The following is a 72089-nucleotide window of genomic DNA, read 5'->3' as shown; positions in this document are numbered from 1 at the left end:
TGCAATCGTTTTGATATTCAATGTACAAACTAGAGTTGTTTTTTTTATCGCACCTTCTTTTTGCAAATTTTTAGGAAAGACGTATCATTGAAATACGTCTGGGACGTGGATCCACCCTTGTATAAAAGTTGTAAGGAAATACTATAATGGCATCTATATATGGTCGATGATGATAAACTATGCTTGAAGTACTTTTGGGACATACATTAGAGATGCTCCGTGAAATGAATCTAGCTTTGTCTCAATGGTAGAGAGTCCACCATGAATAGTATGAATTATGAAAATTATAGTTTTCTTGTAATTCAATATTACTTTGTAATATCAATTGCAGAGAAGGTTGCATGTTTTCGAAAATGTGTTTCTTATATTACAACTTCATCAATATTAATCTTTTTTTTGTGTTTTAATTTGGATGATCTCAACCTAACGCGTGATGGTGATTTTTGATTGTGGATAAAATGTTTAAAACGAATAAGGTTTATTGTGTATAAAATTAAGCGGTGATTGAATTTTAGATTTGATGAAGATATCAATTCGTACATCCTGCATAAATTTATTTGTAAAAGTATTGTATACTTTCATGCAAATGAGAATGAGGCAGGACAACTGAGACACATAATTTTAATTACTCGCTTCTGCTAGTGAAGACCATCAATATTAATTCTGACTTTTGACCAATATGTAAAAATAAGACAATATTACCATTTTGTAAAATATTTTTTTAAGCATGTAATAATTCTAGGAATGTTCGTCATTTCTGCCAAGTAAAAAATGAATGAGGTTTCTATTGACTATATAAGGATGAAAAATATATTTCTAGCTTTGGACATATTAAAGTTATATTTTTAAAAATAGCATCACAAAGAATTTTTTTCTTGCAAGCTGCATTTTTACGAAAGGAAATGTTAATTTCATATAAATGGTAACTCTCTTATATATATATACGAATGCTTACTCAAGAACATATTTTTCGAATTTTCCTAAGTTAATTTTACTATAGAATTAGTTATTTGTTTATGTTCTTGTAAAATAAATTATAATATTGCTTCTTCTTAACTTGACTAATCTTTTTCAATTTTGCATTCATTTTTGGGGAGATTTTAGTCTATTTTTATAATTTGCTTTTTCCAAATGTATGACTTTTTGTATTATTAATTCATGATAGACGCGAATTCTTCAAATTTAGTTTTGCATTACATTGAAACGTTTACTTTTTTTTTATATCATGGTGGGATTTTTAAATTTGTTTAAAAATGGTTAAGATGTGTTTTGTTTCTTCTTCTTAAATATTTTTTTACTTGTAAATCGTATATCTACAAGACGATCAGCTTTAATAACTAACTCTTAGCCCACAGTCTTAACAAATGGGCTATCATGTGGAAGTTAATCAATAAGAAAAAAATAAGCTAAAAATATGAGGTTTTGAAATAAAGAGTTCAAAGATTAACACTTTGTACATAAAAAGATTTTGACAAAAGCGGAACGCTAACATAATGGAGAGTGGTAGCATGTGAAGAAAGCAATTCATAGAGGTTTTGAAACAATAGGAGATTACTGTTCTTGAAACAATTTACCTACGGAATATAGAATTCCACCAAACTATGTTACTTCAACCTGGGGGTATTTCAAAAAAATTTCTTGTTGTTTTTATAATAGGTTGTTGTGTCGAGGGTCTTACAAAAAACAAACTCTCTATCGCCCAAAAGAAGGACAAAGGTTTGCATAAATCCTATCATCCACATATCCCGCTTTGCGGGTTATATTGTGTATGTTGTTATTGTTGTTTTATTTCTTCTTAAAAGATATTGTTTAAAAATAAAATCTTTTCCAATTATCCTTTTTATGCTATTTATTTAAATCAGTTTTCATTTCAATGTAATGCTTCTATTAATCTGGGATACGAGACTTTTTATATTGATTGGCACACACGTTAAGTATACCCATAACTCCTGTTAAAGCATAGGATTTATGGGTATAATAGTTGATAATTATGAAGAGTCTCATCTCTACAACCTGGCTGCATGGAAATAAACATCACTTTAAAACAAGTAACATCCACAACTTGAATAAGATCAATCGAAATATTTGTAGAAGAAACAAAAAAATGATAACAACAGACACAGTATAATCCCACAAGCGGGATATGGGTATGTAGAATGTACGCAGACCTTAATCCTAACTTTCAAGGGTAGAGATGATTTTGCTGTTGTGAAAGACAAGGCACTAACAAAGAATGCCTGGCAAGATAACAGCGGAAGAATACCCAAGTCTATACTTTCCCTTCTCGATTTATACCAAGCGAAGACAAACAACCACAAGCAATATAATAGTAAGACAGCAAGTAATTCAACCAAACAAATATAACAAGACAATAATAAACCAATCACACAAGACACCAAGATTTACGTGGAAAACCCTTCGATGTGAAGAGTAAAAAACCACGGAACGATAAGCTCCACTATAATCACCAAGAGTTACAATATTCCAAATTGTCCATAAAAACAAGTGCCAAACAACGAGCAACAACAAAATAAGATTGCACCAAATCTAGAGAATTAGAGGAGCAAAATCACCAATTTCGCAGCTACTATTCACAACAGCAAAACTGACGCTGCAGGCCACCAAATCAAACTCTAACAGTTCTAATCAAATATTGAGATGAAGATAATATGCTTTCCGAAAATCAGCTCAATCGGACAAGAAATGAAGCGGAAATCGCAATTTGAAGTTGGTTGTTAGGGCTAAATTTTGAGTGCGAAAAACTACTTTTTTTCTCTCTTTTTGGCTGCTGAAAAAACTCTCTATGTATATGAAAATAAAACCTAAATAGGCTTATATTTGCCTAATAAGAATGGGCCTATGGGCAAAAATAGATTGGTCCAAATTGGGCTTTTATTTATTCACATTGGAAGGGAAAAAAAGACCTATAACCCAACAGTTACAATCAATACACTCAATGCAACAACATATTATATAAGCTTTCTAGAAATAAAAATAAATCACAAGATATAATTTGTGTACTTTGGGGTAATAAAGGATTACATAAATAAATTGCTTCAACAACTCTCATCTCCCATTGTTTATAAACCAACAACTCGCCCTTTTTGTATCAAACACAAACATATTATATAATCATGGAAAGGAAATGTTAGCAACTAGTACACTAATGCTACTATTATATATTGTATATTAGCATACTTCAGGATCAATTTCCTCTAGTTTTGGATTTTGCAGTTTTAAAAGGGTAAAATGAGTTTGAAACTTGCCCAAAAAACTATCAAATGCTACCTATGTTCTATATTTTGGTTGTTGGATTTTGATGGATGGTGGTGTCCACCATAAAGCTAGAAATCAATACAGATTGTCATAGTCTTTGATCAGTTGGATTTTCCTTTATTTTGCAGATCTTTAAAAAGTTAATTGGATCTTGATACTTTTGTCATGGACGGATGGTGTTACCAAAGAAGAGTGGGTTTTCTTTGGACATTTATTTTGTTATTTCCTGTTATCAATATTAATGAACTATTAAAGAATGAAGAAGACAATACATATCCATAAATTTATGATATCCAGTACACTAGCAAAGAAATCGTAACACTAATTTCAAATTACCTTAGGAGTATATTTCATAGTTTGTATATATCCATTTGTTCACCCCACCCCACCTGGGTAGCTGTTGTTCACATAAAAAATTATATTATTTGCAACGAGTTTGATATGCTCATTGAAGCAAAAAGTTCACACTGCTTCTTTCAATTAAAAATCAACTTCTTTGATTTTTTTGCATTTTTATTGAAAATGTCACGACCCAAATCCGGGCCGCGACTGGAACCCACACTTACCCTCCTATGTGAGAGAACCAACCAATCTAAACCTTAACATTTCAATGTAATATCAACATAAAGTAATGCGGAAGACTTAAACTCATTAATAAAATCAATAACTATTATTATCCCCAAAATCTGGAAGTCATCACCACAAGAACATCTACGATCAAATGACTAAACTAAGACTATTCTTAAAGCTAAAAATACATAAGAAGCTAGTCCATGCCTGAAGTTCAAGGCATCAAGACTTGAAGAAGAAGATCCAGTCCAAGCTAGAAGCATTAGTTCACCCTAAATTTTCGATGTAGTAAGACTGGCTGGAATTACTGTTGAGTCGAACACGACAGCACGTTTGCTGCACTCCACAAATAAACAAGAAGAAAACATAATAGTAGGGGTCAGTACAAAACACGGGTACTGAGTAGATATCATCGGCCAACTCAAAATAGAAAATAGTATATATTAAGCAATATCATAAAATCAACTAATATCCTTAGCATGCAGTATTTACAGTTACCATAACCCTTCGTTACAACACCAAGCACATCAATGAGGACTCACACCTCCTCATCATTCTCATTTGGAAATTTGGTTCATTGGATTGAATATATTAACATCTTTCAAGATTCATTATCTTTATTCCCCTCGTGTCGGTACGTGACACTCCGCTACTCAATATACTATCTTGGTGTCGGAACGTGACACTCTGATCCTCATATACTATCCTGGTACCGGAACGTGGCACTCGATCTATATTCTATCCTGTTGTCAGAACGTGACACCCGATCCATATTCTATCCTGGTACCGGAACGTGGCTCCTGATCCATATTCTATCCCGGTGTCGGAACGTGACACCCGATCCATATTCTATCCTGGTACCGGAACGTGGCACCCGATCCATATACTATCCTGGTATCGGAACGTGACACTCCGATCCTCATATACTATCCTGGTACCAGAACGTGGCACCCGATCCATATTCTATCCTGGTGTCAGAACGTGACACCCGATCCATATATTCTATCTTGGTACTGGAACGTGGCACCCGATCCCCTAATCTCACTACTTTCATTCATCAAGCCTTCTTTTATACCAAGGCATCATCGTTAACAAAGTAGATTAGGGTTTCTGTTCAAGATTTGAGATTCAATAGCTTCATCATGCTTATTTATTCATAATTACATAATCACATCATTCATGCAAGCATACAATTAAGCATATAGAAGGGTTTACAATACTACTAACACATATCATTCGCTATTAAGAGTTTACCACGAATAGCATGAAAACCATAACCTACCTCCACCGATAAATTGTGATCAACAAGCTATCTTCTCAGAATCCTTGCTATCCTCTTCGTTTCTCTCTCTCTCTACTCGTTCTCTTTCTTTTTCTGTCTCTCTTTGTTCTTTCTTATTTTTCTTATTCAAACCGTCTTTATTTTATCCTAATTAACATATAATTAAGTGTAAAAGATGGCAATAATAACCCACTAGTTAACTTAAGGTTACCTCTTTTAACCCCCAAGTAATTAGACTTATTAACATTAACCCACCACTTTATAATTAAAGCAGGAAATAGTCCAAAACGCCCCTTAAATAAATTAACAGAAATCTGACCCAGCCTGGGATTGCGTAGCCCATGACGGGCCGTCGTGCCTACGACGGTTCGTCCTGCTGTCCGTCACATGCTACAGAAACTTGATTTTAAGTGAATGGCCTGCGACGGGCCATCGATCCTGCGACGGTCCGTCCTGCCACTCTGTCACGACGTTCAGAGAATTGTTCCCTGTACCAAATTCTCAAGATTTTAAGTGTTTTGAAACGGTGGATCACAACGGTTCGTTGTGCCTGTGAAAGTCCATCCTGCAGGTCCGTCACAGAGTTCAAAGAGTCGATATCAGCAACCAAATTTTAGAAAATTCCAAGTGTTTTGGGACGAGACACCCTCGACGGTCCGTCGCGCCCATGACGTTCCATCGTGGGTTCCGTCGTCTCAGCCTGTTTTTCCAGAAATTAAATCTGCTGCTCAAAACGACTAAACAGGTCGTTACATTAGATACAAATTTACCCATCGTTCGTCCCCGAACGATCACAAGAAGGAGGATAAGGGCGAAAAGGAGTACCTGAATTTGTGAACAGGTGTGGATATCTTTCTCGCACATCAACCTCCTTCTCCCAAGTGGCTTCTTCAACGGGTCGATTCTTCCATTGAACTTTGATGGATGCAATCTCCCTTGATCTCAACTTGCGAATTTCTCTATCTAGAATAGCAACAGGCTCCTCCTCATAGGACAAATTCCCATCAAGCAAAACTGAATCCCAACGGATAATATAGTTTCCATCCCCATGGTATCTTTTCAACATCGACACATGAAATACCGGATGCACTCCGGACAGCCCTGGAGGCAAGGCTAACTCATAAGCCACCCCCCTACTCGCTTAAGTACTTCAAATGGACCAATATACCTTGGGCTGAGTTTACCTCGCTTACCAAACCGCATCACCCCTTTCATTAGCGAAACCTTCAACAAGACTTGTTCACTTTCCATGAACTCTAGGTCTCTAACCTTTCGATCTGCATATTCTTTTTGTCTACTTTGCGCCGCTAGAAGCTTTTCTTGAATAGACTTCACTTTCTCTATCGAATCCCTCAAAAGGTCAGTACCCCAAGGTCTAACCTCGAATGCATCAAACCAACCAATGGGAGACCTACATCTCCTCCCATACAATGCTTCAAATGGGGCCATATCAATACTTGAGTGATAGCTATTATTGTATGAAAACTCCGCTAAGGGTAGGAAGCTATCCCAATGACCACCAAACTATATCACACATGCACGAAGACTATCCTCCAACACTTGAATAGTCCTTTCCGACTGACCATCGGTCTGAGGATGGAACGCAGTATTAAGGTCCAATCTAGTACCCAATTCCGCATGCAATGTTTTCAAAAACATAGAAGTAAACTGCATACCTCTATCTGATATGATGGATAGTGGAACCCCATGCAATCGAACGATTTCTGAGATATAGATCTTGGCTAACTTCTCTGCATTGTAAGTCACCTTTACCTAAATGAAATGAGCAGATTTAGTTAACCTATCAACAATCAGCCAAATGGAGTCATACTTACCCATTGTCCTTGGAAGACCAACTACAAAGTCCATTGCAATTCTTTCCCACTTCCATTCCGGAATGGGCATTCTCTGAAGTGTTCCTCCGGGCCTTTGGTGTTCATACTTTACTTGTTGACAGTTTGGACACTTGGCAATAAAGTCAACAATATCACGCTTCATTCTACTCCACCAAAAGTGTTGCTTTAGGTCACGATAAATCTTGGTTGCACCCGGATGTATAGAATACCTTGAACTGTGAGCCTCTGTCAGAATAGTGTTGATCAAATCATCGACGCGGGGCACACATACCCTTCCCTTGATTCTCAAAATACCTTCCTCATCGATTTGTGCTTCCTTAGCCTCCCCTCGCAATAATTTATCTTGGATTCGCCTTAGTTTCTCATCATCAAACTATTTTCCCTTAATTTTGTCAAGAAAAGAAGATCTTGACTCCACACTAGCCAACAATCCTCCCTTCTCATTTACCTCTAACCTCATGAAGTCGTTAGCCAGAGTATGAACCTCTCTAGCCAACGGACGTCTAGAAACTTGCAAGTGGGCTAGACTTCCCGTGCTTCCCACCTTTTTACTTAAAGCTTCTGCTACAACATTCGCCTTCCCCGGATTATACAAAATAGTGATGTCGTAGTCCTTTAGTAGTTCCATCCATCTCCTCTGTCTCAAGTTCAAATCTTTCTGAGTAAAGACATACTGTATGCTATTATGATCCGTATAGATCTCACACTTAACCCCATATAAATAGTGTCTCCATTGCTTTAATGCAAACACTACCGCGGACAATTCCAAATCATGAGTGGGATAGTTACGTTCATGCACTTTTAATTGTCTTGAAGCTTAAGCAATCACATTCTTCTCTTGCATTAGCACTGCACCCAAACCCGAAAAAGATGCATCACAATAGACAATGAAATTCTTACCATCTACTAGCAAGGTAAGGATAGGTGCGGTAGTCAACAAAGTCTTGAGCTTCTGAAAGCTTTCTTCACATTCGTCCGACCATACAAATTGAACATTCTTCTTAGTCAAGTTCGTCAATTGGGAAGCAATAGAAGAGAATCCCTTGACAAATCGGCGGTAGTAGCTAGCTAACCCAACAAAGCTCCTTATTTATGACACATTAGTAGGTCTTACCCAATTCTTTACTATCTCAATCTTAGAAGGATCCACCATCACTCCATCCTTAGAAACCACGTGCCCCAAGAAGGACACTGCATCTAGCCAAAACTCACACTTAGAGAAACTAGCATAAAGCTTTTTCTCCCTCAACATTTCCAATACCATTCTCAAATGCTCCTCATGTTCTTTCTTTCTCTTTGAGTATATCAGTATATCATCAATAAATACGATCACGAAGAGGTCCAAATATGGCTTAAAAATCCCGTTCATCAAGCTCATGAACGCAACAGGGGCATTCGTAAGACCAAAGACATCACTACAAATTTGTAATGCCCATACCTAGTTCGAAAAGCAGTCTTTGGCACATCCGTTGCCCGTATTTTCAATTGATGATAACCGGATCTCAAGTCAATCTTAGAGAAGACACAAGCACCTTGTAACTGATCGAACAAGTCATCAATGCGAGGAAGAGGATACTTGTTCTTTTTGGTTACCTTGTTTAGTTGTCTGTAGTCTATACACATTCGAAAACTCCCATCCTTCTTCTTCACAAACAAAACCGGAGCACCCCAAGGAGATGCTCTTGGTCTAATAAAGCGTTTGTTTAACAACTCTTGAAGTTGGGCTTTTAACTCTCTTAACTCCGCGGGAGCCATTCTATAACGGGGTATAGAAATGGGGCGAGTACCCGGTTCAAGGTCAATATAGAAATCAATATCCCTATCTTGTGGCATAACAGGAAGATCTGCAGGGAACACATCCAGAAACTCACGGACCACAGAAACCGACTCAATCGAAGGTATTTGGGTAGTGTCATCCTTGAGATGTGCCAAGAAAGCTAAACACCCTTTACTAATCATTCTCTTAGCATGAAGAAAGGAGATGATACGCACCGAATTGGAAGTGTAGTCACCCTCCCACAATAACGGATCTGTCCCAGGCTTGGCTAACGTCACCGTTTTAGCATTATAATCCAAGATCGCAAATTGCGGAGAAAGCCAAGTCATACCCAGAATTACATCAAAATCATCCATCTCTAAGATAACCAAATCTACATAAGTGTTGCTCCCCACAAAGTTCACCAAACAAGACCTATATACCTTTTCAACTACCACAGACTCACCCACCGGAGTAGAAACACGAATAGGCATATCAAGTAATTCACAATGTAAATTTAGACCATTAGCAAATGAGGAAGATACATAAGAAAATGTGGATCCAGGATCAAACAATACGGAATCCATGCAATCACAAACCAGAAGATTACTTGTGATGACAGCATCAGATGCCTCCGCTTTAGACCGCCCAGGGAAAGCGTAGCAATGGGTCCTCTCACCCGTCTGTCCGTTGTCGCTACCATGTTATGATGTAGTGGCTACATGTTTCCCATCACCTCGGCCGCTCTGGTGACCACCATTACCTCGACCACCACGTCCTCCAGAATAACGGCCTCTACCATGACTACCTCTACCTCTAACATTTGGAGGTCTATAACTCTGTTTTGGACATTATCTCTTAATATGTCCAATCTACCCACATCGATAGCAGTCTCGGGGTTCATGCATAGGTCTCTTAGAGAAGCGTTGGTCGGTCTGTGGTGGACCCCCAACTACAGTCTGTAGTGAAGACTGAATGGGTCGAACTGAGTAACCTCCGGAACTCTGTCCTCTAGAGTGGGAACCATTAAACTCACCCCCCTTCGAAACCTTTTTGATGTTGATGTCGAGGTGAAGTCATCGGGCTTCACTCCTTCCACTTCTATCACGAAGTATACCACTTCTTGGAAAGATTTTGCGGTAGCTGCTACCTGTAAGGCCGAAATCCGCAAATCTGATCTCAACCCCTTCACAAACCGGCAAATCCTCTCTTGTGGACTGAAACAAAGTTGCGTGGCATATCTGGATAGTGCACGAAACTTAGCCTCGTAAGCATTAACAGACATCCTACCTTGCTCTAGGCTCAAGAACTCATCCCTTTCCCTATCTCTCAAAGTCCGAGGGATATACTTCTCCATAAACAAGCTAGAGAATGAGGCCCAAGTCATAGGTGGTGCCTCTGTCGGTTGACACTCAACATGTGATCGCCACCACATTTTGGCGTTCCCTTGAAACTGATAACTCATGAATTCAACACCAAACCGTTCTACTATACCCATCCTGTGTAGTAGCTTGTGACTGTCAACCAGAAAATCATAAGCATCCTCCGATTCAGCACCCTTGAAGACTGGAGGTTTCAATTTCAAGAACATACTGAAAAGTTAATGCTGATCATTTGTCATTACAGGCCCTGTAGTAAAACGAGGAAATGTGCTTATTTCCAATGGAACATCCATGCGGGGAGCCATAGTAGACGCATGTTGTACCTCCAGAGCCTGAGGTGCTGGTGCAAAAAACACTGGGGGTGTCTGGCCCTGATCAGATAACCCGCTAAGATAAGCCAGAACCTGATTGATCATCTCTGGGGTAGGTTGGGGTGGCATTTCCTCATTCTACACTTGTTCATTCTCCCCATCCTCACCTTCTCTTACTACTTCTTCAGTCGGTGGAGGAGTCACCGCCCTAGTATCAGATGGGTTAGGTGCTCGTCTTCTTGCTCTAGAGGACGTCCTCCCACGACCTCTACCACGACCTCTTGCCGTTGCTCTTCCTCGAGCCACACCACCAGTGGCTGGCTCAGACGCACCCTGTCCTGCTGGTGCTGGTGTTGGTGTTGGCGTAGTCGTTGCTCTAGTTCTAACCATCTGCGAAAGAGAGTGAAGATGGTCAGATACAAATTTGTATCACCTAGATACCAATTGGATTCAAGTAGTAGCACGAAAGAAAGAAAGAAATAATGGAATTTTCCTAAAGTCCTATAGCCTCTCAAAGAAAAGTAAAGGCGTCCCCCTACCGTTCCTCAATACTCTACTAGACTCGTTCTTGTGTGATGAGACCAACGAACCTAATGCTCTAATACAAAGTTTGTCACGACCTAAATTTGGGCCGCGACTGGCACCCACACTTACCGTTCTATTTAAGCGAACCAATCAATCTAAACCTTAATATTTCAATGTAATATCAACATAAAGTAATGCGGAAGACTTAAACTCATTAATAAAATCAATAACTATTATTATCCCCAAAATCTTGAAGTCATCATCACAAGAACATCTACGATCAAATGACTAAAGTAAGAGTATTCTAAAAGCTAAAAATACATAAGAAGCTAGTCCATGCTGGATGTTCAAGGCATCAAGACTTGAAGAAGAAGATCCAGTCCAAAATAGAAGCATTAGCTCACCCTGAATTTCCGATGTAGTAAGACTGGCTTGAATTACTGTTGAGTCGAAGAGGACAGCACGTTTGCTGCACTATACAAATAAACAAGAAGAAAACATAAAAGTAGGGGTCAGTACAAAACACGGGTACTGAGTAGATATCATCGGCCAACTCAAAATAGAAAATAGTATATATTAAGCAATATCATAAAATCAACTAATATCCTTAGCATGCAGCATTTACAGTTACCATAACCCTTTGTTACAACACCAAGCACATCAATGAGGACTCACACCTCCTCATCATACTCATTTGGAAATTTGGTTCATTAGATTGAATATATTAACATCTTTCAAGATTCATTATCTTTATTCCCCTCGTGTCGTTACGTGACACTCCGCTCCTCAATATACTATCCTGGTGTCGGAACGTAACCCTGCGATCCTCATATACTATCCTGGTAACCGAACGTGGCACCCGATCCATATTCTATCCTAGTGTCGAAACGTGACACCCGATCCATATTCTATCCTGGTACTGGAATGTGGCACCCGATCCATATTCTATCCTAGTGTCGGAATGTGACACCCGATCCATATTCTATCCTGGTACCGGAACGTGGCACCCGATCCATATACTATCCTGGTGTCGGAACGTGACACTCCGATCCTCATATACTATCCTAGTACCGAAACGTGGCACCCGATCCCTATTCTATCCTGGTAATGGAACGTGACACCCCATCCATATATTCTATCCTGGTACCAAAATGTGGCACCTGATCCCCTAATCTCACTACTTTCATTCATCAAGCCTTCTTTTATACCAAGGCATCATCATTAACAAAGTAGATTAGAGTTTCTGTTCAAGATTTGAGATTCAATAGCTTCATCATGCTTATTTATTCATAATTACATAATCACATCATTTATGCAAGCATACAATTAAGCATATAGAAGGGTTTACAATTCTACTAACACATATCATTCGCTATTAAGAGTTTACTACGAATAGCATGAAAACCATAACCTACCTCCACCGAAGAATTGCGATGAACAAGCTATCTTCTCAGAATCCTTGCTATCCTCTTTGTTTCTCTCTCTCTCTCTACTCGTTCTCTTTCTTTTTCTGTCTCTCTTTGTTCTTTCTTATTTTTCTTATTCAATCCCTCTTTCTTTTACCCTAATTAACATATAATTAAGTGTTAAAGATGGCCATAATAACCCACTAGTTAACTTAACGTTACCTCTTTTAACCCCCATGTAATTAGACTTATTAACATTAACCCACCACTTTATAATTAAAGTAGGAAATAGTCCAAAATGCCCCTTAAATAAATTAACAGAAATCTGACCCAGCCTGGGATTGCGTAGCCCGTGACGGGCCGTCGTGCCTACGACGGTCCATCCTGCTGTCCGTCACATGCTACAGAAACTTGATTTTAAGTGAATGGCTTGTGACGGGACGTCGAGCCTGCGACGGTCCATCCTGCCACTCCGTCACGACGTTCAGAGAATCGTTCCCTGTACCAAATTCTCAAGAGTTGAAGTGTTTTGAAACGGTGGATCACGACGGTTCGTCGTGCCTGTGACTGTCCGTCCTGCAGGTCCGTCACAGAGTTCAAAGAGTCGATATCAGCACCCAAATTTCAGAAATTTCTAAGTGTTTTAGGACGAGAAACCCTCGACGGTCCGTCGCGCCCATGACGTTCTGTCGTGGGTTTCGTCGTCTTAGCCTGTTTTTCCAGAAATTAAATCTTCTGCTCAAAACGACTAAACAGGTCGTTACAGAAAATCATAAAATGACCCACACATATAAACAAAATCACACCTCAAGATTAGGATTTTAAGACAGACATAAAGATATATAAGTTTATAGCAAAATGAGTTTGCATTAAAATGGGTATGAAGATTTAAGTCTTGTTACATTCGAAGAACGAAAAAAATCAAAATACCCAAGTGTTAATTCTTAGAGCTGAAATCCTTTTGATCTTCAAGTTCTTCTCCCTATAAACCCTCATTAACTTAGAGATCAATAACTTTGATAAAACAGGAAAAATATAATAATTATATATTAAAACAATAATGGTTAAATATATAATCTAAAGCACACATAAAGTATTTATATTTAGCAATGATTAGAGCACCAATGGGATTCTTGGTGGCGTTAGTCGGTATTGCTGAACAAATTGGTGATTTCTTCTTTGATGACTTCATCTTCGTCTTGGCCCTAGTCCAAGCATATCTGTGTTCTGTATCAATAGGCGACAAGGCACTGCTTCATGGAACTTTTTGTCGATCAGGACACTACTCCTTTATCCCCAATTTGATCCTTTCCTTCAGAGCTAAGTACACTAGAACAAAAGCGATTCTCAAATTTATTGGAGAGTTACACAGTTGACCTGGCGATCCTCTAACCTTCATTTCTTTATTATTTTCATCATTTTTGTAAGTAGGGTTATGCTTTGTATCAAGCTCAAAATACCTAAAAATAAAAGTTATTCATTACTAATTGAGCAAAAATGCGCAATTAAAAACGCTATTTATTTCAAAATATACCACTTGATGATTCCAATCTGTGGACTCATCAACACCCCTACTTCAACTTTTGTTTGCCTTCAAGTAAAACTCAAGTTCATCAGTTAAAAGACAATGCCTCAAAAAGTGCTACACGAGATTTAATGGTGAATGTACACAATAATACTCAATTTACTTATGCAAGGATCACTTGTATTCCTAAAGAATCAAGTAAAGCTTTGACACACCATTAGCAAAGATTCTCAAGCTCGCAATACTTTCTTAAAATGCAAGTTGAAGCTCAACAAAAGCATTTTGAATGACCTCACACAACAGATAATTCCATCCTCACTTACATGTTGTGGATTCATATAAGGTTTGGCAATCACATACAACACTTACTTTCATAGAGAAAAACACAAAGCATGCTTTCACCCATAGGTTTGCCCATATTTTCCTATCGACACTTGTTTTAGCTTTCTAAAGATCAAAAAGGTTTTTTTAAGTCATGTAAAGGGGGCTTAGTGCAAAGATATTTTCATTTAGGATAAGTGACTATGATCCTCATAAAATGTGGTGCTCACAACAGTTATGTTCTATTCCTCCCATAACATTCAGTAGTGCTTACAATTTATCCATTTATCAACTTTCCAATAATATGTTGGGAATCCCCTTTTTCTTTTCTAAGTTTCAAGTTTATTATCAAATTTCTTTTTCATTCGTTTCTCTCTCTCTTTTCACTTTTTTTATATGGAAGGGTTCCATTTTTCTCAAAACAATGGGTAGACGGGATCTTTCTTGACATTTCTTCACTTTCTTTTTCTTTTTACCAAACAACTAATTTAGGCTTATGGCCTAAGTTGGGTGTGCTATTAATCAAAAATCTAAAGGATTATCGGTAAAGGGTTAAGAGAGGTCATGTTGTTGTCATGTTTGTTCCAAAGAAAGGTAAGGCACAAGGGTTGTTAAAGAGATAATCATACACTCATAAGGTAAGTAACAAAAGAGGTATATGTAAACTTTTTTTACACTCTTCAAAATTGCATAAGATCACATAAGGGAAAGCTTTACTTAGATCATGAAGTAAAATAGTAGGTATTGTCATACATGGTTAGATTTAAGCTTATAACACAAGGCATTTTGTCACGACCCAAAACCGAGCTGTGACTGGCACCCACACTTATCCTCTTATATGAGCGAACCAACCAATCTAAACCTTAACATTTCAATGTAATATCAACATAAAGTAATGCGGAAGACTTAAACTCAATAAAAACCAATTCAATAACTATTATTTCCCAAAATCTGGAAGTCATCATCACAATAACATCTACATCAAATTACTAAATCTAAGAGTTTCTAAGAAGCTAAAAATACATAAAATCTAGTCCATGCCGGAACTTGAAGGCATCAAGACATGAAGAGAAAGATCCAGTCCAAGCTAGAAGCATTAGCTCACATTGATATACAGAGTAATGAAGACTTGGCTAGAGTTACTGTAGAGTCGAAGATGACGGAACGTTTTCTGTACTCCACAAATAAACAAAAAGAAAACAAAAAAGTAGGGGTCAGTACAAAACACTAGTACTGAGTAGATATCATCGGCCAACTCAAAATAGAAATCAATATATACCAAGTAATATCGTAAAATCAACTATGATACTCAACATGTAGCAAAAGCAAGTACTATATCATTAACAATTACCATCAAGTTCACACATGAGGACTCAAGCCTCAATACCTACTCATTTGGGAATTATGTTCATTAGATTGAGTATATTAACATCTTTCAAGATTCATCATCTTTATTTCTCTTGTGTCGGTACGTGACACTCCGCTCCCTCATATTCCTTAATCCTCTTGTGTCGGTACGTGACACACCGCTACCCTAAATCTACGTGTCGGTTCGTGACACCCGATCCCCTAAATCTTTGTGTCGGTTCGTGACACCCGATCCCCTAAATATACGTGTCGGTTCATGACACCTGATCCCCTAAATCTACGTGTCGGTTCGTGACACCCGATCCCCTAAATCTACATGTCGGTTCGTGACACCCGATCCCCTAAATCTACGTGTCGGTTCGTGTAACGACCTATTTAGTCGTTTTGAGCAGCAGACTTATTTCTGGAAAAACTGGCAGAAGCGACGGACCCCACGAAGGACCGTCATGGGCACGACGGACCGTCGCAGGATCTCGTTTCAAAACACTTAAAAAATCTGAAATTGGGTACTAAAAATCGACTCTCTGAACTTCGTGACGGAATGGCAGGACGGACCGTCACAGGCGTGACGGACCTTCATAGATTGTTCTGTGGAAATTGACTCTCTGACCCTTGTGACGACCTGCAAGACGGTCCGTCGCAGGCGCGACGGCCCGTCACAGCTTGCGTAATCCCAGTGGGAGTCGGATTTCTGGTTAAGTTTTAATGGACGTTTTTGACTATTCTTGCCTTAATTATAAAGTTCGTGGGTTTATACTAATAACTGAAATTCTTGGGGGTTAAAAGAGGTAACCCTACGTTAATTAGTGGGGTATTATTGCCATCTTTTATTACTTATTATATACTAATTATGGTAAAAGAAAGAGGGTTTGAATAAGAAAATAGAAAGAACAAGAAGGGAGAGAGAGAAACGATCGAGAAGAAGAGGAAAACACCAAGCTTTGAGGATTAACTTGCTTGATTTCAATTCTTCGGTGGAGGTAGGTTATGGTTTCATGCTTCATAAGTAAACTCTTAATAGTGAATGATATGTATTGGTAGTATTGTAAACCCTAGTATATGCTTAATGGTATGTTTGCATGAATATGATTATGTGATTGTGATAAGATAAGCATGATGAAAATATTGAATCCCAAATCTCGAAAAGAAACCTTAATATACATTATTAATGATGATGCCTTGGTATAAAAGAAGGCTTGATGAATTAAAGTAATGGGATTGATGATGCCTTGGAATAGAGAAGGCTTGATGATTTACAGAATGATATTAGTGGATCGGAGTGTCACGTTCCGACACATAGTATTAGTGGATCGGAGTGTCACGTTCCGACACATAGAATTAAGGGATCAGAGTGTCAAGTACCAACACATGTAGGGGATCACAGTGTCACGTTCCGACACATGTAGGGGATCGGAGTGTCACGTTCCGACATATGTAAGCGATAGGAGTGTCACGTTCCGACACATGTAGGGGATCAGAGTGTCACGTTCCGACACATAGAATTAGGGGATCAGAGTGTCACGTTCCGACACATAGAATTAAGGGATCGGAGTGTCACGTACCGACACATAGCAGTAGGGGATCGGAGTGTCACGTACCGACACAAGAGGAAGAAAGATAATGAATCTTGAAAGATGATAATATACTCAACTTAATAAACGTAATTCCCAAATGAGTATGGTCTTGAGGCTTGAGCCCTCATGGATGAAATTGATGGTACTTATTGATGATTATAGTACTTGTTGTTGCTACATGTTGAGTTTTATAGTTGATTTAGGATAATATTTGATATATACTATTTTCTATTTTGAGTTGGCCGATGATTTCTACTAAGTACCCGTGTTTCGTACTGACCCCTACTTTTATGTTTTTCTTCTTGTTATTTGTGGAGTGTAGCAAACGTGCCGTCATCTTCGACTCAACAGTAACTCAAGCCAGTCTTCGTCACACCGGATCTTCAGGGTGAGCTAACGCTTCTAGCTTGGACTTTATCTTCTCCTTCATGTGTTGATGCCTTGAACCTCCGGCATGGACTAGCTTCTTATGTATTTTTAGCTTTTAGAATACTCTTAGTTTATTCATTTGATCGTAGATTTTCTTGTGATGATGACTTCCAGATTTTGGGGAATAATAGATGTTGAATTTTAGAAGTTAATGAATTGATTTTACTAATGAGTTTAAGTCTTCCTCATTACTTTATGTTGATATTACCTTGAAATGTTAAGGTTTAGATTGGTTGGTTCGCTTACATAGAAGGGTAAGTATGGGTGCCAGTCGCGGCCCGGATTTGGGTCGTGACATACTTGGTATCAGAGCCTTAGGTTCGTTGGTCTCATCACACAAGAACAGGTCTAGTAGAGTCTTAAGGAATGGTAGGGGGACGCCTTTACTTTTCCTTGAGAGACTATAAGACTTTAGGAAAATTTCACTCTTTCATTCTTTCTTTCGTGCTACTACTTATGTCCAATTGGTATCTAGGCGATACGAATTGGTATCTGACCATCTTCACTCTCTTTCGCAGATGGTTAGAACTAGAGCAATGACTATGCCAACACCAACACCGGCCAGACAAGAAACAACTGAGCCAGCCACTAGGGCTGTGGCTCGAGGAAGAACAGCGGCAAGGGGCCGTGGTAGAGGTCGTGGGAGGACGTCCTCTAGGGGAAGAGGACGAGCGCCTAGCCCATCTGATACTAGGGCAGTGACTCCTCCACCGACTGAGGAAGTAATAAGAGAAGGGGAGGATGGGGAAACTGAACAAGTGCAGAATGTGGAAATGCCACCCCAACCTACCCCAGAGATGATCAATCAGGTTCTCTCCTATCTCATTGGGTTGTCTAATCAAGGTCAGGCACCTCCAGTGTTTTCTGTGCCAACACCTCCGGTTTCAGAAGTACAACATGCGGCTACTATGGCTCCCCGCATGGATGTTCCATTGGAAATAAGCACATTTCCTCATCTGACTACAGGGCCTGTAATGACAAGTGATCAGCATGAACTTTTCAGTAAGTTCTTGAAATTGAAACCTCCAGTCTTCAAGGGTGCTGAATCGGAGGATGCTTATGATTTTCTGGTTGACTGTCACGAGATACTACACAAGATGGGTATAGTAGAACGGTTTGGTGTGGAGTTCGTGAGTTATCACTTTCAAGGGAACGCCAAAATGTGGTGGCCATCCCATGTTGAGTGTCAACCGATAGAGGCACCACCTATGACTTGGGCCTCATTCTCTAGCTTGTTTATGGAGAAGTATATCCCCCGGACTTTGAGGGATAGGAAAAGGGATGAGTTCTTGAGCCTAGAGCAAGGTAGGATGTCGGTTAATGCATAAGAGGCTAAGTTTCGTGCACTATCCAGATATGCCACTCAACTTTGTTTCAGTCCTCAAGAGCGGATTCGCCGGTTTGTGAAGGGGTTGAGGTCAGAATTCCAGATTTCGGCCTTACAGGTAGCGGCAACGGCAAAATACTTCCAAGAAGTGGTAGACTTTGTGATAGAAGTGGAAGGAGTGAAGCCAGACGACTTCACCACAACATCGACATCAAAAAGGTTTCGAAAGGGAGGTGAGTTTAATGTTTTTTACACTAGAGGACAGGGTTCGGGAAGTTACTCAGTCCGACCAATTCAGTCTTCACTACAGACTGTAGTTGGGGGACCACCTCAGACCGGTCAACACCTCTCCGAGGGGCCTATGCTTGACTCCAGAGAGTGTTATGGATGTGGGGAGATTGGACATATTAGGAAAAATTGTCCCAGACAAAGTTATAGACCCCCAATAGCTAGAGGTAGAGGTGGTCATGGTAAAGGCCGTTATTCTGGAGGACGTGGTGGTCGAGGTAATGGTGGTCATTAAAACGGCAGAGGTAATGGGCAAACTGGGGCCACTACATCACAACATGGTAGGGGCAACGGACCGACGAATGATAGGGCCCATTGTTATGCTTTCCCTGGGCGGTCTGAAGCGGAGGCATCTGATGCTGTCATCAGAGGTAATCTTCTGGTTTGTGATTGCATGGCTTCTGTATTGTTTGATCCTGGATCCACGTTTTTCTTATGTATCTTCCTCATTTGCTAATGGTCTAAATTTACATTGTGAATTACTTGGTATGCCTATTCGTGTCTCTACTCCGGTGGGTGAGTCTGTGGTAGTTGAAAAGGTATATAGGTCTTGTTTGGTAAACTTTGTGTGGAGCAACACTGATGTAGATTTGGTTATCTTAGAAATGGATGATTTTGATGTGATTCTGGGTATGACTTGGCTTTCTCCGCAATTTGCAATCTTGGATTGTAATGCTAAAACGGTGACGTTAGCCAAGCCTGGGACAGACCCGTTAGTGTGGGAGGGTGACTACACTTCCAATCCAGTCCACATCGTCTCCTTTTTTCGTGCTAAGAAAATGATTAGTAAAGGGTGTTTAGCTTTCTTGGCACATTTCAAGGATGACACTACCCAAGTACCTTCGATTGAATCGGTTTCAGTAGTTCGTGAGTTTCTTGATGTGTTCCCTGCAGATCTTCCTGGTATGCCACCGGATAGGGATATTGACTTCTGTATCGATCTTGAACCGGGCACACGCCCCATTTCGATACCCTCTTATAGAATGGCCCCCGCAGAGTTAAGAGAGTTAAAGGCACAACTTCAAGAGTTATTGAACAAGGGCTTCATTAGGCCAAGTGCATCCCTTGGGGTGCTCCAGTTTTGTTTGTAAAGAAGAAGGATGGGAGTTTTCGAATGTGTATAGACTACAGACAACTAAACAAGGTAACCATAAAGAACAAGTATCCTCTTCCCCGCATTGATGACTTGTTCGATCAGTTACAAGGTGCTTGTGTCTTCTCTAAGATTGACTTGAGATCCGATTATCATCAATTGAAAATACGGGCAACGGATGTGCCAAAGGCTGCTTTTCGAACGAGGTATGGGCATTACGAATTTGTAGTGATGTCTTTTGGTCTTACGAATTCCCCTGCTGCGTTAATGAGCTTGATGAACGGGATTTTTAAGCCATATTTTGACCTCTTTGTGATCGTATTTATTGATGATATACTGGTATACTCAAAGAGCAAGAAGGAACATGAAGAGCATTTGAGAATGGTATTGGAAAGGTTGAGCGAGAAAAAGCTTTATGCCAAGTTCTCTAAGTGTGAGTTTTGGCTAGATGCAGTGTCTTTCTTGGGACACGTGGTTTCTAAGGATGGAGTGATGGTGGATCCTTCTAAGATAGAGACAGTGAAGAATTGGGTAAGACCTACAAATGTGTTAGAAATAAGGAGCTTTGTTGGATTAGCTAGCTACTACCGCCAATTTGTCAAGGGATTCTCTTCTATTGCTTCCCAATTGACGAACTTGACTAAGCAGAATGTTCCATTTGTATGGTCGGGTGAATGTGAGGAAAGCTTTCAGAAGCTCAAGACTTTGTTGACTACCGCACCTATCCTTACCTTGCCAGAAGAGGGTAAGAACTTCATTGTTTATTGTGATGCATCCTATTCTGGTTTGGGTGCAGTACTAATGCAAGAGAAGAGTGTGATTGCTTATGCTTCAAGACAATTAAAAGTGCATGAACGTAACTATCCCGCTCATGATTTGGAATTGGCCGCGGTAGTGTTTTCATTAAAGCAATGGAGACACTATTTATATGGGGTTAAGTGTGAGATCTATATGGATCATCGTAGCCTTCAGTATGTCTTTACTCAGAAAGATTTGAACTTAAGACAGAGGAGATGGATGGAGTTACTAAAGGACTACGATATCACTATCTTGTATCATCAAGGGAAGGCGAATATTGTAGCGGATGCTTTAAGTAGGAAGGCGGGAAGCATGGGAAGTCTAGCTCATTTGCAAGCTTCTAGACGCCCATTGGCTAGAGAGGTTCAGACTCTAGCTAATGACTTGATGAGATTAGAAGTAAATGAGAAGGGAGGATTGTTGGCTTCTGTGGAGGCAAGATCTTCCTTTCTTGACAAGATTAAGGGAAGACAGTTCGATGATGAGAAACTACGTAGAATCCAAGATAAGGTATTGCGAGGAGAGGCTAAGGAAGCACAAATCGATGAGGAAGGTGTTTTGAGGATCAAGGGAAGGGTATGCGTACCCCGCGTCGATGATTTGATCAACACTGTTCTGATAGAGGCTCATAGTTCGAGGTATTCGATACATCCGGGTGCAACCAAGATTTACCGTGACCTAAAGCAACACTTTTGGTGGAGTAGAATGAAGCGTGACATTGTGGATTTTATTGCCAAATGTCCAAACTGTCAACAAGTAAAGTATGAACACCAAAGGCCCGGAGGAACACTTCAGAGAATGCCCATTCCAGAATGGAAGTGGGAAAGAATTGCAATGGATTTTGTGGTTGGTCTTCCGAAGACAATGGGTAAGTATGACTCCATTTGGGTGATTGTTGATAGGTTAACTAAATCTGCTCATTTCATTCTGCTCAAGGTGACTTACAATGCAGAAAAGTTAGCCAAACTTTACATCTCGGAAGTGGTGCGATTGCATGGGGTTCCACTATCCATCATATCAGATAGAGGTACGCAGTTCACTTCTAAGTTTTGGAAAACATTGCATGCGGAATTGGGTACTAGGTTGGACCTTAGTACTGCGTTCCATCCTCAGACCGATGGTCAATCTGAGAGAAAGATTAAAGTTTTGGAAGATATGCTTCGTGCATGTGTGATAGAGTTTGGTGGCCATTGGGATAGCTTCTTACCCTTAGCGGAGTTTTCATACAATAATAGCTATCACTCAAGCATTGATATGGCTCCATTTGAAGCATTGTATAATAGGAGATGTAGGTCTCCCATTGGTTGGTTTGATGCATTTGAAGTTAGGCCTTGGGGTACTAACCTTTTGAGGGATTCGATAGAGAAAGTGATGTCTATTCAAGAAAAGCTTCTAGCGGCGCAAAGTAGACAAAAAGAATATGCAGATCGAAAGGTTAGAGACTTAGAGTTCATGGAGGGTGAACAAGTCTTGTTGAAAGTTTCACCAATGAAAGGGGTGATGCGGTTTGGAAAAAGGGGTAAACTAAGTCCAAGGTACATTGGACCATTTGAAGTACTTAGGCGAGTAGGAGAGGTGGCTTATGAGTTAGCCTTGCCTCCAGGGCTGTCCGGAGTACATCCGGTATTCCATGTGTCTATGTTGAAAAGATATCATGGGATGGAAATTACATTATCCGTTGGGATTCAGTTTTGCTTGATGAGGACTTGTCTTATGAGGAGGAGCCTGTTGATATTTTAGATAGAGAAGTTCGCAAGTTGAGGTCAAGAGAGATTGCATCCATCAAGGTGCAATGGAAGAATCGACCGGTTGAAGAAGCCACTTGGGAGAAGGAGACAGATATGCAAGAAAGATACCCACATCTGTTTAAAGATTCAGGTACTCCTTATCGCCCTTGCTTTTCTTCTTGTGATCGTTCGGGGATGAACGATGAGTAAATTGGTATCTATTCTAACGACCTTTTTAGTCGTTTTGAGCAGAAGACTTTATTTCTGGAAAAACTAGCAGAAGCGACGGACCCCACGACGGACCGTCATGGGCACGATGGACCGTCGCAGGGTCTCGTTTCAAAACACTTAAAAAATCTGAAATTGGGTACTGAAAATCGACTCTCTGAACTTTGTGACGGAATGACAAGACGGACCGTCACAGGCGTGACGGATCGTCATAGATTGTTCAGTGGAAATTGACTCTCTGACCCTTGCGACGACCTGCAGGACGGACCGTCGCAGGCGCGACGGCCCGTCACAACTTGCGTAATCCCAGTGGGAGTCGGATTTCTGGTTAAGTTTTAAGGGACGGTTTTTACTATTCTTACCTTAATTATAAAGTTCGTGCGTTTATATTAATAACTAAAATTCTTGGGGGTTAAAAGAGGTAACCCTAAGTTAATTAGTGGGGTATTATTGCCATCTTTTATTCTTAATTATATACTAATTAGGGTAAAAGAAAGAGGGTTTGAATAAGAAAATAGAAAGAACAAGAAGGGAAAGAGAGAAACGATCGAGAAGAAGAGGAAAACACCAATCTTTGAGGATTAACTTGCTTGATTTCAATTCATCGGTGGAGGTAGGTTATGGTTTCATGCTTCATAAGTAAACTCTTAATAGTGAATGATATGTATTGGTAGTATTGTAAACCCTACTATATGCTTAATGGTATGTTTGCATGAATATGATTATGTGATTGTGATAAGATAAGCATGATGAAAATATTGAATCCCAAATCTCAAAAAGAAACCTTAATATACATTATTAATGATGATGCCTTGGTATAAAAGAAGGCTTGATGAATTAAAGTAATGGGATTGATGATGCCTTGGAATAGAAAAGGCTTGATGATTTACAGAATGATATTAGTGGATCGGAGTGTCACGTTCCGACACATAGTATTAGTGGATCGGAGTGTCACGTTACGACACATAGAAATAGGGGATCGGAGTGTCACGTACCGATACATGTAGGGGATCGGAGTATCACGTTCCGACACATGTAGGGGATCGGAGTGTCACGTTCCGACACCTGTAGGGGATCGGAGTGTCACGTTCCGACACATGTAGAGGATCGGAGTGTCACGTTCTGACACATAGAATTAGGGGATCGGAGTGTCACGTTCTGACACATAGAATTAGGGGATCGGAGTGTCACGTACCGACACATAGCAGTAGGGGATCGGAGTGTCACGTACCGACAAAGGAGGAAGAAAGATAATGAATCTTGAAAGATGATAATATACTCAGCTTAATAAACTTAATTCCCAAATGAGTATGGTGTTGAGGCTTGAGCCCTCATGGATAAACTTGATGGTACTTATTGATGATTATAGTACTTGTTGTTGCTACATGTTGAGTTTTATAGTTGATTTGCGATAATATTTGATATATATTGTTCCCTATTTTAAGTTTGCCGATGATATCTACTCAGTACCCGTGTTTCGTACTGACCCCTACTTTTATGTTTTTCTTCTTGTTATTTGTGGAGTGCAGCAAACATGCCGTCATCTTCGACTCAACAGTAACTCAAGCCAGTCTTCGTCACACCGGATCTTCAGGGTGAGCTAACGTTTCTAGCTTGGACTGGATCTTCTCCTTCATTTCTTGATGCCTTGAACCTCCGGCGTGGACTAGCTTCTTATGTATTTTTAGCTTTTAGAATACTCTTAGTTTAGTCATTTGATCGTAGATGTTCTTGTGATGATGACTTCCAGATTTTGGGGAATAATAGATGTTGAATTTTAGAAGTTAATGAATTGATTTTATTAATGAGTTTAAGTCTTCCGCATTACTTTATGTTGATATTACCTTGAAATGTTAAGGTTTAGATTGGTTGGTTCGCTCACATAGGAGGGTAAGTGTGGGTGCCAGTCGCGGCCCGGATTTGGGTCGTGACAGTTCGTGACACCTGATCCCCTAAATCTACGTGTCGGTTCGTGACACCCGATCCCCTAAATCTACGTGTCGGTTCGTGACACCCTATCCCCTAAATCTACATGTCGGTTCGTGACACCCAATCCCCTTAATCTACGTGTCGGTTCGTGACACACGATCCCCTAAATCTACGTGTCGGTTCGTGACACCCGATCCCCTAAATCTCTGTATCGGTTCGTAACACCCGATCCCCTAATCTCCTTCTATCAATTCATCAAGCCTTCTTTGTTACCAAGGCATCATCAATCTCATTATTTTAGTTCATCACGCCTTTTTTTATACCAAGGCCTCATTATTAACATAGAGATTAGGGTTTTGCAAGATTTGGAATTCAATAACTTTATCATGCTTATATAATCACAATTATATAATTACATTCATGCAATCATACAATTAAGCACATAGCAGGGTTTACAATATTATCAATACATATCATTCGATATTAAGAGTTTACTACGAATATCATAAGAGAAACCATAACCTACCTCCACCAAAGACTAGTGATCAAGCAAGCAAATTCCCAAAGCTTTGTTCTTCTTCTCTCACTGTTCGTTCCTCTCTCTATCATTCCTCTTTTCTTCTCTTTGTTCTTTCTATTTTCTATATTCAAACCCTCTTTCTTTTGCCCTAATTAGTATATAATTAAGAATAAAAGATGGCAATAATAACTCACTAATTAACTTAAGGTTACCACTTTTAACCCCCAAGTAATTAGACTTATTAACATTAACCCACTAACTTTATAATTAAAACAGGAATAGTCAAAAACGTCACTTAAAACGTATAAAGAAATTCGACCCAGACTTGGATTACGCAACCTGTGATGGCCCGTCGTGCCTGCGACGGTCCGTCTTGCAGGTCGTCGCAAGGTTCAGAGACTAGATTTCCCCTGAATACTCTTTGACTGTCCGTCACACATGTGACGGTCTGTCCTGCCATTTCGTTACGATGTTCAGAGAGTCAATTTTCAGTACCCAATTTCAGATCTTATAAGTGTTTTGAAACGAGACCCTGCGATGGTCCGTCGTGCCCATGACGGTCCATCGTGGGGTCCGTCGCCTCAGCCTATTTTTTAAGAAATAAAATCTGCTGTTCAAAACGACTAAACAGGTCGTTACACATTTCCACTAAAGTAAAACAAGAGTCCACACTTTTGCTAATGTGAGATGGTCATTACAAAAGATCCATAAGATCAATCATCCACAAAAAGTAGATAAAACACAATTTGAAAACGAAAAGCCCATATATAAACAATACAAATAAGCATTTTAGTCGCACACAAGAGGTTGTGGGCCTCATCCCACCACACTACAAACTATATATCCTCAAATAGAAATATAATAACAATCCAACGATCATATCTGAAAAAGAAAGAGATAGGGCTAGAGAATTATCCTTATTAAGCACGGTCTTCGAGTTGGATTCCTTCAATAAATTTAAGATTAAGTAGAAGGTGAGGTGGGGAGGTTAAGTGGACTACCAAGTGATTCAAAAAGCTATATATAGCTATTAATTAACCCAATGCACTTATTTTTAACCCAATGTTCTCGAGTGATTCATAGACGCCCTGATTTTACTTTGGCACGGACCAATTAAAAGTTTAATAGCTGGTCAACAAAATAGACCCATGTTCCTAGCATTAATCTATGACTAAAACACTTAATAAAAAACAAACATATGTAAATTAATGTGCAATGGAGTAGTTGGATAAATGAAATCTTGTAAAAGTGAACGAATTTGAAGATTTGAATCATTTGCTTGCGAACTGTCCAAGCTTCTGCCCATTCGGCATAAGTGGTTGTGATTACTAAGACAATTGGAATTCATTTGAGCAATCTTGTGCTGTACCAAGTTTTAGAGAAATCCCAGTGAGTTTGGGAGTTCAAACGGTGGAAAAAAATAGAATTTCCGATAGATTTGGCGATTCGCCAACAATTTCCTAGGCTCGCCAAGTTTTATACATTCCAGTCTTTAGAATACCTTGATTCTAACGGTGGATAATGTCTGGTTCACCAATTTCTTTGATGACTCACCGACTGGACCTTTTGCTCGCCACTAAATTCTTTCTCGAACACTTCCTCACAATTGAACCTGTAGAATCAACATATCATTATTTTATCAACTCAAATAAGAGATAATAAAGGGTTTGGGTTGCCTCCCAAACAACGCCTTAGTAAACGTTGTGGCACGATGCAAGACAATATCTATTTTCATCCTCCAATCGTCAATGATGTAGCTGGGTGAGTCCTCGACGAAGGGCATATAATGACCTGTCATTAATGGGTGATCTGAGCATCTTGGAACTGAATGGTCATGGAGTTTGAAGCGCACATTTCACTGAGCATTTCAATGTTTTCCTTTGTTTTCTTTTAACTTTTTGTCTTTTTGTTCAATTTTTTGTTGAATTATTGAAAAGACTTCATCATGTTGTATGCTTCTATGCTTTTTATTTTCTTTACATTCTTTGAAAGAGAAGTGTTTTTTTCCATGGTGTGCACTTAAAACTCCGTGACTCAGTTCGCTAGATCATCCAACTAGGTAACTATTACAGTCAACTCTTGCTTCTTTCTTGCTTGCTTGTTGACTACTACCATGCGGTCAAGGATTTTTGCTAGAACTTCGTAGGGTTGGCGTAGCACATAACCATTGAAGAGTTGATCGTCCATACTCATATTCTCAGGACCAAGACGCCTATAGAAGCATTCTAGTAACGCTCTGCTAGTCCTTCCATGAGATAGGCAGAATTGCAGTATTTTTTTAAACCTCATCCACATATCTTGAATTGTGTTGTTCCCCACTTGTTTGAATGTGAGGAGGCTCTCCTGAGGTTTCGTAGTTTGAAAAGGAGATGATAGGTATGTTACCTATCTATTTTAGTTGACTTGTTTAGATATTCAAAACAAGAACGACAAAACTATAAATAAGGATAGTAAAGCTACTACTAACGAGAACCGTTTTGATGTTTTGCATTTTCAATGACAAAAATTCCAGTATGAGTGTCTTCAATCGTGTAATAATATAGTAAACAAATCAAGGGTTGGGGTCTTGTCATGAAGGAGTGATAGTGAGAATTTTTAAAAAGGTTAAACTATTTTGACTAGTTGCAGCTTAAAATATTTATAAATAAAAATACTATACATCAAACATTGGGTAACAGAAGCTTCAATTATAAATTGGGGATTTTTTCACTAGTAGTAAAATAATGAAAACAACAAGCAACCTAAATCAAGAGACGAGGAATTCTTGGGATGTGATAGGAATATGTTTTAAGTAAAATTGTTGTGTGCATAATTTGGATGGAAGATTTATAGAATAATTATAACTAGGTAAATATTTAAGAGGCAAGCTCTCTCTGTAGCAACATACCCCGTGTCAAATGTGTTTCTCTCGGACACCCAATTGTTGTATGAAGAGTAGCTTACCCCTTAATGCACTAACTCTCTTGATCTGAGTGTGGAGGAATGAGACTATGTCTCACTATCTCGAGCTAAGCCTCATATCGACCCACTCCACGCGACCATCAATTTAGTACGCCTAGTTTCACGACTTTTATCTCAAGAAATCCGAAATTGAATAAACAAACTTGTATTTGTAACTCCAAATTCATTATATTTATCAATAACTACTAAACAAAATCACAATCAAACTACAATTAATCTAGTAACTAGCAAGACCAAAAACAATCTTAACCCATATTCACAAAGTCACACCCCAAGAATTGGGGTTTTTAGCCACCCATCAAGAGATAGAAATTTATACCTAAATGATCTTGCATTCAAATGGGTATAAATATTTTAGTCATGTTACAAGTAAAGAATGAAGAAATCAAAAGACCTAAGTCCAAATACTTAGATTTTAAACCCTTTTGGTCTTCAAGTTCTCCAAAAACACTAAAAAACCATTAGATAAAAATGGGGAAAATATGATAGTTCTATATACTAAAAATAATAGTTTGATATTTAAGCTAAATCACTCATCAAGTATTTATTGTTATCAAAGATTAGTGCTGTGGTGAGATTCTTCACCGCATTACTCAGTATCGCTAAATAAATTGCGATCCACCCTTTGATCACTTCATTGTCATATTTGTTCATAGTCTAAGAATCTCCGTGTTCAGCATCATTGGGAGACAAGGCACTGCTTCGCGAAACGTCTCAGTGATGCACCGAGTGCTCCGTTCTACTAGCTATTTGACCCTTTTCTTAAGACCTCATCACTCTTTAACAGAAGGTGATCATCTGAACTATCGATGAGTCGCCAAGTTCACTCAGTGATCCTCAGGCCTTCATTTCTTTGTTCTTTTCAGTGTGTTTGCCTCTTCTTGCTATGTAATGTCTCAGCTTTGCCTCAAACTCAAAATACCTGAAACTCAAAGTTATTCCATACTAATTGAGATAAACTAAGCAATTGAGGATAGTATTTATATAAAAGTATAGTCCTGAATAAGTCAAATTTTTGGACTCATCAGCATCCCCTGCCCCTGTTGAGCTACAATGGCGCGTCGTGCCAGCTTATTCAAAGGCAAACTTGACGAACCTTTCAACTTGTTTTCTGACTTCAATTCAATCTATTGTAATTATTTTTCTCAATATCTCTTTAGATTCAGGGATCCAAAATATAAACACAAGAATCTAACTCAAAGAAACTTTAATAATCAACATTAAACTCTCAAAAACTTTGCAATAGCATCCCATATTCAAGAACTAAACTTTTTCAAGAATACAACTCAAGAACATCAAATTCTCAATATTTTAGGAAAAAAATACGTAGAAGTAAACATGTTTGGAACATGAGTAAACTAACCCAATGCTATATGATCTTATATACCTCATATGAATCACCTCTTGACGAAATCCACATCTAAATACTTATGAACGATGATCTTGGCTCTTTTCTCCTTTATTATTATGTTCTGTTCTTTCTACCGAAAAAAACTAAATCTATTTTCAAAAAGTGTAATAAGATCTTTTTAGACTGAAATGAATTGCAAAAAACAAAATTAAGTGGGAGGATGGAAAAATCCATGATGCCCTTTTAAAATCTGGATAATGCTTTCCTTAATTGAATAGTTCAACTTTAAATAAGCATAACTCACTCATACGAACTATAAAATCGCTCTAACTTAGAGGCATTGGAAAGATTCTTCCATGAACTTTAATACAATATCTTGAAACACGTCTAAAATTATCTTGATCTAGGAGTAAAATTTTTTAATGTTGATCGGAAATCAAACATTAAATACTTGACAAAGTTTCAAGTATTTTTTAACTTTTTACTTAAATGACTATTTCCAGTTTTAGTTTATTTCTTGTTTTTCTAGTTATGGTGCTACAATATTTTACCTCGAGAGGCCCCACACAAACCACTTAGAATACATCATATAAGATAAAAAAAATAAAGAGTTCAAAGGATAACATTTTATACATCAAAAGATTTTTACAAAAGTGGATATGTAACACAAGTTTCAAGATCAACTCATACATCATAAGAAAAGTGAGTGTGATGTAACTCATCCATCGCATACAAATTCAGTAATGAAAAAGAGAAAAAGCTATAATGTGTCTCAGTCAACAAAAAATGAGGACTTAAAAATCACTTAAGGAACCTAATACATGTCTAGTCATGAGCGTGCGAGGTAGGAATGTCAGATCCTACATTTATCAGATAATGTAGGCACAAATATGCATTTACACATGAAATATTCTAAGATTGATATGGTATACATTAACATGAACATGATTGCATCAGTTGTTTAGAATATGTAGACATAATAAATATTTGGACATTTTAAACATGAGGAAGTAAAACTTCAAAATAGTAAGATATATTCAGTGCATATGAAATTAATGGACATAAAAAAAGCTTGAAGAAAGAATCAATATGTGGAATCTTAACTTTAACCGACAATAAGACCATGAGAGCTATATTATGGATTCTTTTATAACCTCATCCCGCAAGAAGAGGAATCTATACTTGTTGATGTACAATAAGTACATATCATCATTCGCTAAAGTGGATCCAGTCGCAAGATCATTTAAGACATTCTTTAGGGGCACATAGTTTGTGAATTAAGGTTGCTAGAAGAGACTACCCTATTTAAGCTACAACCTCAAGGCCTATTGGTGCTAAGACTAAATCCCAACAGAGTAGATAAAATTCAATTATAACATTTTAAATAGGAAGGGTAATTACCAATACGTATCTTTTAAGATCAAAACATAGAATAGACGTCAACGAGTTCAAAATAGAATGATAAAAGCAAAGGAATTCTAACCAGGAATTTGGAATATAAATTCATTCTTTTGCAACAATAAAATAAACAGGTGGATAATTTGACAAAATTTAATTTATTATCAAAAGTAACAATTAATATAATATTTCATAAATTCAAATGGGTAACAAGTAATCTAGGGTTCGGGGCTTGGAAATCGATGTCACATAGAGAGAATTGTGTTTCTCTATTGTGATAAAGATTTATCGATATGATGATTTATTGTCAATTAAAATAATCTTCTTGAGGTCTCATAACATCGTTTCATATAATATTCTGTCGTTCACATCGATGTGCTATATTAAATAGCTCAATACTATACAAAATTCTCTATAAGTCAAAATTATTTGACCCATTGTAAGGACCTGGGAGTACCCACTAGGCGTCACACAACGTACTTGACCTCTTTGATGTCTTATACAAGACTCTTAGCTTAATTACATAAATCATAAAAAATGGAGTGAATATACAACTTTTCTTTAGGCATAGTATGAAAATCATTTCATAATAGTGGAAGTCTTTCTAACATGTGTCTCAAAACCATCTTCGAAATACATGACTAAATATATTTCTTGACTCAACCCACAAAAGTCTTAAATATAGTAAATGAGATAAAGGAAACATAAGGATGTTGCCCTGGAATGCTATGAGGACTCACCAATCTTCAATATTCTACAACCTTAGGAACCTAGCCACCAAGCACTGGTTAGAAATGTAGGCAATATGCGTTAGTACAAAAGTACTATGCATGAAAGCTAACATATTAAACATAATATATATCAAAGGGTTAGTTAATATAAAATATAATCATAAGAGACAAAGATAGAATTATAACATAATTCAAACATAAGCATTCTAACATTGCAATTCCACATAAGAAATACATAAGTTCATACTTCAAGTACATGGCCTTCTTACTCAAGTGAGCTGCATCAGAAGCCACCTCCTAGTATAATTTTCCAAGGACAAGGTAGCAACCCATACTACTACTTAAGCTAAGTACCTCACTTTGGTTATTCTTGATCATAATCCACTTTCATAATTAAGACCTATGTTTTTAATGACATAAGAGCACAATACCCCTAGATCACCTCAAGTCTCACTTGCACAATACATGTGAGGCATCCATTCTACCTCACACAGTAAAAATATCTTGAAGTCACCCTATTCGTTTTCATTAACTCCGGGTATCACTAATAGACCTACTTCGTAGTGAAAATGAATAATCATCTTAAGTCATTCATATCATGGAAAAATACTATTGCAATAATCCAGGCTAGACATACATCAAATTACATGTCATTTCCTAAGTAGATTGAAGTCATACTTGTGTCATACATGAATGGCATCCAATAATACCATGCATACGAAGTACTTCTTTAGGTTAACCTAATTTATGCTAACCTATCTTTTTTTCTAGTCTGTTAAGCTTAGAATATTGACATAAAATGCCTGATACCTTGGAAAACATCATAAAATAGAGTCCAAGATAAAAAATAAAGCATACAAGAACACAAAGTTTAATATCGTGCAACAATTCATGTAGATCCAAGCTATTCATAGGGAAGCTTAAGTCCTCAACCCTAATATATTCTTAGGAGTGTGTAACATCTCCATCCTAAGCTACCATGAAGTGGTGTTGGCCTAACATGTCATGCACCGAGTTACCCCCGAGACACGGAGACCGAACCTAAGACCACAAGTGATCCAATGATAACCCTGTTTGCATGATCATGAGCATACTAAAGATAAAAAATTAATGCAAAAGATAAATCATAAATTATAATGAGAAGATAGGGAATATCCATAAGCTAAAACTGAGATATGAAAAAACAATAAGTTTAATACAAAGAAATATTTACTCACTACTAAACTGAAACTAACTATGTCTTAAAATAGTTTCTAAACTGAACTAGAAATACTAGAACAAGCCCCAGCTAAATCTACCAAAAATTGAAACTAAATTACTAAAGACTGAACTGAAACTCATGATTGTTCTACTCGGAGAATGAGGACTTACCACTGAATCTGCTGAGCTAGAGATCGGGAAATTGATCAATGCATGATCTGGATGGTGAGAACCTGAACCTACATCTCGAGAAGATGTAGCACACGTATAGGTCAGTACTTGAAAGTTATCGAGCATATAGGATAGAGTAAAGCTGAAATAAAACATAACTGACCAAGCATAAAAGCAAGTATAATAATCTTACATGATAAACTAAATTCAGAGCTAACCGGACGCAATGCCAAATATATAAAATGCTGAAACTGAATGCTGAATATACTGATAAATGGTCAATGAAGAGAGTTTAACTGATATGTGGGAAATAATAATAATCAATAATAAAATAACATGTGATAAATGTGGAGTCTAATGTGTACGCCCTATCGAGAGGACCCAATATAAACTGCCAAAAGTATAAAGGCATGCTAGCGTGATAACTAAAGTGATTGCCCGCAGAGAAGACTTACAACCTAATTGGGTACGCTGAACCGTAGTCCAACTTGGTATTATGGTACTCCTAATTAATTCTGTAAATTTCCTAATTATGTCTGAGTTTCTGTAAATACTGGATAGCTTGAAACTGAACATGCAAACCGATAATGCAATAATTCATTTGGTAATTATACATTTGTAACTGAGGAATGTATATCTTAAGAGTCTGAAATATCTAACCTAGCATGTGTAATTCAAGAACTAAAGAAATACTTAGCTTGGGTTTTGAAATTCATGCGATAATTTGAGTAATAATGTGATAACGTGATTTTAGGATATATATTTAACTAAATCATGAAGTTTTGTCAATGTTTCTTGAAACCCTATTTTTAATCCAGATAAGAGAATCAAGAATCTGACCTAAAACTAGGGACCCAATAGGTGAAAGGAACCCACTAGTGAAATCCCATATACTTGGTGGTGAAATCCACGGAAAAATACTTATGTTTTGTGGGTGGAACTGTTGGACACTTGTTTCGTTCTTGAACTAGGGTTCTTGATTTTTTTTCCTTTCTTGCTTCAAATTTCTAACTTTTGATTTAATGATTTTACCTGGATATGTTTTAATTATGTTTCAAGGCTTAAACTTCCCAAAATAGTATGATTTAGGGAGAAAAAGACGTAAGTTAGGGTTTAAACAGAGTAGGTTAGGTCCAAAAGACCCCTGTAAAAGTTGTTGTCGGTCCAAACGACAGCTAGAACTGACGGTCCATCGTTTGCCTATCGTCCCATCGTTGGGTCTGTCGTTTGGTCCGGTTCGACAGGCCTTTACTAAAATGGACATAACATTTTACTCGGAGGTCTGATTTTAGCAAGGTTTGTGTCTATGGAAATATAATTCAATTATGTATCTTTGGGTAGCTTATGGGTCATCTAATTTATTTTATGACAAGAGATATACCCTTTTAAAATTGACCACACTTCATTTTCCCTTAACTGTCTGCAAATTTTCCACCTACGGACCGTGTAGTCATCCCTAGCTCTTGTCACAGAGTGGGTGAGGGGAGTCTTGATCGACGGTCAGGGACTACGGATCATCATCTGACCTACGGACCTTAAGTCCGCCCATCGTCAAAGGCTTAACTAATTTTTCTAGGATGAAATTTTTGCGAGTTTCTGATCCCATCAACGGTTGTGCAGGATGGATTATGGTTCAGGCTACGGTCTGTCAATGCCACCGTTTGTAGCACCTGCATATTTTTTCTGAAAAACTAATTTTTGATTTGTTTTGGCTATGGGTTGTTACATTATCTTCCCCTTGGGAACATTCGTCCTTGAATGAAGACTAAACTAGCTGAAATAGAGGGAGAGAGCTGCAAACCTCACTACTAAACACTGATATTTGAGTTTATCATTGAATTGAGTTCTGAGCATATGCAATTATGCTGAAAATGCAAGTACAAGCTTTAGGAACATGATTTTAAAAACATAATTTACGCATGAATGACTTTAAAACTGAATAGGAACTATTACCTAAAGCTGGAGTGGAATTGGAAGGTAAGAGGTGAGGATACTTGCCTTTCATGGCTGTTTCTTCTTCCCATATAGCTTTCTCTACGGACTAACTTCTCCACAAAACCTTAACTGAAGCAATTTCTTTGTTGCTTAACCATCTGACCTGACACTCAAGAATCTTAAGTGGTACATCCTCATAAGAAAGACTATCTTTCACTGCCACACTCTCCAATGGCATTATAGAGGTTGGATCACGGACACACTTCTTCAATAGTAAGATGTGGAAGACCAGATGCACTGCTGCTAATTCTGCTGGCAACTCTAACTCATATGCCACCTTGGCAGCCTTTTTAAAGATCTTGTAAGGGACTACAGATCTAGGGCTGAGCTTCCCTTTCTTTCCAAATCTCATCACCCATTTCATAGGTGAGACTTTCAAAATAACACAATCATCAACATGGAACTCTAGTTCCCTTCTCCTTACATCTACATAAGATTTTTGATGACTTTGGGTTATCTTAAGTCTATATCTAATAAGTTGAACTTTCTCCATTGCATAAAGGATGGAATATGGCCCTATCAATGCTGCTTCACCTACTTCAAACCAACCATCAAGAGATCTATATCTACGCCCATATAAAGCTTCATAAAGGTCCATCTGAATGTTGGAGTGGTAACTATTGTTGTAGGCAAACTCAATAAGATGAAAGGTGATCATCCCAACTACCTTTGAAATCGATCACACAATCTCTCAATATATCCTCTAAGGTCTGAATGGTACGCTCTGCCTACTCATGCCTCTATGGATTAAATGTTGTACTAAGGTTAACTTGAGTACCAAGACCTTTCTGAAAAGACTTCCAGAAATGAGAGGTAAATTGAGGACCTCGATGTAAGAAAATATACAAAGGAACCCCATGTAACCTCACAAGTTCATTAATATAAAGCCTTGCATAGCATTCTGCCGAATATGTTGTCTTGACCACCAAGAAGCGAGAAGACTTAGTCATCCTATCAACTACCACCCAAATGGAGTGATGCTGTCTGCGAGTATGCGGTAATCTTGTGATGAAGTAAATATTGATCACATCCCACTTCCAAATAGGAACATCGTTCTCTTTAGTAATACCCCCTGGTTTTTGTGTTCTACATTGACTTACTGGCAATTGGGGCACTTACTCAAAAGTCTGTTCTATCTGTCTTCATTCCATTCCACCAATAGAATTCCTGCAAATCGCGGTTCATCATAGTGGCACCTGGATGAATAGAATACCGAGTGTTATGGGTTCCTGCAAGAATATGTCGTATCAACTCTCCCACATCAGGAATACATAATGTACCCTGGTAGAAAAGTATACCATCTCTCCCTTGGGAGAAAATCTCGACTCTCTGATTATGGACTGAATTCTTAAGTTCAAGCAAAATTGGGCCACTGTTTTGCTTTTCCTTAACCTCAACTACCAAAGAAGATTCTGCCCCATTCTGAACTGTTACACCGCTGTTGATACGCTCATAAGGCGAACTCCCAAGCAAGCAATCTTGTGAACATCCTTCAAAATCTCCTTTCATTCTTCATCAACATGGGCTACACTACCCATAGATAATTTACTAAGAGCATATGCTACTACATTTGCCTTAATCGGATGATAATGCACACTCATATTATAATCCTTAAGGAATTCAAGCCATCTCCTGTAGCGAATATTCAACTCTTTCTGAGTGAACACATACCGAATGATATTATTATTAGTGAACACATCTACGTGAACACGATACAAGTAGTGTCTCCAGATATTGAGTGCAAATACCACAGTTGCATGCTCAAGGTAATGAGTTTGATAGTTCTTCTCATGACTCGTAAGTTTTCTAGAGGCATATGCTATCATCTTACCGCGATGCATCAACAAACAGCCTAGGCCAACTCTAGATGAATAACAATATATCATATAACAATCTGAACCCTGTGGTATATTCAAGAAAGGAGTTGTAGTCAATCTAATTTTCAGTTATGCAAAGCTTTTCTTACAATCATCTAACCATTGGAATTTTACCATCTTCTTAGTCAGCCTAGTCAACGGTGAGGCTATGGATGAAAATTCATCCACATATGTTCTGTAATAACCAACTAGATCTTAGAAACTTGTCATGTCTATAGAAGATGTAGGTCTGGCCACTGTTTCACTACTTCTATCTTCTGCAAATTCACTCAGATCCCCTCCCTAGATACAACGTGACCAATAAAAGAAACGGATTGCAACCAAAACTATCATTTACTAAACTTAGCGGATAAATGGTGATCCTTTAGAGTCTGCAGAACAACTCTCAAATGACTTGCATATTCTTCCTTACTCCTAGAGTAAATGAGGATATCATAAAAAACGATAACAAGCGACATAACAACATATTTATAATAACCATACCGAGTTCTGCAGGTTGTTTTTTAAATGTCACTATCTCTAACTCTAATATGATAATAAGCCGATCTGAGGTCTATCTTTGAGAAATTACTAGAACCCTAAAGTTGGTAAAACAATTCATCAATCCTAGGGATGGGATACTTATTCTTGATTGTGACCTTGTTCAACAGTCTATAGTCAATGTACATTCTAAGAGAAACATGTTTCTTCCTTACGAACAACACTGGTAAACCTCATGGTTAAATACTAGGTGTAATGAAGCCCTTATCTTGAAGTTCTTTCAACTACTCTTCCAATTCCTTAAGATCCGCTGGAGCCATTCTTTAAGGAAGAATAGAAATACGCTGGATATCTTGAAGGAGATCAATTTCAAAGTCAATTTCCCTTTTGAGAGGGACTCCGATAAGATCATTTGAAAACACTTCTGCCTTAAGGTAAGATCTTTCGATAATTAGATTAATAACATGATAATCTGATTTGGAACATATATTTAACTAAATCATGAAGTTCTATAAATGTTTGTAGAAAACCTAGGTTTAATTATGATAAGAGAATAAAGAATCTGACTAAACTAGGGACCCACTAGGTGAAAGGAACCCACTAGTGAAATCCCACATACCTGGTGGTGAAATCCATCAAAAATTACTTAAGTTTTGTAGTTGGAACTACTTGACACTTGTTTCGTTCTTGAACTAGGGTTATTCAGCTTTTTCTTCTTTTGTTGCTTCTTGTTTTCTAACTTTAAATTTAATGATTTGACTTGGAGATGTTTTAATAATATTTCTAGGCCTAAACTGACTAAAATATGATGATTTAGGGTGAGAAGAACATAACTTAGTGTTTAAACAAAGTGGGAAAGGTGCAAAAGACCCCTGTGAAAGTTATTGTCGGGCCAAATATTGGCCAGGAGTGATGGTCCATCGTCTTCTCGATGCCTTGTCGTTTGTTCCGTGATCATGTCCTGCTCGACATGCCTTTACAATAATACACATTACTTTTTTACTCAGAGGTCTGATTTTACCAAGGCCAGTGTCTATGGAAAGGTAATTCAATTATCTATCTGTGGGTAGGTCATCAGACATGTAATTCATTTTCTACTAAGTGTTATGACCATTTAAAGTTGACCCAACTACATTTCTTCTTAATTGTCTGCAATTTTTCCACCTACGGACCGTGTTTGTTATCCCTAGCTCATGTCAGAGAGTGGGTGAAAGGAGTCTTCATAGACGATCATGGACTACGTACCGTCAACTGACCTATGGACCATAATGGCGTCTGTCGTCCAAGACATAACCAATTTTATTGGGCTTATATTTTTGGAAGTTTCTGACCCCATTGACGGTTGTGAAGTACGGACTGCGTTACAGGCTACGGTCTGTCAATTTCACCGTTGTTTGCACCTGCAAATTTTTTCTGAAAAACTTATTCTTCGTTTGTTTTGGCCATTGGGTGTTACATAACCAAATCAAGCTTCAACGATAGAACTGTAGTCATGCTACTCAAATTTAATCCAAGAAGATTTTTTGAAATTCTCCTTCCTAGGCTACACTGCCTACTACTAATGCAAGCTACCATCAAAAGCATTCTACAAATTGAAGATCAAGCTAACCTAAGGAGATCTTACTTCCACAATATCATGCTATCATGAGACACTCAATTCCAAGCTACCATGAGAACTACCATCCCAAGCTACATAATTCAACTATCCATGAGGAAATCCATATGATCAAGCTCAATTTATTATACTCTAACAAGTTGATTTCATTCTAGGTGATTTACCTTTCACAATTTATATCATGCTATCTACTGAACATATTAGATTCATTATATCATCCCTAATGATCACCATTATGACTTCAAGACCTACATTCAAACTTTACTTCATGATCCTCATACTAATCTAGATTTCTAGACACATTTGCTCTAAGGCTTACTCATAAGTCAATTCTAAGCATACTTCATCATAAAATCCCAAATCCAATCAACCCAATTAAATTTATATCATAAATTCATACATCTAAGTTAATTAATGATTTCATAATTATATTCTTGTTCATGTCCTATGTATATAAATTATTCAATAGACTCTGACCAAGGTCATCATCTACTCATCCAAAGCCTAAACTCACATAATGTAGAAATTAGGGTTAATTACTAATTCAGCATAAATTCTTAATAAAAACAAGAATAACAGCAATATAATCATATATGGACAGAATCCAACCCTTTGGAATCATACCAACTTAATTCCCATGCATTGGAATCAACCCTACCTTTATTAGGGTTCATATTCACAAAATAAGGAAATCTAGGTGACGCTATGGGTGGAAGAACCCATATATGAACAGATTAACAAAACTTGAATAAATCCATACAATAATCCTTAAGCAAACTCCCCATTGTTCTAGACTCTAGCTTTAACCCTAAGTTTCTTCTTCGATGGAGATTCTGAGAGAATTTGGGAGAGAGAAGGGTTTACAATTTTCATTTCTAAATGTTTAATTCTGTTTTTCATTAGGGAATGGTTGTATAATTACTTAAAACCCATTTATATAACACCCTCAAAATACCCAAAAAGCCCCTAAACTATTTGGACTTCAAACTAAAATCTTAACTTGACTTTAAAACGACACGACCAAATCATGGCAACCTCTATGCGATGCGCAGGCACAACAAAATTTGCGTCATGAATTAATTTTTGAGGCAGAGGACCCTGTGTAAAGACCGTGTCTCAGGTAAATTTTCTTTTTTAAGTGTTGGAAGGGCAAAGTGCCATGGGCCTCAAAAACAGGTTTTCTACACGCTGCCTTGGCAGCTGCTTGATAAAAGTTCCGGTCCACCTTAGGCAACCTTAGGGTTGTCCTGGGGAGTCGTACACAAACGTTTTCACCCTAAATATGATCATATAGAAAGTAGATTCACGTCAACTGATTTTTGACTCCTAACTATGTGTAAAAATATGCACAACATACTAGAACACACTAACACGTAAAAGACTTGTTTTTGAATGTCTTAGTCGTCCCTTGACGTTTGACCACCGAACTCTTTAAAACATACTCCAAAAGCTATTTCTCATTATTGTAACCAGTTATTAACTCATAAAACTCACACGATGCTCTAGTTCTTCCTATTTCATTTTGAGGGTCGTTACACCGATAACATCTATTTTAAAGCAAGTTACATACATCAAACATAAATAGCAAGTATGAAACCAATTATACACTCCAATCAATTTCTTTCGAGCATTACTCATAGATTGGAAATAGAAAGTTTGCAACCTTAAATCCCAAGTAAAATCAATGATAATTAGACCATATGCATGTAAGAAAAATATAAAGTAGAGTCGAACACAGTACCCACTACATTAAATCAAGGGAAAAAGGACCAATATACCCCCAAACTTTAAAAAATTGTATGTTAACACCCTTCATTATACTTTTAGTCCATTAATTCCATCATCACTCAATAATAATTGCACATTTATCCCTCCCACTAATGGATGACTCATTTTGTACATGTGGTGCAATCCGACACCTCAATTCTAGATGACCGAATATTTATTCAAAATTTCAAGTACCCACATAACCCTACTCAGCACCCATTTTAAAAACAATCTATGACATAAAAAAAGGCCCACTTACTTTCTCTTATTCTTCCTCGTAGCTCACCGTCATCTCCCTATCCCCTCATCCCCCTTTTCTTTTTTCTTCTTTTTCCTCTTCTTTTATCTTTCCTTGTACTTTTTCAATTATCTTGAAACAAAAGAGAAAACACGGGATTTATCTTTTCAACATAATATTTTTTATTATAAAAACCAATGATAAATTAGACTTCGGAGGAAATCATATTTTTTATACGGACATGAGTGTTATGGATTTTTATACATCATTTTACCTCCTTAAGTTGTCAATAAGAGGAATAAGTTCGCTGATAACTGGCCTTCTATTTGAATTAGATCATACTCTGAAAATTCAAACTATATGTTACTTTTTTTATTTACTATGAGAAGATGTAAAGAAAAAAATAGTTTACTTCATAAAAAGGGCAACGAATACGTTGTCTAATTTTATGAGTTCATACCCATTGGGAAATCCCCCCTTTTTACTAGGGGTATCAAGAATATGGAGTTTACACTTCTTCGTATATTTTTTGTCAATCATGCATACATTCATTCTTGGTTTAATCTTTAGCCTTCATAGTTGCAATAACTAAAAATATCATTAGAATAGAAAAAATTTAGGTATTGAGGACACTAATAATTTAGCATATTAGGCCTTCAATGAGTGCAAATTTGACCATTTACCACATAACATGAGTTAGAGGCAAGAAATATTGAGTTTATTCTTGTAAGACTAGTATGTCTCAATTTTTAGTAGGTTTATGCGTTGAGGGGGCATGTAAAAAAATTTATTTTTCAAACATGATTTTGTGAAAGATCTACCATTTTTATGAGATCTTTTGATTATAAAGTGATTTACCCTTAAATTCAGTAGGTTTTCCATTTTGAAAGATCTAAAAATTTAACATATGGTTTGCCCTTACTACCCTGACTTGTAAATTGTTAGTATTTTTTTATGATTCGAAGATACATTTTTGATTGCTAGGGGATCTTCCATATTTTTCTTTTCTATTGTTAGTCTGAGGAATCATTCAGTTTTTCCCGAGGGGATCTGTAACAACTCATAACTTTTCAGACTGGAATAGAAGAAAGATGGGTGAACCACGACAGGGTTCACGGATGGTGAATGGAATAATTATCGATCGACCTATTAATGGTTAAAACCCTACCTATGAATGGTAGACCTCGAGACCCTTCATAGGCTTGAGACCACCACACGAGTCATACTCGTGCTCACGGTAAGACATATTCCACGGAACCCTCCACGGGTCGCGGTCTAGATGACATGCCATGGGAGTGTCTATGGACCTAAGCAAAGCAAACGCAAATGTGGGACCAAGATGACCTTCATGGTAGTGGTCCTCCACATTTTCCTTGGTAGGGATTGTGGATAGGACCCCATAACTAGTATCTAATACCAGCAGACCACGACCCAGTCAATGGGTTGTGGTCCATATAACGTCCCTCATTGGGGTAGTGGTTCACCTCTCGACATATTTTATGTCAAAGGTCATTTTTTTCCTCTATGAGTTTTAATTCTATACTACATTGCTTAAACCCTGAACTACATAGTTTCACTACACCATTTTCGGCCTACAGCAACACCACGTAAGTGTAGCCTAAACTAGCAAAAAGTGTGGCCTTTGAGAAAAGGCTACACTTTTGAACATTCAGCAACACTTTTTCGGGGCTGCCCAAAAGAACCGTAACCTTTGACATGAGGCAACACTTTTTAAATGTTGCCATCTTTGGCAACACTTATGAAGCGTAGCCAAAAAGTTATAAGGACACGCTTTGAAGACGTGCATTAGAAACACCTATTATTTGTTAGACTACACTTAAAAGCGTTGCCTTTTCAGATTTATTGGTCACACTTAAAAAGTGTTGCCTTTTATTGGTCATCTATTGCAACATTTATAAAGTGTAACTTTATATCTCATCTATTGCAACACTTATAAGGTTTTACTTTATATGTCAGCTATAGCAACACCTATAAATTGTTACATTATATCTCATCTATAGCAACACTTATAAAGTGTTGATTTTATATCTCATCTATAGCAACACTTACAAAGTGTAACTTTATATCTACCTAAAGCAACACTTACAAAGTGTAACTTCAACATTTATAAGCCTACATGTAGCACGAATATATATAATAGATTTACATACATACAAGTGACCTATAACACAAAATGAACTAATTAATCATTAAATTGAAGCTAAATATTTCAAATAAACTTCGAGAAATATTTCATGTACAACCAAAACATACTAAATGATTGCTTAAAGATCTCTAATATAATCAAGTTCCAAAAACCCAAAAGTGTCATTCAAATGTATATAACAACAATAAAAAAATTTCTTCATCTTTTGCCACAATGGATCGAGTTTACTTCTGGCCAAATTCAAATTATATTACCTGCATTTTCCAGCACATTTAAAATAAAATTATAAGTTTGTAAATTAATTGTGGAAGTGCATAATCAGAGAGAATTCACTGTAACACAACAAATCCAAATCTAAATACAATTTCAATGTAAAAATTACACATTATAAGGACTACAACATTTGTGCAGTCTTCAGTTGTTGGCTCTCAAAAATTAAACTTCAAAAGTTTAATTTGTGCAGTGTTCTGTTGTAAACTTCACTGTAAAAATTACACACAAGTAGTTCAAACAAACAAATCATGACCACTGGAAACAAGGTTCATACCATAGTTTAGAAGTGTCCACAAAAATCAATACATAACAACATGACATGATATTTTCAAAGAACTGCAGCATAGTGAAGCTGATGAAGGAAGATGGGGAAGTCTGACAAAGTATGGGGTTACGGAGACCACGACGGTCCGTCCTACTGGTTCGTCATGAAGTTTAGAGATGTAATCCCAGTACTCATATTCTAAGACTTTAACTAAGTGTGGGGTTACGGAGTCCATGACGGTCCGTCGTGACTGTGACGGTCTGTCCTGCAGGTTCATCATGAAGTACAGAGAAGTAATCCCAGTACCCATATTCCAAGAGTTTAAGTGTTCTAAAACGGAGACCCTCGACGGACCTTCGTGTTTGTGACGGTCCAAAGGTGGCGGCGTAGTGCAGCTTCTGAAGGAAGATGGGGAAGTCTAATTGTGGGGTTAAAGAGTCGACGACGATCCTTTGAGTCCATGACGGTCCATCCTGCAGGTTAATCATGAAGTTCAGAGAAGTAATCCCACTAATCCCAGTACCTATATTCCAAGAGAAGTAATCTCTAGGGCAAGGTTAATCATCAGACAGTTAACAAAAAAGACACAAACAAAAAATACAGACAAGAGAAATATTTAGTAAGAATAAAAGGAATTCTATAAAAAGACACAAACAAAATCTTGAACAAGGTAAAGATTTAACAGATATTGAACAAAAAATAGAGGACCAGGCTGCAAGAAATTCCCCTGTAGATTTTCCTCTCAAATTTTCTTTGCCTTGTCTGTTGTTTAAACAAGTAACCAATAAGGATCTATCAAACATAAAAACTCTACCCACAAGATCTTCTATTTATGGTAAAGCTCTAGATGGTTTCTCTACCCTACAAAGGTAAAGGTTTGCAAACCGTTAAATTCTATACTAATAACAATAGTATTATAATTGTCTAGCATGTAGACATTTTAATCACAAGCTGCAGCACATTATGTGTTAGCCAGAGACTCCTCAATTGCACAATACTAAAAGAGCAGTTATTCAACTAACGATTTGAATGCTTAAACTAAAAACAAAAACATTCTTAACAGTTATAAATTGGTGGACTAAACATAGACAAGTAAAAATAAGTTTTGAATTTCATTACCAAGAACACCAACTAATCTAGAAGAAAAACAATATTGACACTATTAACAGAGAATTTGAAATACAAAATACCTTTTGAAGAACCGAATCTTGAGCTTACCCCGAAGAAAATGGAAGATTTGTGCCTCTTACAACTTCTAAACTACTTGCATCAATAGGTGAAGCAAGATTAGAAACCCTGGTATATCTGGAAAATTCAATCCAGGGTTGTTTTGCAGCAATTGAGTGAATAAATGTCGCATTTCTTCTCTCAATTTTTCCTTTAGAGAAGTGATTTCATCGGCATGCTTTTGTTTTAGATTTTTAATTTCCTCATATTTCCTCAAAGAACTTGTTGTCGCTGATCTACCATAGCACCTAACTCGTCCAGGCTGCTCTTTTCCAAACACTGCCCTAAATGCATCATCAGCTGTTTCCCCAGAATTTTGGTGATTTTGAAGTTCAGCATATTGAATAAAATTGGCACCCATAGTGAATTGTAAGTACTATTTCATTTCAAATACTATGATAGAGATCAAGCATTAAAACATTATGAAAACTTTTCGTAAAAGATAATTAAACAATGTCGACAAATAATTGATATCTCCTCGAACTTGCATAAGAATAAGAAGAAGAAGAAAGCATACGTGATTAAAATTTAATGTAGTCAAACTCCCCACAATATAAATGTTTAGTTTGAATAAAGTTCACTAATAATCCTCTTTGAAAAACTTACTCTTGCAATTTGGGTATCAGCCTGGATTTCCTTTCCCGTCTTGATACGAGTTGCAATAAATATTTCAGGCTTTGATGGTTCTTCCATGTTGTCTTTGGCTGCACGCTACAGATTAATCAAAAGAAATTTTAAAAAATGAGTAAGCTCTTATAAAGTACAAAAAAATGAAAATCAAATTTTGTATGAAATGTCAGCTAAGTATTACCAATGCCATGCGTACTCTAGCAAAATTAATAGGTCCCATTCGATGCCTCCACTTTTGTTTTTTCCTTCTTTGAGAATTCATTTCGCATATGGCCTATTGTTAAAACAAAGAGATAATTTAATTTATATGTACAAAAAGAATAGATGTTACACAAAATTAGTCGATGAGTGGAAATGCACCATTTTAACCTTACTTGAACAGTTGGGTGTTTCCAATACTCGTTCAACTGGCGGAATTGATTATGTTGAATGCCATCAGGACATTTTGCTAGCATATCCTCAAGGGTACTGTTTTTATCAAAAAAATTCTTTTTAATTTTTGCTTGTGCCGCCTCCAAGCATCATGAAGACCAATCATCACCCACTTCTTTCCTTCGACAGGATGTAGAAATTTGGACTATGCAAAATAAAATATATTTACTTTCAGTAAGTAAAAATAATATGAATTCTCAAGAGTGGTTGTTTTTACATTGACGTATTCGCACATGCGCTTTTTAGTATCAACTGGCACCACATGCCAACTAGTATACATCAAGCTGATGAATCTAGGATTCCTTGCAATTGTTCCTATAAAGTTGCTTAATTGTGACACTATCTTATTAGTTGGTCCCACCACTTGTCGTTTATCAAATGTCACCTCCTTTCTTTCTTCCAAATTTTTGCATGAATATCCTTACATGTTGTATGTCCTCAAACTTTTTTTGGCTACGACATTTCTAGATTGATGTAACAGACATGAAATAAGATATTTCTTTTATAATGAGTTCTAAATCTTACAAGCCTTAAAACATACCTTTTGTACTATAATCAATGCCAATTTTGTCTTCTTGTTCCACACGATCATCCAATCCTTTGTTATGTTCATTAATAATAGGAGTATGCATAAATTCGACATCACTTGTTGTGTTGGTGTCACGTTTTGTTTCATCATCTTTGTGTATCCCTTGATCTTTTAGAAACTGATCAAGAGTACTAGCTGGTATAACCGGCTTCCTCTTTACCTTTTTGCAATTTGGTAGATCAAGAATATCTTGTCGTGCCTCTCCATACCTATTGTTGTTTCAGTTGCATGTGCTGAAGCAGTAACATCTTCATTCACTGACGTATGGAACCTAGAATTATTCATAGGATGTTTAGTTCCATTATCTTGAATGGACTCTTCACATTGAAATAACCTCTGTTTAGTTTGTCCTTTCCCTGCAACCAAACGTGAGGTTCTAAGCTCTTCCCTTGAAGACGATTGAATGACTGATTTGTGCCCAAGTAATTTACTCTTTCCTTGTTGTGGAATGAAATCCTCAAAATGCATTCTTTTATTTGATATTGGTGCCTGCTCTTTCTTAGCTTTATCATTACGTTCATTTGCAAGTTGTTCTCTCTTAATCTTGAATTTGTTGGCCAATTCAGCACTTGATCGGTATTGCATATCAACATCCAGATTCTTCAATGGATTTTGAGCTTTGTTTGGATTCAAATACTTTTTCTTTAGAATTGTTGATTGATTCATTTATTTTTCTTTGTTTAAATCTCTTCAATTTGTTTCCCAATATTAATAAACCTACAAAATAATAAGATTGTTTAAGTGAAAGAAGTAGCAGGACGGATTCAAGTTGGAAGAACTACATGAACAAACAGAAAAAATTTATAACATATGAAACAAGATATTTCAAACAACTGCAGATGCGATTGTATGCCATTATTATTGTTCCTTAGTTGAACAAGTTTGTTTTCTATTCGCGTCACATGCCCAATGATTCCAATCCTCGGTGGGGTTCTTCCCTCAACAGAGGTCGTTGGCTGCATTCACTTTTAAAAACAAGAGAGCTTCTTATTACTTAAATTAATAAATGGTAAAGAGTTGTACCTCTCTCGGAGCGACAAACTCGGGACAAGGACCAAACCAGAAGAAACTTCAAACTACAGAGTTGAATGCCTTTAATGCCAACTGCCTGATAATAAAATGAAACCAGAAAGTATATAAATAACAAACAACCAAATCAAGCAAAAATAAGCTAGAAGTATAGGTTCCTCAATAAAATAATAATCAAATAAGAAGGCAACATATTACATTCCACAAATTAGATATATTAATGTATTTTACCAAAAAACTATTATATTACAAAAACAGTGAGTGAGCACTATATGATCATCACAACAATAATGAAACTCATGGTGTGTCTTGTTCAGACTCTTCTTTAGACTCGAATTCATCATAGGACTCATCTTCATACTCAATTTCAGACTCATCTTCAAACGCATCTGAAAACTCATCTTCATACTAATTTTCAAACTCATCTTCGAACTCATCTTCAAACTCCACTTCATACTCGACTTCAAGTTGTTGATTGACAAATTCCTCCACAGGCACATCATTGATTATTTCTGCTAAATCAGTCCTTGTTAAGAGTACTTCACCATCATCTGTTGGTATAGATGGACCCTTCGAATATTCAGATGGCTCATTTTCACAACTCTGTGGGAGATTAGATTCAACTTCATCACCCATGTTAAACAAGTCTCTTGGAACAGTCTTCATAACATAATGTTTATGTTAATCACATGGATCTTGCATATAGAAGCATTGGTGTACTTGAGATGCAAGCACAAAAGGCTCTTCCTGAGAGCATCTCTTCTTAAAGTAGACATAAGTAAGGCCATAAACATCTTTTTCAACCTCATACCAATCACACTTAAATAAAACAACCTTAAAATGACTGTTATAGTTTAATTCAACAATATCAACTATTCTGCCATAATAAGTCAAATCTGTAGCAATATGATTTTTATCCTTTGAGCTTGCAAAGTCTGTAGTTGAGGCAATTAGTGTAACACCACTATTTTGTATTTTACGCCTTGCATCACGTAGCCTAACATGGAATATATATACATTAATGAGATACCCAAAATATCTTTTTGCAACAGAATTTGGTACTCTACACAATTGTTTTATCAACTCAAGCACATCCTCTTGCGAAGCACGAGTTTCAAACCATTGAGAGAAGTTTTGACAATGATTCTTGGTTTTTCTCCATTTAGATCTTCGTGACTGATTATTAACCTCTTGCTCATGCTCTTTACTAAACATTTAATATATTTGTTAAAATAATAAATTATATAAGATAAAAATTAATTATACAAAAGGAATGCTATATTCAAATTAAGGTACCTAATATATTCTTGAACATCGTCACAATTTCCCAATAAGTATGCATGTGCCTGACTTAATGACTTGTCATCTAAAATGATTGGATCTGTTTTCTTTGCTCCTAAAGCAACTCCTTTTTTAGAAAACAAACTCACAGGTTCTGCGTCACTTGGGTCACATTCATCATTGTTTCGCGCTCTCCTATTAAATTTTGTATGCACACCCCGATGCAGATATTTTGAGAATAAATTCATGCAATCTATTCCCACTCGTGTCTCTGCTATGCTACCTTCTGGAAAACGCTTATTGCAAAGGTATGATTTGAATGTACCCATTTCTCTTTTAGTGGAATTCATCCATCGATTTTGCACTGGGCCGCCTAATATCATTTCATTCACCAAATGAATAGGCAAATGAATCGTGATATAAAAAAATGAAGGAGGAAAAATTTGCTCCAAATGATTTACTGTTTCTATGATCTCTACTTCTAAGTAATCCAGTTCCGCCAATGTGATTACTTTTTGGCACAAACGATGGAAGAAGGAACATAGACGAATCAAAGGAATAGCCACATGATCCAGAAGAATGCTTTTAATTGGTATTGGAAGCAAGTAATGTAAAATGAAATGAGCATCATGGGATTTATAATTAGACACCTTTCTTTCATCCAAGTGCACACACCTAGATATATTGGAGGCACTACCATCAGGTAGCTTGGCTGTCTTTAAAACTCCACAAAAGATGGATTTCTCTCCATTTGTCATTGAGAAGCATGCTTTTGTAATCTTTGTTCTCTTACTATCTTCACTATCTTGTGGATGAAGGTCATCCTGATTCCCATATCTTTCAAATCATACCGTGCTTTTGCATGATCCTTTGTTTTTCCTGAAATATCCAAAAGAGTTTCGAGTATGCTATAAACTATGTTCTTCTTTATGTGCATTACATCAAGGTTGTGACGTAACAAGTTGTGCTGCCAGTAAGCTAATTCAAAAAAATTGACCTTTTTTTCCATGGGTCATCATTTGATCTATTTAAAGGAGCTGGTGGAGGCCTAAATTATGTTTTTTCATTGAATGATCTTTTGTTTGATCTCCATGGATGATCCATCGGTAGAAAAACACGATGATCCATATAGCACATTTTCTGATTATGTTTAAGATAGTGACAATTAGTGCCATAGTTACAACAAGGGCAAGCAAACTTTCTATTTGTACTCCAACCAGATAACATAGCATATGTAGGAAAATCACTGATTGTCCACATAAGAGCTGCCCGCATTTGAAAAGTTTCATTTCTGGAAGCATTTTATGTTTCAACCCCAGAATCACATAATAATTTTAACTCGTCTATCAATAGTTGTAAGTAAATATTAATGTCATTTCCAGGTGATCGCGGTCCAGGTATAAGTAAAGAAAGTATGGAATATTCAGATTTCATGCACATCCAAGGCGGTAGAATATAAATCGTCAACATAACTGGCCATGTGCTATGTGATATACTAATGGTTCGAAATGGATTGAATCCATCACTTGACAAGTAAGCTATAGAATTTCTTGGTTTGCCTATAAAACCAGAATATAATTCTTAGTTTGCCTCTTCAGGTAAGCTATAGAATTTCTTGGCATCTTCATTTGGACCGTCATAAACTCCTCCAGCCTGTGCAACATCTCTAAATTGATCATTCAACAACCCATCAATATCATCACACGAGTAATCCATATCATCATCAACATTCAACTTGATATCCCATTCTCCGTGTTTGATCCATCTAGTATAGCCTTTAATGAATCCATGGCATATTAGATGATCATACACTACATTCCTTCAGTTCCAAAGAATATTACAACATTTCACACATGGAGACTGAATTTTCTGTCCATGAGGATCTCCATAAGAGTAAGCAAAATCGTGAAATGATTCAATGCCATCAATATACTCTTTGCTATGCCTTGCAAAATTCATCCAATCCTTTGATGGGATATGTGAACTCCTAGAAGAATATATCAATATTCAGTCTTTCAGCAATAATCATTAACCAGTTAACAAATAAGTTTTAAAAGTCACGAGTAATCTATCTGAATCATGTGTTATGAGATGATAAAAGATTCTTACCCAGTCATGAGGCTTTCCTATGTCAAATCAAACCTTTAATCCTCCACAAATGTTTTTCAATGTTGATGATACTATAAATGAAAAAATAAGTACAATTAATAGGATATACATAAATCTGTCTATAGATAAATGCGGAGATTTTGAGCAAAGAAATGCAGAAGAGACCACCTACGGAGCTTGTGACGGTCTGTCGTGCTTGTGACGGTCCGTAGGTGGCAGCGTAGTGCAGTTGCAGAAAGGAGATGGGGAAGTCTGACTAAGTGTGGGGTTACGGAGCTTTTGATGGTCCGTCCTGCTTGTGACGGTCCGTAGGTGGCAGCGTAGTGCAGCTGCTAAAGGAAGATAGGGAAGTCTTACTAAGTGCGGGGTTACGGAGACCACGATGGTTCGTCGAGTGTGTGACGGTCCATCCTGTAGGTTCGTCATGAAGTTCAGAGAAGTAATGCTAGTACCCATATTCTAAGAGTTTAAGTGTTTTAGAATGAAGACCCTCGACGGACCGTCATGCTTGTGACGGTCCGTAGGTGGCAGCGTAGTGGAGCTGCTGAAAGAAGATGGGGAAGTCGAAGTGTGGGGTTACAGAGTCCACGACGGCCCGTCAAGTCTATGACGGTCCGTCCTGCAGGTTCGTCATGAAGTTCAGAGAAGTAATCCAAGTACCCATATTCCAAGAGTTTAAGTTTTTTGGAACGAAGACCCTCGACGGACCGTCGTGTCTCTGACGATCCTTTATACTTATTGTCGAGGGTAATGAAGAGAACAAAAGTGTGGGACGAAGAAGTACATGACGGTCTGTCGTGGCCAGGACGATCCGTCGAAAAACCTCGTTATTGAGGTTAGACTCCGCATTGTTAGACGCTACATTATTAGTTAGACTCTGTAATATTATTAGGTTTTCTTGAGACTTTTATCATTGAGCGTTGCTCTTTTATGTTGACTAACACCTACAGCGATCTCAACAAGAAATTGCATCTCCTTCTTGACAAGATAAGCAAGCTTACATCATTCTTCCTCTCCTACCACCATTTCTGTGAGTGCAATCCATTGGAATTGTTGATAACTGAATCAAGATCATAGATCCCCTGTTACCACCCAAAGGCAACCTAAGAGAGAACAAATGGCTCTACCAAAGTAAACCTAGGAGAGAACTCTTACGCATTTTGTATAATAGGAATCCAAGGAAATCTAGTATATGTAGAAACATAAATCATAGGCAACAAGACAAATATTGAAGCTGAAATCACAATAATTTGGAAAGCACTAAGTTATTGCAAGAGGTGTGGGATCACAAATGCCATATTAGAGACTTACTCGATAAGTCTCAAGAACACGATTCAATGAGAGTGGAGGGTAACTTGGATTTTAATTTATAAGACAGAGGAGATGCATATGATTATGGGAACAATTCAAATCTAGATATTTACATATATTTAGAGAAGTTAATCAATTAGCTAATTGCATCACAAACATATCTATCAACCAAGAAAACAGGCAGCAGTATCACAGTTTTGAAGATCTACGTAGTAGTGCAAGAAAGATCTTAAACATGGACAAGCAACTGTACCAACAATAAGAATAAGAACAAAGAAAATCTTAAGTATCTGTACAAATTAACATGAAAAGCAAAGGAAGAACCACAGAGTCACCTATTTACAAAATCATTTGTGGCCAAGCAGGGCAAAAGTATTTGTTTACAAACCAACAACCCCCACCTGAAGATAGACCGATATTTTATATCTGACAAAAGAAAAGAGATCATCTCAATGTGCGGATTGTGATATATTACTCATGACGTAGCACAACAAATCAAGACCTGATGGTTCTCTTCAATGTGCAGATTTTGATATTCAACTATGTGCACTACTATTATTACAACAACAACAAAAAAGTGTAGCCCCACGAGTGGGTCAGGGAATACAACAACATACACAACATAATTAAACAAGTGGAGTAAGTGGAGGGTAAAGTTAATATGCACCAAAAACTATGAGGAAAACAACATTACCTTTCTTCAGGCAGTGAACTGGAAGGGGACGAGTAGAAAATTGATCTTCTCCATGAAACTTGACCACTAACAACGGATGAGAATTTCAGGCAGAATCTCGGACTCGAACAAAGACTGGGAGAACTAATCTGCGAAATGAGTTAGAAAATGTCTCACTCTTATCGACACTTGACTCTCCTTTCCTTGTATGTTTATATATATATATATATATATATATATATTAACTATTTTCTTCAGCTTCTCTAAAGGTGTTTGCTCAAATAAATCCCAACTTTTTTCCAACCCCCAAAAATTAAAAAAGAGGTTTATATAGGGAGGCTAAGATAGGAGCTACTCTCCCAAAAATCATCTGATGAAGGCAAAATATAATTCATACTGCCAAAAATCATTTAAAAATACAAGATATTAAAACCCTAAAGTTAAAATTTAGACATTATGAATAACATTTCTTACTTGATAAAACCTTCTCAAAACTAAACCTGTTTGAAATCGTGTTCTTAAGTGAGAAACTTGAGAGAAAAGTTTAGCTTCAATTAATCATCTTTCCAACAACCCAAAAGCATTCATTCTTTCTAAACACAAAACAAAAAATCAAACACTTCAGCTGACGTATTGAAAAATAGAATCGTACTTACTATTGAAGAAATCGTTATTGGAGAAAGGACTTGAGCTCTTCAGCTCTTCACCACTTCATCTCTGTTTTGGGTCGACTTATACTCTTCACGTAGTTCTTCAGCTTTTTTCACGTTGGTTCTGCAGCTCCTTCAGTTGGTTCTTCAGTTCCTTCACAAAATAAGGAAAGTGAAAGAGGAAAGCTGAAGGAGGGTATAATGAGTAAAGAGTCAAAAGTTAAATGTTTTATGATTTATTAATGTTTTTTTGGACAATAAAAATTGGAGGTAGAGTTGAATATAATTGGAGGGAAAGTTAAAAAATTAAATGTTTTAGTGAAAAATTTTATGGCAACACTTATAAAGTGTTGTTTTTTAAATTATAAAAATAGGACATTTTAGAAGTGTGGTCATATATGTAAATAGGTGTTGCCAATTATATCATATTTTAACAACACTAATAAAGTGTAGTTTATCCCATTAAAGAGTAAACTTTAGAAATGTTGCTAAAATTAATGTAGCTAAAAGTAAAAATCATTGGCTACACTTTAAAAGTGTTCCCAAAAGTATTTTAGGCAACTCTTTATAAGCGTTGTCAAGATTTAGTGTTGCGATAGACCTAAAATGGTGTAGTGTTTTTTTCAGTTTTATTCTAGTAACTTTGCCAGATTTTACCTAATCCAATCATTCACAAAAAATTCATCAACGAAGATCAAAAGGGGGGAAATCAGGCAATATATTTCTCAAGAATACCTATTAAGGATTTTTCCAGATTCGGCTTCATAAACGCCCAAGGAAACTTGAACTTTGTGATCTGATAGCATGTTTGTTACAAACAAAATTCATACACCCTAGACGTGGCTGACACCGAAGAACCATTGTTGTCCCCAAGTTAACCCTCATTGTGGAATACTAACTTGAGAATGCAATTGCTTAAAACTTAATTATTTTCAAATGCTCAACTTTACAATAAAATGAACAATATTAAAGAGCAAACTATGAACAAAAATAATATATTAAACTTACAATAAATCGGAAACTTAAGTCCTTAAAAGTTTAGCAAAATAAATGAAAAGACTTATGAAACTCTGTTGTTCATCTATGAAGGGTCCTACAGAAAAATATGGAAGTGAGAGCCAGACCCACAACATCTTAACCACTAATATAACTAAAAGTCCATGTGGAACCCTCAGAAGAAAGGAGGCTTACCAAAACTAACTCAAAATGGATGTCGTATTAACGAAGCGTCTGTTGATTATCCTGATTACACGTGCATATTAGAATACAAAATAATCTCTGTGGGAGTTTCTCTAATCGACAACCATCATTTATGAGCTATTTGATGATACGACGTTTTTCCTCACGCTGCCTGGAACATCTTTTATTTTGTCTGATATAGAACTTACCTACAAGGTGGATCCTATAGTCTATACTAAAAAGAACTAAGGGATCATGTGAAACGTATAAACCTTTTCAACCTACGTTGTTTATATGGTCTATGGGGGAAAAGAGTTGCATAAAATCTTTTTCATATCAGTTTCAATAACACTCCAATAATATAACTAAGTCACATGTTAAAGACATAACTCTTTCTATGATTTGAAATAATTACTCAAAAACCTGCCTAAAGGCTCTCTAGGAAATATGTGTTTCCTGTATTGCTCAAACAGGAAAGCATTTATTATTTAAGGTATATGCCCCATCACAAGGACCCAATATACCCAGCTAAAGGTATAATGGCATGCTAGCGTGATCATTAAACCTATGCCCACAGAGGAGACTTACAACCTACGTGGATCATAGTTCTAGGATTATATGGGTGGCAAACCCTAGTCCAACTCGGTATTATACTACCTCAAACATAGGAATGACCTTAATGAACGCTCTATAGTTATTCTTGTAATTCAAGGTGCAACATTAAGTAACCTTAACACTTGGGGAAACTTTAATTTCACTTGTGAAATCCCACATTAAATGAAAGATTGTTTGAGTCTTAGCTTAATTTTTGATAGTTTTACAAATTTACATGCTCCAGTTAAGAATGTTTCATTATCAATAAATTATGTTGTATTTTTAGTAAGTGTCTCAGAATATCGAGATGTAATGTTTTTTTTCAGTTTTGTTTTGTTGAAAACGGTACATTGGGAGTAGGACTAAGACTGATTTTGACTAGGGAAAATCACCCTCATTGTTCGAGAATTACGTTCCCCCATAGAAAGGTCCCCTAAATTGGAATTATACTTAGTGATCACATCAGTAATGCCTCAATATCCTTGTCAAGGTATATTGGGTCCTCTTGATAGGGCATATACATCAAACTCAACATTTATCTCACATTATTTTATGTCGGTTATTAATAGCTCCCACTGTAGAATTCTAGTGTATTGACTAGGTTACAAGTTACAGTTCAGTACTCCGTTTCAGTATGTTACGAATTTGGTCAATAAATTATGTTAGTTTATATTCAACATGATTAGTTGATTCTTCATGTTTATCTTATATTAGTGATTAGTATGCTCTATTTAAGTATATTATGTTGTTCATCATTATCTTATACTGCATGATCTGTACCCTTCAAGTACATATGAATATTATGCACTACATCATTTTGTGACATAGGTTTAGGTCCTCAACATCCAGATCATGTGTAAATCCATTCTTGGTACATATCCAGCAGTGTCAATGGTGAGTCCTCATTCTTCAAGGACGATATACATGTTCTTTATATTTTAGTTTTTCATTTTAGTTTGACTTTTACAAAAGTTAGGTGAGGCATGTCCACGCATCTCTAGTAAGTTAGACACTTTTTTTAAGGCGTAGACAGATTCATCTTGGTATTTGAGTTTTAGGTTAGTACCTTAAATTTTTCTCATTATTTATTTCCTCTGACTTCCATTGGTATTCCCCATCTTCTAATTTAACTCATGTTTAAGCTTTCAGACGGTATCTTAGTATTCTACAATATGCCTCTCCAGGTTTAACTTGGGGTCACTCGTGATCCTGGTTCCCATGTTTTCGTGATTCCAACTTAGTACCTCGTATTTTTGTACTTATACTACACTTCTACATCTTTTTCTAATGCAATGCCTAGTACAAGTCATCCTTGTTGATCTTCTCTCATTCAAGGCACATTGTTCATTTTTGTAGTTAGCTATTGACATATAGATGATTTCTTCTTTTCCTTTTGTATTTTTTGTCTATATTTTTTTACTCTTTAGAAAATTATATTTTGTATATTCTTATCCTCATAATTTATGTGCTTTTATACCTGTAAAACTAGGTTAACGGTATGGTTCTTGTGTAAATTCATATTCATTTTTCTTATTCTATTTTGGTGCCTTGATTTATTTTTATATTGTTTGTATATGCCTACCCTAAGTTCATTTTCTTATCTAATTATTTCTTCAAGTTTTGTTATTTCTAATTTTATGCAGGCTATGTTATGTTGGGTTTGTCTTGACTAATAGGGTTTATGGTAGCCGCTCTCATGATAGATTTTGCCTCTTCGCAATGAAACTCAATTATCTCTCGACTTGATTAATATTTGATTAGGGAAAAAATAATAACGATTGGACATACTAATTCTCAAAAGAAACAAAAAAAGAATTGGAAACCCCACATAGTTCTGAAAAATGTCACCCACATGAACTTTTGAGTCGTCTTCTTTATCCAGGGTAAAATTGTTTTCTTGCAAATAGGCATTAGATTCTTCGTGTCAATCAAATAAACATTTTCATCTTTCATAAAAAAGATGCACATTGTGGAATAAAATGAAGTATGTGCTTGTCATCTATCTTTATTCTAGTAGGCCTTGTCATATAATTTGAATAATGTTGATTACTCTATTGGTTTTATTGCGATAACTTCTTCCATTAACTCCATAACTTTTTACAAGGCCTCTTTTGAAAGGTTCAAATTGTATTTCTAAAGTTATATTCTTTAAGTTGATCTATTAGGGGTGTAGTTAGATATCTTTTTACTGTTTTTGGTCATCAAAATTATGTGGCTTTTTCAGAGTTCTAAATATAGTCATATTCAAAGATTAAAAGTATATATGTAAAATTTATATATGTATAGGTGAAATTTATTATATTAAAAACACAAGAAAATTTAATAAATAGATCATTTTGTTAATTCAAAGGTTCTTAATATTAAAATTAATCTTTAAGCTAATATAATTATATTTTATACGTTGTGCTACCTTGTTGAAAATGATTTAAAATCATATATCTGAAACTATATAGTGGTAAGATTTCTTATATATTTAATATAAGGAAGTACAGAGTATACAAAGATTTAGTTGACTTCATAGTTCTACAGATAAGAAAAATAAGAAAATGACTATTATGTCGAGCATGAAATCTATTTTTGAAGGGTCAAAGAGGCAAATTGCATTTGGTTGAAAACCGAACATTAGGTATATTGATGATTAATTTTTCTTATTGGTCTTAACAGAACGAACCTGGGTTATATCATCATAATCTTTAAGGAGCTGTCAGCCTTACAAAACTTCAACTGATGGTTTTACTTCATGGAATTCCACAAAAGAATCATCGTGAGAGGATAGCGACTTAGTGATTTACCAGATTCAATATTAAACCACATCCACTAAATGTATTCAGAAGCTAAACAAGTGTTGAGAAGGTGCGTAGTGTCGAGTCAATGGAAGTTTCTTTCAACGTTAAGGTATCACTCCATTTCAGATCCTTATATTTAGCCCACCGTAGTGAGCAAAAAAAAGAGTTTCTAGATTTCCTGTCTTCCAACAAGAAAATCTTCAGTATTGTATGTCTTTTTACAAAATTCAAATTTTTTGTTTGATTTCCTATATTCTCTTGTAGAAATTTCTTTAACATATTGATTTATTGATATATTTTACTACTTTAAATGTTGAAGAATTACTCTATACCTTTTATTTAGAGATGCATATTAATTTCCTCAATCTGCATATAAGAACACATTGTTGAAATCTTTGTTTTAGATTATTGCAAATTGATCCCTTCCACTAATCTGATCTGGAGTAGTTACGTTCTTCTTTAATAGGTTCATGTATTTGATGGATGGTGTAATGGGAAAGGTATTATTTCCATGACCTAACTTGAGATCTTCGAATTTGATCAATTTGGGTTATTTTAACATATGAAAATCAATAATGTAAAATTGAGAAAATTGACCATAGACAACATAAAATTAAATAAATGTGATGTATGGCTTGAAATATCAAATACATATAACGTAGGGTTTAATGTTTATAAGTCTTGTCGTGGGATATGCTTGAAAATATTTAGGACGTCCATGCTGCATTGAGATTTTTTCGTATTCTACCCTATACAAAATTCATGTTATACATATGTGTTTTTCAATTTGGGACTTCCTAATTGCTACAAAATATTTTGGTTTATTAACATAAATAGTGATAATATTTATGAAAATATGGTAGCAATTTGGTTAATGTTACAAAAATACATTCTAATAGAAATGTAACTTCAAAGTGGTAGGTTGTGCGATTTTAATTGGTGTGTTATTAATGTTTTAATTTCAAAATGGAATATAAGATAAATAAGACCTTTTATGCAAAATTTAGGATGATAAACTATACAAACAAATAATTTATAACATTAAGATTTCTTTAGCACCAAAGAATTGACTTCCACAATAATATTTGTAACAAAAAGAAGGGAATTCTATCTTGAGTACATGCAAGTGGTTTTGAAAGTGTTTGATAGTCCATTTTGGCTTATCCAAAAAAATACTTGAATTGTTCAACAATTATCATGTTATTTTTTAAGTATGTATAGTATGAAAATGATGTAGCATTGGATAATGGGAAAGTTTCAAATGCACTTGATCCCTCAAAAATTAAATACCTCATTAAATTTGTTAAACCCAAAAATAGAGTATTGTGATCCTGAAGAATGCTACTATTCTGCTGGTAGTCATAACATTAGTGTCGAAAATGCTAAAACATCTCTTCCATGATAATTAATTATTTTGTGTTGGATTTAAAATGGAGAGTGGTAGCATGTGAAGAAAGCAATGACATAGAGGTTCAAAAGCAAAGGGAGATAAGTGTTCTTGAAGAAATTTATGTATGGAATATAGAATTCCACAAAAGATTATTACCTCAATCTTGGGGGACTTTTTAAATTTGTGTCGAAGGTCTTAGTAAAAACAAGCTCACTAGTGACCACAAGCAGAACAAAGGTCTGCATACATCCTATGCTCTTCATATCCCTTTTCGGGGGTTACATTGGGTATGATGTTATTGTTGGTTTGTTTCTTCGCAAAAGATATTTTTTAAAAATAGAATCTCTTCCAATTATCATCTTTTAATAATATTTCTTTAAATCAGTTTTGAATTTAAACGGAGGCCTTCTATGGCTCCGGAATCCAAGAGTTTTTATAATGATTGACAACTCCTATAGTATACACATAACTCCTGTTAAAGCATAGGCGTTATCTGTATAATTGTTCATAATTATGAACAGTCTCATCTCTAGAACCTGACTGCACGGAAATAAAACTTTTTTAAAAGAATTAACACCCACAACTTAAATAAGATCAATGGAAATGTTTTTAGAAGAAACAAAAAATCATACCAACAGACACAATATAATCCCATAAGAGGGATATGAGGAATGTAGAATATGTATACATTAATCCTATCTTTCTAGGGTAGATATGACGTTACAATCATGACACTCGATGCAATAACGTTTTATCAAAGCTGGCTATAAATAAAAAAATCACAAGACACAATTTATAGTACTTTGGAGTAATGAAGGATTACGTAAATAAATTGATTCAACAACTCTTATCTGCAATTGTTTATGAACCAACAACTCGCCCTATTTGTATCAAACAGAATCATATTTTATAATTAATAAAAGGAAATTTTAGCAACTAGTACACTAATGCTTGGACTATATCAATTTCATCTAGTTATGGGTTTTGCAGTTTTAAAGGGGTGGAATGAGTTTGATCTTGGCCCAAATGCTATCTATGTTTCATGTTTTGGTTGTTGGATCTTGACGGATAGTGGTTTCCACCATAAGGCTAGCAATCCTTACAAATTATCTTAGTCTTTTATCAGTTAGATTTTTCCTGGATTTTGCATATCTTTAAAATGTTTATTGCATCTTGGGACTTTTGTCATGGACGGATGCAGTTACCAAAGAAGAATAGGTTCTCTTTTGACCATACTTTAGTTACTTCATATTATATATATATATATATATATATATATATATATTAATTAACTATTAATGACAGAAGAACACAATACATATCCATAATTTTATGATTTTCATACAGTACACTAGCAAGGAAATCATAACACTACTTTAAAATTACCTTAGCGGCAGTCTGTTTATACCTATTTGTTTGCCACACCCCATCTGGGTAGCTATTGTTCACGTAAAAATTTATATAATTTACTATGAATTTGATATGTTCACTGAATCAAAACATTTATACCTCTTCTTTCAATTAAAAATCAACTTCATTTCTTATTTACATATTTATCAAAAAATCACAATAGACCCACATTTATAAACAAAATCACACCCCAAGACTTACGGTTTTAGACACGCATAAAGAGATTTAAATTTTTACCTAAATGAGTTTGCTTTCAAATGGGCATGAAGATTTATGTGTTGTTACGTGTTAAAAATGAAATGAATTTAAAGACCGAAGTTCAAATACCTAGTGTTGAGACCCTTTTGGTCTTCAAGTTTTTCTCCCAAAAAACCTCATTGACTAATAGATGAAAAACTTAGATAAAACAGGAAAAATATGATAATATATATTCAAACAATAATGGTTCGATATATAAGCTAAAGCACTCATCAAGTATATATAGTTATCAAAGATTAGTTCTTCAATGGGTTCTCAGTGGCATTAGACGGTAACGCCGAACAAATTGGTGATTTGTTCTTTGATCACTTCATCTTCGTGTTACGCATAGTCCAATTATCACCGTGTTCTAGATCATTAGGCAATAAGGCACAACTTCATGGAACATATCTTCTATGAGTCATATGCTCCATTACCGCCAATTTTATCCTTTCCTTCAGACATCAGCACACTAGAACAAAAGGCGACCCTCAGACTTATTTGTGAGTCACACAGTTGACTCGCTGATCCTCTAGACTTTTTGTTCTTCATCTTTTCATACTTTTTTAATGTCGTATCATGCTTTGTGTCCAGCACAAAATACCTGAAACTCAATGTTATTCATTAGTAATTGAGCCGAAACATACAAATAAAGACACTATTTATATCAATATATAGCACTGAATGAGTGCAGTATGTGGACTCATCAACACCCCTACATAAACATTTATTTGTCCTCAAGTAAAACTCAAGTTTAGAAGTTTAAAAATGATGTCTCAAATAGTTCTACACGAGATTCAATCATAAAAGTTTACAACAATACTCAGTTTACTTATGCAAGGATCAATAGTGCTCCTAAAGAATCAAGTTAATTTGTGACATACCATTAGAAAAGATTCTGAAGCTCCTAATACTTTCTTCAAATGAAACTTGAATCTCAACAAAAGCATTTGAATGTCGTAACACAAATGATTATTCTATTGTCACCTTCGTGATGTGTAATCATTTAAGGTTTGGGAATCAGATACAACACGATCATTCAGAAAGAAAAAGTCAATGCATGCCTTCACCCATAGGTTTGCCCATTTTTTCCTATCGACACTTGTTTTATCTTTTTTAAGTTAAAAAAAAGGTCTATCTATGTCTTTTAAAGGCAGTTGAGTGCAAAGATATATTCATTTTTGATCAGTGACTATGATCCTCACAAAATGTGGTGCTCACAAAACTTCTCCTCCATTGCTCCCATCACATTCATTAGTGCTTAAAAGTTATCCATTTATAACTTCCCCATAATGTGTTGGGAAGCCAGTTTCTCCTTTTCTAACTATAAAATTTATTTTTCAAATTTCTTTTTCATTCTTTATCTCTTACTCATTTCACTTTTTTTATATGGAAGGGTTCCATTTTTGTCAGCACTATGGGTAGAAGGGATCTTTCTTTACTTCCTTTCCTTTTATTACCAAACCCAAAATTTAGACTTTTGGCCTAAATTGGCTATTTTATTAGGAAAAAATTTGGAGGATTATGGTTAAAGGATTAAGACAGGTCATGTTGTTGTCAAATTTCTTCCAAAGAAAGGTACTACTGAAGGGTTGTTAAAGAGATATTAACACACAAATAAGGTAGGTAACAAAAGAGGTATATATCAAATATATGTTACCCTTTTCAAAATTGCTTCAGATCATATGAAGAGAAACCTTTACTCAGAACAACAATGAAATTTGTAGGTATTGTCATGCATGGCTAAAAGTAATCTTGTAACACATGGGATGTCCACTAAAGTATAACAAGACTTCATACTTTTGGTACTTTGCAATGGTCATTACAAGAGAGTTTATTTGATAATTGACTGGTCACAAGGAGATGCGAAGAGTTTACATATTTTCTGGCCTCATTGTAATTGTATGTTCATGTTTGTTCTATTGCAAGCACTATTCATGTGATTGGTATTGTTCGAACTTAAACCATAAATTTTCGTAAAAACAACCACGGTTTTAACATATACATGAGGTGGAAAAATTTATAAAAAAATTAAATTTTTTGGAAGACTAATTTTCAAATTATATTCAAAAGGGAGCCATAAGATCAATGATGTGATATGAGCATCTTGGAACTGAATTGTCATGGATTTTGAAGGGCACACTTCACTAAGCATTTCAATGTTTTCATTCGAATCCTTCAACCTTTTGTCTTGTTATTCATTTTTTTTGAATAATCAAAAGGACTTCATCATCTTGCATGCCTCTATGCTTTTTCTTTCATTTACATTCTTGGAGAGATAAGTATTTTTCTTTTTCCATGGTATGCAATTCAAACTTCGTGACTCAGTTTGGTAGATCATCCAACTGGGTAACTTGTGAATTCCACTCTTGCTTCTTCTTGGATTCCATGTTGATTTCTACCATGACGTCAAGGATTTTTTCTAGAACTTCGTAGGGTTAGTGTAGCCCATCACCCTCATAGAGTTGACCGTCCATACTCGTATTCTCAGTACTATGACCTCTATAGAAGCATTATAGTAGAGCTTTGCTTGTCATACCATGAGTTGGCATAATTGTAGTATTTCTTGAAACTTTAGCCACATATCCTTAATTGTCTCATCCCCCACTTTTTTGAATCTAAGGAGGATATCCTAAGGTTTCTTAGTTTGCAAAGGGGATGATTAGTGTGGTACCCATATCGACTATCTATTTTAATTACCTTTTTAATATATTCAAACAAGCAAATCAAAATTAAAAATAAGGATAGTAAAGATACCACCAATCAGGACGAAAATTAAAATTAATTACATAATTTCACGTAATACCACTCTCCTAGTGTTGCACCATTTGGATGTTTTGCATAATCAATGACACAAATTCCAATACGAGTATGTAAAATCGTGTAATAATATAGTAACCCAACCAAGGAATGTGGTTGTGTCCCAAGGGAGTGGTACTAAGAATTTGTTAAAAAGTATAATTATTTAAACAAATAACACCTTAAAATATTTAGGAATAAAAACATTATAGATCAAAGATTGGGTAACACAAACATCAAATATGAATGGGGGATTTTACCACTAGTGGTAAAAATAATGAAAATAATAGGAGAACTAAATCAAGTGAGGGGGAATTCTTGGAATGTAATAGGAACATTGGCTAAGATAAATTGTTGGTTTCATACTATGGATGGAAGATTTATAAAAATAGTTGTGACTAGGCTAATCTTTAATAGGTAAGCTCTCTCACAAGCAACCTACCCCGTGTCCAATGCGTTCATTTCGGACACTCGATTACCGCATGAAGAGTAGCATACCTCTTAATCCACTAACTCTCTCGAGCTGTGTGTTTCGGAATGAGACTAGGACTGACTCTCTCTACCTGAGCCTCATGTCGATCCACTCCCTCCGGCCATCAATTTAGTAGTCCTAGTTTCACGACTTCTATCTCAAGCAATCCGAAAACGAATAAATAAAGATGTATTTGTAACTACAAATTCATTATATTTATCTATAACTATTAAATAAAATCACAATCAAACTACAATTAATGTATTAGCTAGCAAGACTCAACAACAATCTTAACCCATATTCACAAAGTTACACCCCAATAATTGGGGTTGTTAGCCAAGCACCAAAAGATAGAAATTTATACCTAAAGATTATACATTCAAATGAGTAAAAATATTTCACTCTTGTTAAAGGGCAAGAATGAATAAATCAAACGACCTAAGTCTGAATCCTTCGAGTTTAAGCCTTTTTGGTCTTCAAGTTCTTCTCCAAAATCCCACTAAATCATTAGATAAAAATGGAAAAAATATGATAATTTTATATGCTAACAATAATAGTTTGATATATAAGTTAAAGCAGTCATCAAGTATTTATAGCTATCAAAGATTAATGATGCGATGGGATTCTCTGTGTTATTACTCAGTATCAAAAAACAAATTATCTATCCACCCTTTGATGACTTCATTGTCGTATTTATGCAATGTCTAAGCATATCCCCATTCTGGATTATTGCGTGAGAAAGCGTTGCTTTGCAGAACATCTCGTCGATGAGCCAAGTTCTCCATTTAACCACCTATTTGTTCCTTTTGTTCAGACTTCAACACTATGGTACAAAAGGTGATCCTCAGACCTATCGGCGGTTTGCCAAGTTCACTCAGTGATCCTCAGACCTTCATTTCTTCATTCTTTTCATTCATTTTGCTTCTTTATGCTAAGTAATGTCTATGATTTGCCTTAAACTCTAAATACCTGAAATTCAAGGTTATTCTATAATAATTGAGACAAAATAGGCAATTGAGCACACTATTTTTATAAAAATATATCCATGAATTAGTCAAATCTATGGACTCATCACCCGCCCCTGTCCCTCTGACGCTACAATGGCGGGTCGCGCCAACCCCTTCCAAGGCAAACCCGACAAACTTTTAAACTCTTTTTCTAACCTTAATTCGATAAATTGCAATTCTTTTTCTCAATATCACTTTAGATTCATATGGCCAAGACATAAACACAAGAATCTAACTCAAATAAACTCTAATAATCAACATTAAACTCTCAAGAACTCCTTAATCCCATCCCATATTCAAGAACTAAACTTATTCAATAATACAACTCAAGAACATCAAATTCTTAATAATTTTAGGTCAAAAAAACGTTGAACTAAATATTTTTTGGACGTGAGTGAACTAACCCAATGATATATTGTCTCACATACCTCATTAGGATCATCTTTTGACAAAATCCACAGCTAAATCCTTACTAACGATGATCTTGGCACTTTTCTCCTTTATTATCCTATTGCGTTCTTTCCAAAAAAAATTAAATGTATTTTTCAAAAGTGTAAACTGACTAAGATTTGTTTAAACCCAAATTAATTGCAAAAAACAATTTAGTCACGCGGATGGAAAAGTTCATGAAGCTCTTCTAAAATCGAGCAAACTCAGCGTCCTGGGAAAGATTCTTCCATGAAATTTTATACAATATCTTGAAACACGCCTAAATTATCATGATCTAGGAGTTATGGTTATTTGAAGTTGATCAAAAATCCTACTTATAATACTTAACAAACATTCACGATTTTTTTTAAAATGACTATTTCCAGCTTTAATTTCTTTCTAATTTTTCTAGTTATGGTGTGCCAGAGTATTATACCCCGAGAGGCCCCACACAAATCACTTAGTATACATCTTATAAGATAATAGAAATATAGAGTTCAAAAGATAACATTTTATACATCAAAAGATTTTACAAAAACGGACATGTAACATATTTTTCAAGGTCAACTCATATATCATAAGAAAAGTGATTATGATGTAACTCATACATCACATACAAAGTCTGTGAGGAAATGGACAAAAGGTATAATGTTTATCGATCAACAGAACATAAGGACTTACAAATCACTCAAGGAACGCAATAGATATCTATTCATGAGTGTGTGAGGTAGGAACATCAGACCCTACATTTATGAGATAATGTAGGCACAAGTATGCATTTATACATGACATGTACTATGTATGATATAGTATGCATTAACACGATTATGATTATATAAATGGTTTAGAACATGTAGACATAATAAATTCTTGGAAATTTTAAACATGAGGAAGTAAAACTTTTCAATAATAACATATAGTCAATGCATTTGAAATAGTGGACATAACAAAAGCTTGAAGAATGCAAAAATGTGTGGAATCTTAGCTTTAAGCGACAATAAGACCATGAGAGTTATATTATGGAATCCAGTATACGCTCATATGCCAAAAGAGGAATTTATACTTTCCAAGGTACAATAAGTACATATCATCATTTTCTAAAGTCGATCCACTAGAAATGTCATTTAAGACATTCTATAGGGGCACATAGTTTGGGAATAAAGTTTAATACGAGAGACAACCCTATCTAATCCTCCACCTCAAGCCTTCTTGGTGCTATGTCTAAAATCACAGCGTAGCAGATAAAATTCAATTATAAAATTTTAAATAGGAAAGGTAATTACCAATCCGTATCTTTAAATATCAAAATATTGAATTGTCAGAGATGAGTTCCACAAAGAATATTACAAGGAAAGGAATTCAAACAAGAAATTTGGAATATAAACTGTATTCATTCGCAACAATAAAATAAGTGGTGGCTGATTTGGCAAAATATAATAAAAATATTTGTCATGAAATGTAACAACTAAGCTAATATTACATAAACCCAAATAGGTAACATGTAATCTAGGGTAGGGGGTTTGGAAATCGATATACCATAGAGAGAATTGTGTTTCTCTATAATGATAAAGATTTATAAATATATGTTGCGTCATTATTAATGACACTAATATTCTAAAGATCTCATAACATTATTTCCTAAAATATTATGTTGGTCAATTCGATGTCTATATTAAGTAGCCCAATACCTTACACTATTGTCACGGACATAGGGTATTTCCTAAGACTCTGTGTATCCCTCGATGACTTATTCACATATCTTTCAAGATCTCTTAAGTTGAAGGAAGCCTTTATTACTTGGAATGCTTGGAAAGACTTAGAATGAACAAGAAAGAGAGATTCTTAAGAAGGCTTTGTATTATGCTTAGAGAATGCTTACAACTTGCTTGGTCCCTTTGCAAATTAGGTCACCTCTATTTATTCGACTTCCTAGCCAATAAAGTGCAATTGATATATACTTTAAAAGTCCCTTAAATTTTTATACTTTCTTCCCCTTTTAGATAATTTTACAATGCTTTGGGACCTTCCCTAGCATTCTTGAGATTTCCAAAAGGTTCTACAGTCCTCCTCAAAACTCAAGAACGTTCTGCCACTAGACATGGAATCATGGTGGAATTGTGGAATGAAGTAACACACTCCCCCACCCGATAATGCAACCACTGCGATGTATTTCTTCAAAAACTCAAGGATTCTTTCCTTGAATTGCCACAAGTCTTCATATTTCTCTCATGCTTTCTTCTTGAGTTTGTCCCTTCCAAAGCACCAGGAAAATGGCGCAGGCCTATTATACTCGCTTATGTTTGGCTTTGTCATCTATGATAGCCTCAATCTCCCTATCGTGCGAGACAGTGATAGTAATGGGTGCCCGTTGTGATCGATTCAAGCTAGGATCCTCCTTGTCCTCATGGTATGACTTCAGGACGCTTGCATGAAATACCAGATGGATCTATAAGTGTGGAGGTAACTCCAAATTGTAATAAATCTTGCCCACCTTGTCAACGATCTTGAACAAACCCATATTAGGCCATAAGTTTTTATGGATGCGTCTTAGTGCCTTGAAATGGCTTGGGTTGAATTTTACCAACACCATGTCACCTTATAGTCCGTGGGACGACTCTTGTGGTCAACGAACATCTTCATCCTTTTAGCTACCTTGTCCAAGTAGGAGTTGACAGTGTCAAGTTGCTCCTTTCATCCCTTGGCAAGATTGAAGGCACCAAAACTCTTATCCTCAAAAGAAGTTAGCAATGAATGCGAAGTTTAGGGTTTTTGGCCTTTCTTGAACATATATGGTGTGCACCCGGTGGACTCACTCCTCTGCAAATTATATGGAAATGCACCATGTCTAGGAGTCTGTCCCAATCCTTGTGATGCGTAATAATATAGTGCCTTAGATAGCATTCCAATATGGCATTGATGCATTAGGTCTGCCCTCGGTCTACGGGTGTAAACTTGTGGAGAAGTGAAGCTCCATGGCTAGTATCTCTAACAACTGTCTCAAAAAGTTTCCTGTAAAATGGGGGTCCCGGTCGCTAATGATATGTTTTGGCAGCACCTAATATTTCATCAAGTTCTTGAAAAATAATCTAGAAGCTTCCTGTGCGGTGCATCCGGCTGTGGCAGGCATCAAGGTAGCATACTTTAAAAACCTATCCACTATGACCATAATCGTACCTAACCTGTCGAACTTTGCAAGTAAGTGATGAAGTCCATATTCACGCTCTCCTATGGGCGTTATACTATTGGTAGTGGCTCTAGTAACCTTCCCGATTGACTTTGTTCAACCTTGTCTTGTTAGCACACAAGACTAGTCTTCTCATAGCACTCGATATCGTCCCGCATGCGCGGCCAAAATTAAATAGTCTCGACCTGCGCCCTCGTACGCCGCTGCCCCAGATGCCCATCCCACTATGTATCATCACTTTCCTTAATTATATGCCACCTGACAGAACCGAACTTTGCAACGTATACCCATCAAGCGGTAGTGATAAAAAGCCATCTTCTACCCAAAAGCGTCTAATTTTGCCTTAGGCTGCCCATTCAATCAGCTTCTTCATCTCTAGATCGTGTTGTATACAATCATTGATTGCATTTTGAATGTCATAGTGTGTTGTAGTGATGGCATCAAGATCGGCTGTCCTATTTCATGGGTCAGCCACGATGTTGCCTCTTTGTTGCTTGTATTCCAAGACGTAGTCGAACTCTGCCATAAAGTCTTTCCATCTAGCATGCTCCGGAATGATATTCTATTGTTATTTGAAGTATCTAATGGCCACGTTGTCAATCTTAACCAGGAACTTGGAGCCCAATAAGCAGTGTATGCATGTGCGTAGGTAATGTACAATGGCCATCATATCTTTTTCATGCATCATAGTAACACTGTTCAGTTTCGTTTAGCTCATGGATTTCCAATGCTATAGGGTGTCTATTGTTAATTAAAACTTCCCCATTGGAAAATTCTGACGCATCTGCATGTACTTCGAAGCTCTTCGAGAAGTCGTGTAGCGTCAACACCAGCTCTTCCGTCACTGCGGTTTTGAGACTTTCAAATGCTTTTTGGCACTCCTCGGTCCAAATCGTCGACTTATTCTTTTTTAACAATTCGGTCAGTGAAGAAGCCTTACTAGAGGACCCACTGATGAACCTTTAATATTAGTTCGAAATTCCAAAGAAGGATTGTAGCTTGGTCACCTTCGTTGGCGCCTCCCACTCGTGGATAGCTTGAATCTTTTCTTCGTCCATCCGTCGATCGCCTTGGCTGAAAACACGGCCTAAGAAGTGAACCTCGTGCTGGGCAAACTCGCGCTTCTCCCACTTAACATAGAGATGGTTCTCCCATAAGACTTTGAAGACTTTTCTCAAGTGCTCCACATGCTCCTCCAATGTGCTATTATAGATGACTTTATCATCCAAGTACACAACTATGCACTGGTCTAAGTAGGAATGAAATATGTTCTTCATCAGCATGCAAAAGGTGGTGGGTGCGTTTGTTAAGACGAAAGGCATTACCAAACAATCGAATGCTCCATATCTGATCAGACACACTATCTTCGGCTTGTCCCCCTCCGCGATGCGCACTTGGTAGTAGCATTTCTTGAGATCTATCATGGTGAAGTATTTTGCCTTCCCAGGTCTATAAAACAAATCTACAATTAGCGGGATAGGATATATGTCCTTGATTATTACCTCATTGAACGTCCGATAGTCGATGCATAAACGCAATGACCCGTCTTTTTTCTTCTAAAACAGCAGTGGCACGCCATAGGATATCTTGGATTGACGGGATTAACCGACCTTGAAAAGCTCCTTCACCTGATTCCTTCACTCCTCTAACTCGGGTGGATCCATACAATAAGATGCATGTGAGGGTGGCTTGGATTCGACATTCAACTATATCATATGATTTACGTCGGGCTTTGGAGGTAGAATCTTTGGCAGATCGTCCGACATCATGTCCTTGTTTTATTGAAAGACCTTCTCTATGATTGGTGGCAAGGACTCCATAGTACCATTGTCTTCTCCACAACTTACAATGGTGGCCACGAATATCAACTCTCTTTTATTCAGGCCATTCACAATCTGTATGGCCAACAGGTGGGTGTTTCCTTCCTTCTTCGGTACCTTAAGTAGAGGTAACATGCACTACCCTTCCCTTTCCATGACAATAAGTTGTTATAGGTAAGTTTTGATCATCCCATGGTGTCGCTGGAATAACTCTAGTCCAAGAATTATATAAAAGCTACCCAAAGGAGTGACGTCAAATTTTGTCTTACCTTGCCACTTTCCCAAAGTGATGCTTACTTCTTAGTAGACTCAACATACGGGAGTCGATGAGGCATTAACTGTCTTGAGGAAGATGTTGCTTGGCACGTAATTTAGCCCTAACCTCTCTGCCACCTTCTTGGTCATGATGTTTGCTTCGGCCTAGGAGTCTACCATGGCACGAGCTTGTCGTCCCTTTATGAAGATGTCTACATATTGCGTCGTAAAGTCTCCTGGCTTCTCGGTCTGCTTGGCAATAGCACCGCAAAATACCACCATTCCTTATTCTGTCGTGCCTGCATCCTTCCCATTTTCATGTGTTTCCTTCTCATTCCGTTCATGTAGGATGGCACCAAGTTTCTTCATCTCGGGGCACCTGGCATAACCGTGCGGTCCACCCGTTGTGGAGCATCCATCTACTTTGTTGGTCTGCGCTTGCTTCTTCGTGTAATTCTGGCGCACGAACCTCTTGTTGTTCGCCTTGTGGGGGTCGTGTTACATGGGGTATGCCTGCTGATCCTTGCCTCGGCCACGATCTCCCCCACCTTTAGCATGACCATATATTGTACCCTTGTCGTTCGCCTTGTCATGCAGTTCATACTTGATGTCCCTC

General features: G+C 36.6%; 1 protein-coding gene across 1 annotated transcript; it reads right to left on the bottom strand.

Moving 5' to 3' along the window:
* Positions 1–35344: 35344 nt before the first annotated feature.
* On the bottom strand, positions 35345–35896 carry LOC138337881 (uncharacterized). The gene has a single exon (XM_069288318.1). It carries the CDS (start codon positions 35894–35896, stop codon positions 35345–35347), a length of 552 nt encoding a protein of 183 aa, XP_069144419.1.
* Positions 35897–72089: the final 36193 nt, after the last annotated feature.

This window comes from Solanum lycopersicum, chromosome 8, assembly GCF_036512215.1.
Source record: "Solanum lycopersicum chromosome 8, SLM_r2.1".
NCBI lineage: Eukaryota > Viridiplantae > Streptophyta > Magnoliopsida > Solanales > Solanaceae > Solanum > Solanum lycopersicum.
Note: the sequence above shows the minus strand (reverse complement) of the source record. Positions and strands in the feature narration are given on the sequence as shown.

Bases quoted from the DNA above. Each gene is read 5' to 3' on its own strand.
- LOC138337881 (XM_069288318.1), bottom strand. From the start codon at position 35,896: ATGGACCTTTATGAAGCTTTATATGGGCGTAGATATAGATCTCTTGAT.